The 72,089-nt window shown below is 42.9% G+C and overlaps 1 protein-coding gene across 2 annotated transcripts; it reads right to left on the bottom strand.

Annotated features, from left to right (window-relative positions):
- Positions 1–33,655: 33,655 nt before the first annotated feature.
- Positions 33,656–71,425, bottom strand: MTX2 (metaxin 2). Of its 2 annotated transcripts, XM_035134711.3 has the most exons (10): positions 71,229–71,425; positions 55,305–55,352; positions 54,186–54,232; positions 45,258–45,330; positions 41,678–41,754; positions 38,921–39,013; positions 38,485–38,523; positions 37,984–38,109; positions 36,061–36,137; positions 33,656–34,174 (listed from the first exon to the last, which is right to left on the bottom strand). In XM_035134711.3, exons 1-10 carry the CDS (start codon positions 71,266–71,268, stop codon positions 33,964–33,966), a joined length of 831 nt encoding a protein of 276 aa, XP_034990602.3. In that variant the 5' UTR covers positions 71,269–71,425; the 3' UTR covers positions 33,656–33,963. The 2 variants fall into 2 exon arrangements, with proteins under 2 accessions (XP_034990602.3, XP_088516473.1); XM_088660347.1 differs by lacking the exon at positions 54,186–54,232.
- Positions 71,426–72,089: the final 664 nt, after the last annotated feature.

Raw genomic sequence — 72,089 nt, 5'->3', positions numbered from 1 at the left:
ACTGGATTAATGAACCTTTCAACAAGCGGCATGAGTCCAAACACGGAACGGCAGCCCCGTGCCGCCACAACTATGCCTGTGAATATCTCCTTTATCCTGAGTAAGCTGTTTTGTATGATTGGCTCTTTGGACCGATGAAGCATGTAGCGAAACCTGTACTATATCCGGAAAACAGGTCTTCTTTCGCCCACCTGTTGTTCCCATCAGAGTAGTGGCTTTGATTCGCCTCCCCTTGATCTGGACCTGTTCCAACTGGCTTGGACCAGTTCAAACTAGTCTGAAACCAGCCCAGCCCATTTAAAACAGGTCCAAGTCGGTTGGGACCGGTCTAAGCCGGTTGGAGCAGTTCCAGGTCTGTTGGAACCGGTTTAGCCAGCCCAGACTGGTTGGAAACAGTTCAGACCAGATGGAACCTGTCCAAGCCAGTTGTAACAGCTGGGACCGGTTTCAACCAGCCTGAACCGGTTTCAAATGGCCTAGACCTGTTCCAACCGGCTTGGACAGGTTCAAACCAGCTTGGGCCAGTTCCAACCGACTTGGACCAGTTCAAACCGGTCTGGACCTGTTCTATCTGGCCTACACATGTTCCAACCATCCTGGACCAGTTCAAACCGGTTTGGACCAGTTTCAACCGGTCTGGACTGGTTCCAACCAGCTTGGACCAGTTCCAACCAGCCTGAACTGGTTCAAACCGGCTTGAACCGGCTTGGATTGGTTTCAACTGGCCTGAACCGGTTTCAACCGGCCTAGACCTGTTCCAACCGGCTGGGCAGGTTTGAACCAGCTTGGACTGGTTCCAACCGGTCTGAACCAGTTCCAACTGGCTCAGACAGGTTCCAACCAGCCTGAACCAGTTCAAACCAGCTTGAACAAGTTCCAACTGGCTTGGACAGGTTCCAACCAGCCTGGACTGGTTCAAACCAGTTTGGACCAGTTCCAACTGGCTTGGACTGGTTCTCATTGGATTGGACCTGCTCCAACCAGCTTGGACCAGTTCCAACCAGCATGAACCAGTTCCAGCCGGCCTAGACCTGTTCCAACTGGCTTGGACCGGTTTCAACTGGCCTGAACTGGTTTCAACTGGCCTAGACCCGTTCCAACCGGCTTGGACAGGTGCAAACCAGCTTGGACTGGTTCCAACCGGTCTGAACCAGTTCCAACCGGCTTGGACCGGTTCCAACCGGTTTGGACAGGTGCAAACAATCTTCAACCTGTTCCAACTGATGAAAATAGGGACATCCTAAGAAAAAGTGGGACATTCTGGGATTAGATCAGAAATGATGGTGTTCTCTTCCTACAAGAAATAAGTTCTTGATTTCATTATACATGGGTGGTGTTTGGTTGTTTTGTTTTGGTGTTTTTTGTGTGTGCGTGTTTTTGGTTTTTAAAAATCCTTTTAATAATGTTATGGAATTGGTGATTGACATGATACTTCAAATCACGCCAGATTTGTGTTAAAGATCTCCTTCTTAATGTCTTTATACTATATCCCTGCAGAGCAGTTACCATATATCATGCAAACGTTCCCCATTTAATATTATCTGTGTACTGCAGATTGGCACGAGACCATACTACAGTTTAAAAGAGGAATTGTGGAATTGCATTTGTGAGGTCGGGCAGAGCTTTTAGGTTAATGGATAGTGTTTCTTTTCCCCTGCCCCACAAACTCCCTCCGATTTCTTCCCTCCCCACTATTCACGTTCTCTAATTGCTTCCTAGCTCTCAGCATAAAATGCCTTCCTAATTTGAAATAAGAGCACAAATCTTGTCTTGCTGCATCAGACCAGCCCATGCATCTAGTCCAGAATGTTTTCCCAGGATATCAGCCTGGTGCCCTCTGGGTTATCACTGGACTGCAACTCCCATGATTGTTTATCAGTGGCCATGCTGGAGATGATGGGAGTTGTAGTGCAACAATATCTGAAGTGCCACAGATTGGGGAAGCGGGAGTTCCATGTTTCTGGAGTCTTACAGATGGGGATGACCATCTCACATGGTCACCAGCATGTGCACTCAGAGGTGTAGAGAGTCTTTGTATAAGATGCTATCAGGGGTTGGAGCGAGGAGAAATGGTGGGAAGCGCCCTCCCCCTTCTCCTGAACCTTCCCAAAAACAGGAGGACAGTATAGATTTAGAACAGTGGTTTGCAGAAGGGCATAGTTCAGAGGCTGCAGAGGGCAGAAGCTGGGAAATATTGGAAAAGGGACAGCAAGAAGAAGAAGAAGCACTGGGGGAGAGGCAGCTGACAGATTAGGTGTCCTTGGAAAGCATTCCTGACCTCTCCCCCCCCCCCCCGCCCAAGACCAGGTAGGCAATGAGAGTAGTAGAACAGAGAGCTCAGATGCAGGGGTGATGTTGAATAGGGTAGACGTAGGGGTTGGCCCTGAGTGAGACAGTATGAGAGTTGTGGCTGAATGCGGCATTTCTTCTGTCCTAGATTTAAGAGTTTGTTAGAATGCACTGGATTTGAACAGGAGATGTGAAATCTTCTGTCAAAGCAGCTCAAGCCAGAATATTTAAAGGAACTGATTAGCAGCAAGTAAAAGAGGAAATGAAGCTGGGATGGGGGAACCTACATGTTGCTGAACTCCAATTCCCATCATCCCCAGTCAGTGTGATCTATGACCAGGGATGATAGGAATTGTAGTTTGGGAAAATTCGGAGGGGCACCAAGTTTCTTCTCTTTTTTTGTATATAATTTTTATAAAAAATTCTGTTTTACAGTTTATAATACTCATTTTTACATCCTTAAGATATCAATGACTTCCCTTCTTCTCTTTCCATGGTTCATTTTACATATAATAAATCCCTACGTATTTTACAAAAACTAAATCATTTAGTGGGATGCGGGTGGTGCTGTGGTCTAAACCACAGAGCCTGGGGCTTGCTGATCAGAAGGTCAGTGGTTCGAATCCCCGCGACAGGGTGAGCTCCCATTGTTCGGTCCCAGCTCCTGCCCACCTAGCAGTTTGAAAGCACATCAAAGTGCAAGTAGATAAATAGGGACCGCTCCGGCAGGAAGGTAAACGGTGTTTTCGTGCGCTGCTCTGGATCGCCAGAAGCGGCTTAGTCATGCTGGCCACATGACCTGGAAGCTGTACGCCGGCAGCTCCCTCGGCCAATAACGCGAGATGAGCGCACAACCCCAGAGTCTTCTGCGACTGGACCTAACGGTTCTTAACCCGAGGTACTATTTCTGGGTTAGCGGAGTCTGTAACCTGAAGCATCTGTAACCTGAAGCATCTGTAACCCAAGGTACCACTGTACCATCTGTAAATCATTTTCAATTATAGGTTTCTCCCCTATAATGAACTGCCTTTCTGTTAGGAATTAGATGGAACACACATAGCTGAGTCCTCCCAAATAAGAGGGCTAGAAACCTGAAATATTCAGTCCACTGGCTCAACTCTTTCTACTTAGGATTCAGCTAGATTGGTAAATAAAAAGTGTTGTATATGCATTACTGATTTTTTTTTTTGATGTGTCTAGATGCAGCCTTGATGTCATAAGAAAAACCCCTAAGTGCCGCATATTGATGATCTTCATTAACCACATTCTTGTTACATAATTATGGGTCACATAAGTCCTTTGAGGACTAAGGCACATACTTGAGAATCAAGAAGTAGCATGCTGTTTTGGTAGAGGTGATCATGAAGTTGGAAGTGCTTGCTTTGAGTCTCACTGCTTCCATTTTTTAGTTAGAATAATTCGCTCCGCAATATTAGTGCAGCACAGCACGTTTCCCCTGCCGAATTAATTAGCTACAGACAAATCTGCAATTCTAATGTTGTGTGCTATAACGACACAGTTGGCAATTCTTAACAGAAAGGAAATTATTTCTGGGGTGGGGTTTCACAGATAGTATCTATCTGTACTACCTCACTGCTGCTAGCTACCTTATTTTACTTGTCATGCTAGTTTTCAAAATAGTTTAATTGTTTTATGGTATAGTATCTGCTGCTGTTGTGAGCTGCACCGTGCTTCAAATTGGAGGAAGCGGGGAATATAAAGCTATTCAATAAATAAATAAAGCATAAGTGTTTGTATAGGATTACAGCCTAAGAATGTTTAAGAGATTGGAGCCAAGGGGTACTTATTACACGGAACAAGTTCATTTCTGGCCAACAATATCCCATCAATTGTTAATGCATCGTTTAAAGACAGTTGATATTGTGCTTTTTCTTCTTTCGCCAATAAATTTTCCTCAGTGTTGCTAACTTGGGTTGTGAACACTACATGCTGCGCTGAGCATGTCTCCAGCAGCCAGAGGACAACATCTGAACAAATTCAAGAATTCAAACTCAATTGAAATGTAGATGATGAGTGGAAATTTGTATTTTGCCAGTACAAATGTAGTGAGGTTAGGCATTGCTTCACTGGATAGCCATCCGAGACAAACAAGTGTGCAGGAGATTTCGAAGATCAACAAAAGGAACCTGAGCAAATTAATAATCCTCTCCTTCAGAAAATTAAACTTCACTCTGCTAAATTAGTTGACCTTCAACGTTTGCCCCGAGGGAATGGTGCAAGATTGGAGAGCTTATCTGAAGAAACGAAGAACAAAAGTAGGCTGAAGCAAGATGGCTAGTGGACTGGATAGTTCCAGGGATGTTTATTTAGACCTCTTTAATGAGAGCACAATGAACAGTGGAGTTAAAGTCAGCTCTTAACGCTGTGTACTAGCTTTGTTTTGTTTTGCCACGGGCAAGGCAGTGTCTCGGATAAGGACTATGGATTTAAATCGGTGCGAAAGGAAAGGCTAAAGAGCAGCACAAGCAGTGCTGCATCGACTCAGGCTTAAAATGCAGCAAAGTCATTCTTTCTTTTTCATTTCAGATAGAAGATTGTTTGCGGGGAAACACAGTATTTCCTAAGACACAGCAGGAAAGATACAGGATTGCAATGCCGTGTGTACAAGGCTTCCCAAACCAGCCCTGAGAGAACACTGGATCCAGAGAAAACGAGAATGTGTACACAGCCTTAGAAAACCTCCTGCATTGACTTAGGGAACCTTTGCTTTACCTGGACTTACAGGCTTTTGTTTTGAAATAAAGTTGGTATAAAAATTATCTGGTAAAATCTGAGGTCTGTCTCTCTTTAGCCTTAACAAATATTCCAGCACGCTGTTTGCATCCCTGTGACAGCTTACTTGAGGGTAAGCCTCATAAACTCTTCTGATTGAAAGCATCTCCCTCTGACGCAAGCTACTGGCTCTGTTGTAATGGAACACAGGCCCATGGGCTGAATCTGCAGCTATTGGTAAAAAAAGAAAAAGAAAAGAAAGAATGAGATGTAATATGCAATTTGGCTCCACATGTCTTTAGGACTGCATCGTGGCCTTGAACATTTTGCTATGGTGCAGGTCCCTTTAATTTCAAATGTGTTTGCTTCCAATGAAGGTTGCAACCGTAAGCAATTTCATTTTACTTGTTACCTGGAAATATCACCCAGGTGATCTTGGTTTGATGTCACCCTACGGTGGCCACTTAGGATGCAAAACAAAGCAATGAACCATCAACAAAGCTGAAGTGTATTTGCGTAAAATTTGCATATGGTCCATACATATGGTACCAATTTGGAGTTATCATGAAAATGGAAATACAATGTATTACAGCACGCGGGGAGGGATGATGTAACTAGGTGACCTGTCTGCATGCTCCTTCTGCTCTCCGGCTGAACTTCCAGACACCTTCCAGGCCCCTGCTGCTCTCCCTTCTTAGGGTTCTTGAACTTAGCATCCTGCCAAATAGGGGACTCCTTCAAGTAAAGGTCTCTCCTCTGTAAAGTATGGCACATGCCCCCCCCATTGGGAGGGGGGAATTGCTCTGGAAGAGAAATGTAAACATTGGCATACTCTAAAGGCCCATGTCAGTTTCCCCAAGCAGCTCTTAAGGCTCTGGGTATCATATTTCATTTACATGGAGCTGCTGAAAGTTTTATGGATGCAGGGGGGCAGGAGGCAAGAATATAATGCCCCTAGGGTGCCTGAAAAATGCTATGTGTGAACACATCTCCATGAGATGTGTTGCAGGCATTAACTCCCCATCTTGTAACGAATAACAGGCCTCAAGTGCTCGCCACAAATGGGAAGCTTCATCATTTCATAAATCCTTCACTAGTTTATGTAAATGTGGTTCTCTGGCTTTTGCTGAATGTGCAATAGCGACCCGTTGTTTTCTAAATAAGAAGCTGCTTCCCCGTCATTTGCTCAACCTTTAGCAATTATATCAAAGGCAACACACAGGACTAGTAGCCTGCAAGTAATAATGACAGCAGTGGGTTGCATTCAAGTTCACTTAGAGCAGAACCGTTGCAATTCATGGACCTGAGTCGTGTTTCTTAATTTTGGAGGGTCTACTCTGAGTCAGACTTAGCTGAATGCCACCCATGGACAATGTAGGAATATAAGCCATGTTCCTTGTTCCTCCGCTGCGTATTGTCATTAGCCCTTGAGAGTGCTCCAAGAATGTCTCTGTGCACAGAAAAGCCTTTTGCATTTTTTAGTCAACATCAGAGTGCTGGTTAATCATGACTAAGGCCAAGGCTATCCAACATCGTGCAATGGGGATTTTCCAGAACCTCCAAATGCCCCTATTTTCAAGGGACAGTCCTACAAAAGCCATCCCGGTTTCTGATTTGATCCCGGAATGTACCGCTTTTCCTTAGCATGTCCCTATTTTCATCAGAGAAAATGCTGGAGGGTATAGTATGACAGGCAGAGGGTGCTTCTTCTCTTTTAAATGGCTTTTAAATTGTTTTTTATATATATCCTCTTAAATTGTTTTTTTTAAAAAAAACTGTTTTAACCATTTTTAACTGGGTTGTAAGGGCACTTAGTGGGATGTGCATGGGAGGAGAGGGGTGGGAGAAAGCAGGGGGAGGTCCAATTACAGTGGTTCTGGGTAGGGGGAGCAGTACCGGATTTAAGCGTGGGTGGCGCTGTGGGTTAAACCACAGAGCCTAGGGCCTGCCGATCAGAAGGTCGGCGGTTTGAATCCCCATGACAGGGTGAGCTCCCGTTGCTAGGTCCCAGCTCCTGCCAACCTAGCAGTTTGAAAGCACATCAAAGTGCAAGTAGATAAATAGGTACCGCTCAGGCGGGAAGGTAAATGGCGTTTCCATGTGCTGCTCTGGTTCACCAGAAGCGGCTTAGTAATGCTGGCCACAATAGCGCTGCAACCCCAGAGTCATCCGTGACTAGACCTCATGGTCAGGGGTCCCTTTAGCTTTAGCTTTAAACAAGCTATAACTTAGGTCCCTACTCTCTTGGGGGGCCCAAAAAAATTAAAGGGGAAAAAACAACTGGATGTACATTTCCAAAATATAAGATAAAAAAACAAATAAAAAAAACCTACATGCAGCGACAATGTTAGAGCTTAATAATTATTTCACTATTAATATACTTCTTCTTAATTGTATTTCACTATTAATATAGGTATGAGGCATTAATATAGGGGGAGGTATGGTGTGGGAGGTGGGGCAGGCTGGGTAAGGGGCACACGGCACAGGCAGTTAGTGCCAGCCTCTCCTCCAACCTGGGGAATTGTGGTTGTCCTATCAGCCAGCCCTCGGGTCTGCGACTGCTGCTGTTGAATGCCATGTCAGGCAAGAATAACATCTCCTTCATCCATGACCTGATGATGGATGAGGAGGCTGATCTGGTGTGTATCAATGAAACCTGGGTTGGTCTCACCCAGCTGTGCCCAACCTGGGTACTCAGTGCAGAATCAGGCCATGTTCAAGGGTCGAGGAAGGGGAGTTGCTGTTATCTTTAGAGATTCTCTTTCTATCTCCAGGATCTCTGTCCAGTCGGAGGGGGGGTTAGTGTGTGTGTTCCTGGAATTGGGCAATCGGGACAGGGAAGATGTTGAAAGCTAAAGTCAAAACCAAAAGAAGAATGTCAACAACTCTATGAACTCAAAAACCATCTCACACCTGACACCAGAAGCTGATATTAGCTATCATTTGACATCTGGCAACGTATTCTCTGGTGCCAACCTTGATTCCAAAGGAGGCATAATCCAGTATGTCTAGTTACGCTTTGTGGCCTCTTCCCTTTGCTCCCAACTGCCATGAGAAATGTGGGAAGAATTGTATTCATTATTCAAACTGATAATATGAGAGCTTCCAAAGACATTGTTTGCGAAATTTCTGAATCAATATGTCAAGTAGCCCTGCTTTGTGTCATGTTACGTAGTGTTATGTCCTAATCTGACATGATAAGATTACACGATGCATTTGATCTTGAGGCAAGAATCCCTTTGAAATGTTTGGCATGACTTAACAACCCATCAGGTCTTGTTTTTATTTTATTATGGACACGTAGGTCAAAATCTGCAAGCAATTTAATGGCCATATATCTCAAACCTTGTCAACCTAGTCCTCCCAGCAAGAGCGCTACAGGAAGTGCTCTCAGTGGTTTAGTTCTTCCAGATGCTGAGCACTCGCCATTGCTTTCAGAGGGCTGCCTGGGCTGGTCAGCATCCTGGAGCTTTAAACCTGAACTAGTTAAACCACAGAGCCTAGGACTTGCTGATCAGAAGGTCGGCGGTTCGAATCCCTGCGACGGGGTGAGCTCCCGTTGCTCGGTCCCAGCTCCTGCCCACCTAGCAGTTCGAAAGCACGTCAAAGTGCAAGTAGATAAATAGGTACTGCTCCAAGCAGGAAGGTAAACGGTGTTTCCGTGTGCTGCTCTGGTTCGCCAGAAGCAGCTTTCTCATGCTGGCCACATGACCTGGAAGCCAATAACGCGAGATGAGCGCCGCAACCCCAGAGTCGGTCATGACTGGACCTAATGGTCAGGGGTCCGTTTACCTTTACCTAGCTTCTGCTTCTGTTTTTTGTTTTGTTTTTACTCTCTCAAAAACAGGTACAGTATAACATCTTTGCTTCTTGTACACGTGTACAAGATGAAGCAGAACTTTCAATGATCTATCGCTGAAATCTGAGATGGACCTATGAAACGTGACAGGAAAACAGCTCCAGATGTTCCTCAGCTCTCATTGATTCTTTTATCTGAAAGCGCTGGCCTCCGTCCTCCAGAGAGAAAGAAAATTCAGTTTGCTCATTAGCACTTCATATGTTTTAGGGATGGGCTAACTGTCCATTTTGGCTTCTCTCCATTTCTCATGTTTCGAGCCTGCATTTCAGTTCCCCACATTTCTATACCGGTTTGCAAAAACATTGATTAAATTAAAAAAAAGTCCTCATGAAAACTCTTCAGCCTTTTAGTGCAAAATTCTATGAATATACAAATTTTTGCAAAAGAATGTTCTCTAATAGAATGCCTTTTTGTGTGTCATTTTCACTAATGTATGCATTTTTATGCAAGCTTTACCTTATGCACTTTTCTATAAATTACTTGGCTGGGGAAAAAGCACTACAAAATTCCAAGACATGCAAATTTTGAAAGATGGCTGTGTTTCAATTTGTATGTTGCTTTGGAAAGTGTGGATTAGGTAGGTTCATCTTTAAATGTGAATAGTTTTGATTCCCCTCCCCCATTCTCTGTGTGTGAGAGAGAGAGGGGGGGAGGAGGAGGGAGCTGGGATGGGGAGAAATTCATACACACACACGACCCAAGACTGACATTAAGCTCACTGGTATTTAAAAAAATGTAATGTAACTAAAGAAACAATAGGAAATCAAACTTGACAGATGAAAAATACAATGTAAAGGCACCATATTTTTCGTGTCATAGGACGCACCTGACCATAGGACGCACCTAGTTTTTAGAGTAGGAAAACAAGAAAAAAATATTTTGCTTTCTTGAATTGTCCTAGGCATAGCAGCCAACTCCTAGAGGCCTAGGTGCCTTTGCCCCCCCCCCCATTAAATATTTGAGGAAGCTTCTTTTGCAAAGGGGAAAGCTCCATTTTTTTGAGGATCAGCTCAAAGTTGTACAGTTTTTGCAAATAGGAAAAGCCCTGTTTGGGGAGGGCAGCTCACAGTTGTGCATCTTTTTTGCAAAGGGGGAAAGCTCCATTTTTTAGGATCAGCTCAAAGTTGTGGAGCTTACCTTGCAAAGGGGGGGAAATCCTGTTTTTATGGGGTTCAACTCACAGTTCTGCAGCTTCTCTAGGAAAGGAAAGGGACCCATTTCTATAGTTTCCAGAAAGATAATCTAATCAGCCAGTCACATGTCGCTGGGGAAACAAGCAGCCTCTCTCCACAGACAACAATTGAGGCCTGGGCAAGGGGTCTGGGCGGGGCAGAAGGGAGCTAGTTCCCTTATCTCCCTCCTGGATCTCTTGCAATCAGCTGCTGAGCGGGTCCTTTCAACATTCTCTTTCCCTCTTCTTAGCATTTAGCTCTTTCTATTTAAAAAAAAAAATAGCACGATCTGCCTTTTGCCCCTGGGCAATTTGGCTCCAAGGACCACGCATTCGTTCCATAAGACACACAGACACCTCCTCTTTTAAAAGTGTGTCTTATGGAGCGAAAAATACGGTATCTTGCATTGATTAGATAGATTATAGCGGGGACAGCCCTATATTTAGGCAAGGTGGGGTGACTCTCTCAGGTGGCAAATGCCTTGGAGATGACAGCACAAGCTTTCCATCAGTTTTTCATGAGGCCCACACACAACCATCTGAATCTCTGCTGCCCTCCTGTTCCCCTATAACTAATTTACTGCCCTCAGAGGGGGTGGTTGACAGTATCCCATTGCCTGTATTGAAGTAAGAAGTTGGTACCTGGGTATGGAATTGTTGGAGGAGGCATCATCTTTATATCTCAGGCATCAAAATGTCTTGGTTAGCAACAAGGTGGAATAAACCCAGGGAGCTCGGTTTTGATGCTACCATCTAGAAAGTATTCTTGCTCTCTTTATGGGAAAGCGACACAGACTCAGGGATGCAGCACATAGCTGGCATACAAAAGGTCCCATCTACAATCTGGAACATCAGGTAAAGGTAAAGGGATCCCTGACCATTAGGTCCAGTTGTGACAGACTCTGGGGTTGCGGCACTCATCTCGCGTTATTGGCCAAGGGAGCCGGCGTACAACTTCCGGGTCATGTGGCCAGCATGACTAAGCCGCTTCTGGCGAATCAGAGCAGCACACGGAAATGCTGTTTACGTCCCGCTGGAGTGGTACCTATTTATCTACTTGCACTTTGACATGCTTTCAAACTGCTAGGTGGGCAGGAGCTGGGACCGAGCAACGGGAGCTGACCTCATTACAGGGATTCGAACTGCCGACCTTCTGATCGGCAAGCCCTAGGCTCATCAGGTAGCAAGTAATAAAAGAAGGTTTTGAGTTGCAGGTGGTAGGAAAAGCCTCTGGCTGAGACTCTGGAGAGCGGTTCTACACAAAGGAGACAATATTAGCTAAAGCAGGTACGGGGAACCTTTCATTAAGTATAGTAATTTAATTCACTGACATTGTACAATGCTTTGTATGCATTTACTATGTGTTCGAATTTGATTGCTTGGTAACTAAATTCTAGAGAGTTCTCTAGTAGTTCTCATGTGATTGGCTAATGTTGGTCACATGGGAGGTATCTGGTGAAAGAGAGACTCGATTTTATGTGAAGGAAGATGGCTTTTTTTAAAGAATCCACTGTGAACACTGCTAAGTTGAATAGAGTGTTGGAGCACTTCTTCTCTGCCTGAAAGAAAGAGTGCAAAGCTGCAAGAGAAGGTAAAAGTGGAAATCTCTCATAGGAGCTGCAAGGCATGGCCTAACTGAGATACAGAAGGCTGAGCTCTGGAAAGAGAGGAAAATACAGTTGTTTGGAAGTTAGAAGAAGAGACTGTAAGTCCTTGCTTGGATGAGCATGTGACTGTAAATATTATGTTTTGAATCATCTATAAGTTTCTGCAAGTAAGGTTGTTGTATGTTAAAATACGGGCATTGGTTTAATTTCCAAAGAAGGGTGTCAGTCATATATACGTTTTGAGCTTCTTAGCTGTGATTTCGCTACTCTTACATCAACACCTTTGGCCCTCCAGATGTTACTGAACTACAACTCCCATCAGCCCATGGAAGCATTGCCAATGGCCAGGGATTATAGGAGTCCTAATTCAGCAACATCTGGAGGCCCAAAGGTTCCCCACACCTCTGGGCTGGATGAACAAATGGTCTGACCTGGTAAAAGACAGGTTCCCGTGTCCCTGCAGAACCTGTACAGGGCTGGTCGTGCCTAAAAATGAGGTGCCGGCTCCCAAAACACTCCATTCTCGCCCCCAGCCATCTGACTTGATGTTTTTGTGATAGCGAATGCCAATTATTTAAATGCACGATCCACTGATCTCCCATATCTGTGGCATTCCCAGGACTGCTCCTCTGGTTATGTTCCCAGATACAGAAGTTGACCTAGCTATCTTGCGAGTCACACTCAAACTTCAAGATAGCAAACCATGTGTGCACATTCATCACTTGAACTCTGAAGGTGCACCTGTGCTGCTTTCGGGTCTTCTCTCACAGATAGAACAGCAAACAAACAGCGATTGCATAATTGCCATCCACTGTGAATTTGGCAGAGTGGGCGCGGTATGGGCAAGTCCCACATTGAAACTGTACGTTGTGTTTAAAGAGACTGCCATACTGCTTCGCATTTTTAATAAAACAAAATTAAATGGAGTGGTTGCTGCCATAGGAACTGGCAAACTGTAACCAGGAAAGTAACCTCTTGGTGGTATGTTCGCATTTTAATCAGTCCATCAATTAGCAAACAAGGATTTTGGGGGGTGGGATCTTTTGGGGAAACACGTGCATTTCAGCTGTAAACTTTTTCAGACTCTTCTTTCCCCGTTTCAATAACGTTTGCCTCACAGAAACAAGCTACAATGGGATCCTACATAACAGGATGAGAACGGGGGGCACAGTTTTGTCTGATTAGTTAATTCCTGCGTCTCATTCTTTGTGTTTCCTGTCTGGTAAACTTTCTGTCATCAGTGGTGGTGAGGGGGGTGATGTGTGTCAGATGACAAGGAAACGGCTAATGAGAAATTTCCTCTTTTTTTCAGGGTACCAGAGAGACTCAAAGCAATTTAAAATGGCCGACGGTAATTAAATATGCATGTTGCTTTTGTGTGAGGCAGCTTTCCCCAAGCTGGTGCCCTTCAGGTGCTTAGACAATAGTGTCCATCAGCTGATGAGAGAGATGATGAAAAGTCCCTGGAAGGCTTCAACTCAGGGAAGGGAAGGGTGTGGAAGACTCTTCGAAGATTTGCCAGCAGAGAGGAAATGGCCCATCCTGCTCTCATCCCTTTAAAAACAGCTTGACCTACAATGAAATCAGCATGGTCAAACTTTCCAAACTCTTCTCTAAGGATGATATGACATTATATTAAATGATACACACATGCACACCAACATACATAGAAACATGGTGTTGATGTCTGACTAGTTGAGCAAGAACTGCGATGAAGGTGCATGTTGGAATACACACATTCGAAGACATGAAAAGTCAATGTATTACATTCTCACTTGGGCTGAGTACACACAAATGTAATATCCCTCCATCTGGAATAATTCATGCTTGTCCTCAGCATGCTGCTTTCAATCTAGGTTAATTCTAGATCAGGCATCCCCAAACTGCGGCCCTCCAAATGTTTTGGCCTACAACTCCCATGATCCCTAGCTAAGAGGACCAGTGGTCAGGGATGATGGGAATTGTAGTCCAAAACATCTGGAGGGCCAAAGTTTGGGGATGCCTGTTCTAGATCCTGCCATTCATAAAGGTGGGCATGGTTACTTGACATGCATTTACAAAAACCCTCCCCTTGATCAGGTTATCTACATCTTTTCTTCCCTGCACATGCCCCAGGTGGATGAAGAAGGAACTGGTTGTTGTGATCTTAGTACATGCCCATCCACAACATCATTGGGCAGGTGCGGATACACAACACACACCTTTGCCAAGACCACCTACATGTGTTATCCTCTGTTTTCAAATTGCCACACTGAAGTGCAGGATCAATCTGAGGTTTTATTTTTTTTTTCCAAGAAGCGCTTTTCAGGGGCAAAAACATACAATAGATCTGGATTGTGTATGGACTCAGTAGAAGAGACAGGGACTCGGTCGCCATTGATTCTAGAATAAAATGTTGCATAGGTGCAGCCATGGGTGCAATTTGGACGTACATCTAAAGGTGCGTCTGATTGGTGCTCACACTTCCCAGTCCGGAATGAATGGGGAAGCTTGTTTATGTATGTGAATCTCGTTAACTGGATCAATGAGAGTGGAGGGGGAGGCACGATGAAGAGACGGCATTGCCGCTGACAGGGAAACCTGTTTCTTGTGCATTGCGTTAATCTGAACACCACATAGCCTTTTAAAAAAAAAACACCCCACCCATGGCGAAGTAAGAAAACGTACAGCACAGTGGAAGCATTATGAAGCTGCCTACTAGTAAGGATACAATAATAGCTCATTTCCTGATCATTAATCCAGACATCACACAATCAGTCAAAGGAATCCATTTTCCTTTGCAGCTATTTTGGAGACTGCTGCCCTATTGTCACCAGTGCAAGGGACCCTTGACTCAGCAGCCCATGTCTTTCTTTAATTAGAGCCTGTGATAACCTGTGGTCAAGCTCGGCTTGCCAATAGCCATCTATCATATTGCCTAAACTCCCTGGCATCAATCTTTGATCCAGAGACAGCTGGAATGGGAGCACCAGTGGGGACAGAGGAGGGCATATTGTGCATAAATGGAAATTGCTGTGCAGTGGCCGCTGCCCATTGCAGCCGAGCCAAACGCCCCTGCTATTCCTGCTTCCTAATTTAGTTCTGACCCTGTGTCAAAAACCAAGGGGGTAGCTTGATTGTTAAGGCTCAATCATCAGATTTTATAACTTTAGAGCCCCCTATTTGCAATAAAATAGAAAGACAAAGAGGGGAAATCAAACCGCAAATTGGCCAATATCTTTACTGATTCCAAACAAAACGTCACATTTTGTAAACGTTGGGGCCCTTCACAACTCTTTAATGGGGCTGGATCTTTTCAAAAATGAGGACAGGGAAGAAACAACTGTCAGTGTTTGTGGCGCCAACATCAAACCCGTTTTCTCTCCCATTTTGTTCCATCTGAAACCCAATGAAGAGTTCTGCAGAACTCAGAAACTTGCTCGTTGCTTTGTGACGTTTTGTCTGGTTGGTTCATATTTTCTGACATTACAGAATTTGAAATGTTTCCAATGCAATCCAAACGTAACTTAAATACAAATGTCAATATTGGAATGGATTCTGTGTTCAGACAAAACAGAGCCATATTTTTCAGCTATGAATTCATTTCAGCTCCTGTTGTGATGGCCTCTGGTCTCTTTGTGTAACTTTTTATGAAGGGATTTTTATGAAGCCTTTTATGAAGGGATTTTATGACAGACTGATGAATTTAAGTTGTGAACCTTGCAAAGACAAAGGACAAAAGTAAATCATAAAGTGTCTTCTTCAGACAGTGAACAGATTCTACCAATTCCACTAAAGTCAAGAAATGTTGGCAATGACACACACACACACACACACACATTTAAATATAAATACAGACCAACCTTAGTAGGTAGAAACCATAGTAAGACTTTAACTAAGGCTATAATTCTATACATGCTGATCTAAGACTGTCCCATTGAACTCAATAGGTCTTACCTACAAGTAGATGTGCTATCAGTAAACAGGCCCATCACTGAACATCAATCCACAGAATATGCAATCTGGTTTCATGCAATTGACGCCAGTGTAGCTAGAGACGTCTAGCAACTGTGATAGTTCTTGGCGTTCTTGTGGTTTTGACACCGAATCAGGACATTAAAAAGTATAAAGAAATGAATGCTGTTATTTGACACAGTGGCACAGTCAGAAAAGAATGAATGGGCTGAAGATGAATGAGAAATGCATTTTTTTGGAGGGGGGAGAGCGGAATGAAACACCTAACAGAAGTTGCCATTTTAAAAAACAACAACGCAGGCAGCTTTGGAATATAAAGTAGCATTAAAACCATGCTGTCAGTTGCCATTTTGGACTGTTTCCACAATGCCTTGAGCAAACTCTGCAAACCGAAAGTCATCCAGGGCCTGCCAATGCATTCTGAATGTTATTGGCAACATGGTACCCAGGCCTCAATGCCCTGGGGCTGCTCTAGACAGCCAGTGCAACTCCTCTATAGACATCGAATGAAATCCAAAGAAGAGAAAGATCTCATAACAGGTTCCCTTCCTCTTTGGGAGCTTCTCACCAACAGCAAATAACAGGTCAAATGAGCTTTTGGAGTGGGAAAGAGGAAAGGGGAGTTCAAGGAAACAACACTGGTAGTTTCAAGAATCCTACAATGGCGACACTGCAGAGCCCATGCCCAAGATACAGTTACCTGGCACCGAAGCCGTTGCCATTGTGGTGTGGTGGTTAAGAGCGGTAGACTCATAATCTGGGGAACCGGGTTCGTGTCTCTGCTCCTCCACATGCAGCTGCTGGGTGACATTGGGCTAGTCACACTTCTCTGAAGTCTCCCGACCTCACTCACCTCACAGAGTGTTTGTTGTGGGAGAGGAAGGGAAAGGAGAATGTTAGCCGCTTTGAGACTCCTTAGGGTAGTGATAAAGTGAGATATCAAATCCAAACTCTTCTTCTTCTTCTTCTTCTTCTTCTTCTTCTTCTTCTTCTTCTTCTTCTTCTTCTTCTTCTTCTTCTTCTTCTACATGCCAAATATTGTTTAAATATTTATATACTGCCATGTTGCGAAAAAATAATAGCAAGAGTGGTTGTGTGTGTGTGTGTGTGTGTAAATATTTAAAATCAGACATCCTATAGCAAATAATATGGGGCTCCTTATTTTTTTTTTTTGTTGTTGCCCTTTGTGAGGAAGGGCAGAATATAAATTAACGGAGGGATTAAACTATATCTATTTACCATGGTGTGAGCCCCAATAAACCCAGTAGGGCTTACTTCTTAGTAAATGTAAACCATTAATTAGAGGGAGTGATGATCTGAAAGAGAATGGCTAGTCTCTGTCAGTTAACCTGTAAGGAAACCTTCTTGCCTGCATTTGGATAAATTGCCTAGAACGCTTGTGGGAACTACTCCAAGGGTGTTCTTAGGCAGAACTTGGACAAGCATTTGTCAAAGGCTGTGTAAGTCTACCAAGTCCCACCGCAGTGCCAAGGTTTGGGTTTGATGACCAAAGAGAAGTCCCTTGCAATCCTACAATTGTTCCAGGCGACAGCCCTTGAATTCAAAGCTATTAATAAGAATCCTGGCTGCTGAAACTGGCGTGTGCATTCTTATTCAAGTAGGGGACTTTGGTCTATGTCCCATCTGCTCAAGGATATTAAAAAGAAGAGGCCATCCAACTCGAGCGAAGGTATTTTTCAGCATCTAGGGATGAAGCACTGCAAAAAGGACACTAAAGCTACAGTGAATTACATTTAATAATCCATCCAGCGTTGTCAGATCAGTGCGTATTCTTTATAAATCACCCAGTCCAGGGAGAAATTCTTCCAGCCAGGTTGCCGAAAGTTTCATATAAGGATATATATCCTTGTGGAGAAAAGAAAACAAGGCTATATACAGGATCTTTACTGAAGCATTTAGCCCAAAAGTTATAGTAACGCTCATGGCAGGAATCTTAACTGGAGATGAAACTGACGTTATAGAAGAATAACTTGGCGGGTAAGAATCCCACAAGCACAACTTGATAAAACCTTGGGCATGTTCACAAATATTTCAGATTAGATCAATTTGCCAGTTTTCTTTCATGTTTACTTTTTGAATTAAGGAATTTCTAGATGCAAAGTTCCATATTCTTGGCACTTCTTAGTATCTTGTGATTGGTCTGATTTTGACAGACTGCTTTGATTTTGGCAAATGTGTCAGCCGTCAAACACTAATTGAACAATGGGGGGTCTCGGGGAGTGTGACTGATGCAGTCGCACCAGGCGGAGAACTGGCATGGCAACTATGACATCCAGTGGAAGAGGCTGGGGGGGGACACAGGGTTTTGGTGTCTCACAGGAAACCACAGAAATTTGAAATACTAAAGTCTACCACTGAATTGAAATTGCACATGTTCTAGAGGTGTATACGGGATCTATGTGGAAACAAAATAATGAGGCAAAGCAGTATCATCCCCCCGCCCTTGCTGAGCCAAAGTTACTTTTTAAAAGTTCAAAGCTTTATTTAAGCTTTTGAATTATATGTTGATTTCCTTTAAACAAAATAAAAGCCCAAAGCTCTTCAGAATTCTGCAGGCAGCATTCTAGACAGCCTCACATTGTAAGATCTATTGGAGACCTGGAATGCCCAGCAGAGGACACAAGGAAGCACTAGAAAGGGAAGGGGGCTCTAAAGCTGCAAAGTTTTAAAAGATGTAGAAGCAATATGATGCTCCACTTAGCCACCTCTGATTACTTTAAGGTAAGAAAGAGCAAGAGACCACCGACACCATCATAAAGTTTTATGAAAAATAATTAATCCCTTTTACTTTTCTCACCAAAATCTCCTGGACCCGTTTGTCTGCAATTTGGCAGGCATAATTCTGGCTGGAGGGGTTCCTGTGCCTGTAAATTTCATTCACTTTTGCCAAAAGGGAAATGTTCTAGCCATTTTAAGATTGCCCATTATAATGTAAGGAGGATGCAGAGTTTGTTTTCTACAGGCGACTCGATCAAAGTGAAGAGAGCACAGAACAACTCACAGAGAGAGCAGAATTTTATACACAGATACAGGTTGGAGCCTGTACATACGCCTAACGTGTTATTTCATTCAAATTCACCAGGAAATGAAACCACAGTTCATGAGAAATATCAAATATTAACTAGCACTATTAAAAATTGCCACACATAAAAGACTATCTTCTTGTGAACCATGTATGTGGAAGTTTATCAGGATTCCTCAATGAGACAGCTTGCTACCAGTCCCACTGCTCCTCTGCAATGTATAACAGGAACTTTGGGTGAGTTCCACACTTTCATTTCACACAAGGAGTGCCGGTGTGAAATGGCACTGCCCCACGAGGCCTAAATGTAGAACAAGCCCCAGAATCTACAGCAACTTGAATGGGATTCAGCAGTTGCAATTTAGAGCTCTCTGGCATATGTGCCCAGTTTTCCTTCTAGGTGAGAAAATGTGAAAACTACCTTGGACAGTATTGTCAAGTTCTGGTATTGCTTGCTTCAAAAGAACTGACCATAACTCCATTGGCTTTCCTGGATGCCATAGGCAGGTATTAAATGCTGAAGGGAATATTGAGGAAATATTTGCAATACAGGACATCTGGATAACGATTTGACAAAATACAATTAGGAACTCTCTTTAAGCTCCTGGTTGTTCCTTCATAACCATGGATGGACTAGATAATTCTTGGAATTCCTTCCAACTCTACAATCCTATGATTCTATGTCCTTATGCAGGGGTACCCAAACTAAGGCCCGGGGGCCGGATGTGGCCCAATCACCTCCTAAATCCGGCCCGCAGAGGGTCAGGGAATCAGCGTGTTTTTACATGAGTAGATTGTGTCCTTTTATTTAAAATGCATCTCTGGGTTATTTGTGGTGCCTCTCTGGTGTTTTTACATGAGTAGAATGTGTGCTTTTATTTAAAATGCATCTCTGGGGTATTTGTGGGGCATAGGAATTCGTTCATATTTTTTTCCAAAATATAGTCCAGCCCTCCACAAGGTCTGAGGGACAGTGGACCGGCCCCTGCTGAAAAAGTTTGCTGACCCCTGTCCTTACGTGCCCCACACCTGACTTCACATATTATGTCAAATGTGGGCGTGGTTTGTGGGGAATGACTTTGAGGGCCAAACTGGAACTCAGGCAAGGCCTGCGTGCTGGACATTCCTCACTCCAGCTCTACAATGATTGCATTTTTAATTTCTCTTCTTTGGTTAGGTTTACCATTTGGAAAAAAGGAGGTATCTTTTGTCTATAAACTGTGTTCTACACCATGTAATTTTCTAGTAATTCATGATCTGCAGGGACAAAGCTAAGCAGCCGGTTCTTAGCTTAGTACTCATTAATTCTCCCCCCCCCTTTGCTTTTTTTTGAAATCTCTGAGGTTTAAAATAGGCTATTACTACTAAAGTCTCCCCTCCCCTGGACAGAGCTTCATTATTAGTACGAATATTATTGAAGCATTTCTGGTCGTGTGCAAGGTTCAGTGGCTTGTGCACTTAATTTGCATGCAAGGCATTTATCTGGTTTAGTGCCTGCACTTATCAGGAGGATATAAAGTGGCAATGGTAATAATGGCTGCCCAAAACAAAAGACGATGTTCTTTCAAAGAAACAAACACTATAAAAACCCTTCCAGTTTAAGGTCTGCCAGAAAAGATGAGATTCTTCTCTGCTGAGCAGAAACTGCAGGCTTGTGTTTGCCATAGCTGCCAAGTTTTCCCTTTTCTCGCGAGGAAGCCTACTCAGCATAATGGAAAATCCCTGAAAAAAAGGGATAACTTGGCAGCTATGGTGTTTGCTTGTTCCTTGACTACAGTATAAGGACTGTTCTTTCCTAGGCCAACATTTCATGATAGCTACTCTCTTGAAGATGCCTTTCCTTCCAGTGTGTGTGTGTGTGTCCATTTTGCCACAGCAGCTTACAACATCTTAAGTATAAAATATAAACTGCATAATCACAGGCATAACGATAGCAGTAAGAACTTTTCATAGTACTGTATCACAACCAGCCATAAAATTAAAAATGAAGACTACTACAGCCTCTTTAAAACCAGGAGTGGCCTGACCAGAGGGGTGGAGTCATGGCAATAGCCTCTGCCATTTACCGGTACCAGGGTGGGTTCAGATGTGGGGGCAAGGTTACATTTTTTTTACCAATAAAATTTACACTGGTATTTTGTATACAGATGAGGGGTTTGTGCCAAAAATAGGAAGCACCATCACTGCATGAGAAACCAGCAGTAAAAATGAATAAAAACCACCTTTACTCTGTTGAATGACATCACAAAAAATAAGGAAGGTTCTTTTTAGGAAAGTAAAAAGCAGCTGTCTGACATAATGACATTGGTTGGGGCTTCAGTTCTACGTAGGATTAAAAGGTAAAGGTAAAAGGGACCCCTGACCATTAGGTCCAGTCGTGACCGACTCTGGGGTTGCACGCTCATCTCGCATTATTGGCCGAGGGAGCCGGCGTATAGCTTCCAGGTCATGTGGCCAGCATGACAAAGCTGCTTCTGGCAAACCAGAGCAGCACATGGAAACGCCGTTTACCTTCCCGCTGTAGCGGTTCCTATTTATCTACTTGCATTTTGACGTGCTTTCGAACTGCTAGGTTGGCAGGAGCTGGGACCAAGCAACGGGAGCTCACCCCGTCACAGGGATTCAAACCGCTGACCTTCTGATCAGCAAGCCCTAGGCTCAGTGGTTTAACCACAGCGCCATCTGGGTCCCTCTTCTACGTAGGATTACATGGGAGTAATTCTTGTTGAACTCAAGGGGCTTTCTTCCGACTAGACATGTAGGGGATTGTACCATTCATATTAGTTTAAGATCTGCATCAGAGACTCTGCCTCTCTGGGCCCTCATCAGCAAAGATCCAATTGAAGGGTACCGGGAACAGTGCCGTAAAATATCTTATGCAAATTTGGCTAATCTGCATGTGCTGATTTGCATCAGTAAATGTTCAGCTCGCATCAGAATTTTTCTGATGCCCCCTAGAGAGTGACAAAATGTAGAATGTTTATTTTACTTGCATTTTGAAAGCTTTAAAAAAAGTATGCCGTGTTAGCATTTTGTCCTAGTACGGCATAAATTATGCGACCAGAAATATTTTGGGGGCAGGGATTAAAGTGCCCTTAATGTGGTGTGACATTATGCAGAAATTTTTATTGGAAGCCTTTCAAGGCAATATCTGTACTTCTCCTACTAGTGTTTAAATTTGTTTAAAGATACTGAAAATCGCTGAGATGTCATTTTTTTTATTCCCCTGGATCCCCAACTTACAAATCCAAATCCATCACACAAATGCATTTTCTCTTTTACTTGCTAGCCATAGTCACCTGGGGGTGGGGTGGGGGATAATTACAACTTTCAAACTGTCAGGCTTCCCTAACATTGGTTTTGGAGTTATCCTTATTTATGAACTTATGAAACAGACAATTTTTCCACTGTGGAAAAAGTTCTGCATCACTTCACTGCCACCAACAATGCATGAGCATCCATTAATAGTGCTGAGTTCAGGCGAACCTAAAGGCTGTGTACCTGATTCTTCTGAGAGAGTCCAGCCCCACCCAGAACAAATTGTCTACCTCCATCCAACTTTCCCAACCCTTGTGGTTTTCCATATGACTTGGGGTCTAACTTGGGATGTTTACCCTCATCCATCCCCAAACTGCCTCCAGACACCATACTGTAACACAGCACCTTCTAATGCTAAACATCATCATTGAGGCTAGCTAAAGAACACTAAAAAACATCTTCATTTTTCTCTGGCCTTGAGAAATAAGTAGGCATGTTGAATAATATGCATCAGTCCCAAAAAAAGAAAGAAAGCATGCTGTGGGCACATGTTTTACCTTCACTGTCAGAGGCACTGGATTGCAGATATTAATACTGTGCAGCTTGAAGGAATAGGGTGAATAAAAATTGGCTCCTCTTGGAATACAAATTGTCCAGTCCATTAATATGGTTCTAACACTTTACGGACATAACGTTATTCAGAAACAAAAACAAATATTGTTACATCTGAATAGTTGCATAACGTCATGCCCAACACATGTTCAGCAACTTAAAAATATAAAATAACTATCCAGAACTAAAATAAAAACTCGGTCTCTCCCCCCATTCCACCCTCCATTAGCCTAAGGCTGCTTTCTCCTGAAGAGACTCATTAGCAGATTTCCAGCTGCTTGAGAACAAAGGCTACTCTCTCAAAATGGAGATTTGCAACTGAGTACCCCTCTCATGTTATCTAAAGTTAAACACCATGTGAGAGAGCTGCAGAGATACATCAACAGTTAATTATCAGAGCTCTTACTTAGCTTCAATGGAATTCTCCATGTTCCCTTTAGCAATACACACACAGAGCTATTTTTCATTTCAATGTGCAATTAAACAACTATACATAACACATTATGCCTCTGAATAACTGTTAGGTGGGCAGAGTGGCGTTGCACTCCTGTCCAGCTTTCAGGCTTCTCCCAGGCATCTGGTCAACCACTGTGAGAATAGGATGCTGTAGTAGATGAAACATTAGCCCAGGGGTCAGCAACCTTTTTCAGCTGTGGGCAGGTCCACCGTCCCTCAGACCATGTGGTGGGCAGGACTATATGGGGGGGGGGGGGTTTGAACAAATTCCTATGCCCCACAAATAACCCAGAGATGCATTTTAAATAAAAGCACACATTCTACTCATGTAAAAACACGCTGATTCCTGGACTGTCCGCAGGCTGGATTGAGAAGGCGAATGGGCCACATCTGGCCCACGGGCTTTAGGTTGCCTACCCCTGCATTAGCCCAATCCAGCACACTTGAATTCTGTTCTTCTGCTAGCATCTATGCTATAAAAACACGTTGAAACTGGTTTCTTTTCAGAGGGCTATGTGAAGGTGGTTGGGATCTTGCTTAGAAAGCCCTGGTGCTTTCATGAAAGTCCTTTCTGAGAGAGAGCCATGACAATTAATATTTTTATTAGTTTTCAATTACAGTCCAATAATAACCTCATTATAACAATGCCAAATTATAATACAATTAGATACCGTTCAGATACCAAATTATATAATTTAGGTGTCCCCCCTGCATGCTAGAATTGATGGTTTGATTATTTTATTTCTGCATTTCAAAATCTTATTAATTTCAGCTACACTCCAGTCAAGATTACGATCCCTTATGCAACAACCGCAATATTAGCAACTTCCATTCGTATTGACACATTATTTATAAAACTACAGGTGAGGCACTCAAACTATATTCTTATTCTTCCTGTGTGTGGCAATTATTCTGTCCGTGATGTTTCTTCCTGTCCTTGTAAAATGCTATGTCTATCTTTTCCCGGTTGTTGCTGTTCTCCATCATGCCTTGGGCGGAGCTAATATCCCATTGTTGTAAGCCATGACAATTAAGCAGTATTCAAACCAGCTTGAAATTGGCTGTATAGACATGCCTTTAAATGCAGCAGATTCCTTTGAGGTGGTGTGTGCTTAAGGTGTAGTTATGGTGGGTGGGTGGGTGTGCGCGCGTGGGTGGGTGTGCGTGCGTGCGCGCATGAATCACCTCCAAGTTTCAGCAATGCACAGCAAGTGGTATTTTGACTAAACATAATACACTTGGATGGGTGTTTCACTGGTTCTCAGAAGAACAAACACTTAAAACCAGCCCAGGTGAAAGCTTGATATAAAATGGTTGTGGCAAAGTTCATACCTTAAGTTGACAGAGCGGTGCGGATTATTGCAAGGACAATGGCCCGCGTACATCAACCGATTTGCAAAATAATTTATGTCACCTTCACCTCCGTTAGTATTATTATTATCATTATTTTGCAAAGGACATACACTGTGTCACCACTACGAAGCTGCTTCTCCGTTGAAAGCCTAGCTCAGCCCTTTTTTTTTGCCTTCCTTCCTTCCCCTCCCACCAGGCCAAGGCTGCAGAGCCATCTGTGTAGAGACAAACATGCATATGGCCATCATTTGTCCAACGCTTTACACAATGTGAAGGTTTTTTTTACAATTCCCCCCCCAACTTGAAACGCCAGCCCATGTGGCAGATGATGTATGTGTTTCTTCAGGCCTGTGATTACCAGCGCAGGAATGCTGTGCAGTACTCTTCACCTCATCAGTTCCACAAGCTGCACTCCAAGGTGTGTGAAGCATTTGTAGCAAGATGGCTTCTGACATGTAGCCAGGCAGAAGCGTTCTGCTGTGAATATTTGACTCGATAGATTTTCTTCCAATCAAGGTCAGATTTTGACCTGCTGGAATTAGTGTGCGGCTGCGCATGTGTGTGTGCATGCGGCCCGCGTGTGTATGTGGGTGGATTGGCAGCGAGATGAGATTTAGTGCCGCAAAACAGCAATTTGAAACCCAGGATGAATGAATTTGAAGGGAAGGGTAGCAAAGGGCACCAGGGGTTGTCTGGCGCCTCTTAAAACACCCTTAACGCTATAAGGAGAAAAGGAAGATTAATCCAGTGTGATGCACAACTTTTTAAAGTGGAAGGACAACCAAGGGGAGATGGGGGGGAATCAATCTGATTCTGATCAAGTGATTTACCTACTGGCTTTCCAAACACAAAAATGTTTTTAATGTCTTATTAGATATTGTGTTTTGACACAAACCTGCATAAACTTCCTTTTCGTAGTCGTCCTTACTGTAGCTTGAACATTGGCCAAAACTCAACAGTAAGAGAAGACTGTCTGGCAATTGTGAGTTAGTTTAATAAACGCTATTCAATGCTGACGTAAGACATTCCAGTAGCATGTTGGTATGGGTTGGCAGGTCAACTTTTTAAGCAACTCTTCAGTGCTAGTGAAATGAAAATTTTGCATTAAGTTTCCAAATATTAAATTTAAGAATCTGAGAATTTTCCATTGGTGATTGATTTCAGGAACTGGGACATTGAAATTTGAAGCAAGTCACATTGGGAAGTAAGGAGGAATGGATAAAATAATGTTCTTTGAATCTTTGGAATCAGGTTCAAAAACCCAGCTGTATTGCACAAGCAAGTCCAGCTGTAGTGCTGCAGTAGTTTCCCTACCAATTGGTGGAAAACCCAGGCCCGGCTCTAGGTAGACCACCGGTGGCGCAGGGCACCATGGCGCCGGCCCGCCAGAAAGGTGCAGCCGCCCACCACGCTGGGAAACGGGGCGGGAGGGCACCAGAGAGATCGCGCTGTGCCTGCCCGCCCGCCCGCCGCTGCGCCCACCGCGCTGGGAAACCAGGCGCACCACAGCGGCAGGGGCGTTTAAGACGGCCCTGGGAAAACCTATGGCCCTTCGGAGATTGTTGGACTCCAATTCCCATCAGGCCAAAAGCCCATCTTGTCCACCATCCTGTTCTCACAGTGGCTGACACCGGATGCCTTTGAGAAGCCCACAAGCAGTAGAGTTGCACCATGAATTTGGGCTTCGATACCTGAGTTTTGTATGCGCTCTTGCCGCCTGTAGCAGCTTCTACTGAACTCCTTTTAATATTATGTATTTTGATTTTTATAGCATTTTATTTTAAGTTTTGCACCATCCACTTGAGGGGGTCACGTTGTTGGGACAGACAGGCAGGGTATTTTTGATAACCACATAGAAATCCTAAAATATTTCGGCTCTTAACACAACTGCTCTTTTGTGTGTCAGAATAAGACGATCTGTTCTGTCGCAGGCCCACAACCTTTTATTTAGCTTAAGTAGCCTAAAACCTGTGAGGACATTTTGTCTCTCTACACATACAGGTGAAACCCAAAAAATTAGAATATCGTCAAAAAGTGCATTTATTTCAGTAATGCAACTCCCCCACACGCAAATGCTTTATTTTCGAAATTCCACAGTAATAAAACAAATAGTTACAATAATACAAAAATAATCAAAAATAAACATCGCTATTACATTTCATTAACTACGGTACATTCCATTTATAATTGACCCGCCTAACGACAAATAATTACAATTATAACAAATAAAGGCTTGACATATCTTGCTTTGCATGTCATGCATCTATCTCATATATTGGTTTCACCTTTTAAGTTGCATTACTGAAATAAATGCACTTTTCCACGATATTCTAATTTTTCGAGTTTAAACCCCATTCATTATCAGAGAATTTTCCACCAAAACTTGCCTTTGGAATGCAAGTGACACATTTCTCCTCTTCCTCTCATAAGTAGGTGGGTCTGCCATTTAAGCCATAGTGGCAGCGGAGATGTACTCAGTGAAGTGTAGGTGGGTTCCCATGAGGCAAGACACAGGGATAACAAGAAGAACCTTTATTGAACTAACAGAACTGGACAACACAGACAAACATTTCTGAAGGCCTGGGCTACTCCCACTCCCAACGTGATTGGCTGTCTAAACTTCCAAGCTGCGAATCGTAACTCAGAGTTTAAGGGCCAATGGCAGAGGCCCAAATCCTGAAACGTTCTGTGATTGGATATCATGTATCAAATCAGAGCACAGGGGCTCAGAATCCTTAGTCCAGACTCAAGCTCAAGCAAACACAGACCACTGAATATATAACACTCAGGAAGGTGCAAGAGTGTTGATTTAGCAGTATTCTGCTCCCAAGTTTATTTGCCTGTGAACAGGAATACTGGCACACATCTATCAGGATTTTTCTTTGTGCATGCACCCTGTAAAGATGGAGAGATACATATGTAAATAGAACAGCACCAGAGCAATAAAGGTGAATAAAGCCCAAACTGCAGCAGAAGTTGACTCTGATGCTGAAATAGGTTATGGCTTGGGCCCTAAGCATAGTTACTTCCTTGACAACCGCAGAATGGTTATGAAGTAATATGCAAATGAGGGGACCCAGGTGGCGCTGTGGGTTAAACCACTGAGCCTAGGGCTTGCTGATCAGAAGGTCAGCGGTTCGAATCCCTGTGATTGGTCCCAGCTCCTGCCAACCTAACAGTTCGAAAGCACGTCAAAATGCAAGTAGATAAATAGGAACCGCTACAGCGGGAAGGTAAATGGCGTTTCCATGTGCTGCTCTGGTTTGCCAGAAGCGGCTTTGTCATGCTGGCCACATGACCTGGAAGCTGTACGCCGGCTCCCTCGGCCAATAATGCGAGATGAGCGCGCAACCCCAGAGTCAGTCACGCCTGGACCTAATGGTCAGGGTCCCTTTACCTTTTAATATGCAAATGCTTAATTATCACTAACATGCTTAGAGGCCCATTCATTGCTTTCAAGACAACATCCATCTATTCAAGGCAAGTTGCTCAGATGCCCCCTAATTAACTATTAATCATGATGTAATTTGCTACCAAGGGAATTGGTACCCATGCAAGTGATTTGATGTCTATGCAGCAAAGTAATCATGATGGAGCCACATCCCATGGGCTAGAATGAGGACCATGCCCAATTCCTATAGAGGATGGACAGAAAGGGGGAAAACAATGCCTGTTCTCTCTTCCTCCCCCTACCCCACCCCCGGCCAAAAATGTTTCTTTCCAGCTTAAAGGTTTTACCTAAGACCTCAAAGCTGCATTAGGAGAAAAAGGATCTAGGTCAGGCATAGGCAAACCTGGCCCTCCAGATGTTTTTGAGACTACAATTCCCATCATCCCTGGCCACTGGTCCTGTTAGCTAGGGATGATGGGAGTTGTAGTCCCAAAACATCTGGAGGGCCGAGTTTGCCTATGCCTGGTTTAAAACATACTAAAGTTAAAATGCTAAAAACTTATCAAAATCACGCACACACATGGCTTGATTGTAAATGAACCTGTACGCAGTTTACAAACTACGAAGTCAGCATGGATCAAAGAGCTCCACCTGACATGCTCCAGCAACGTCCATGCAGAAGGGCACAAAAGGGTCAAATTGAAGGAGGCAAGAGGCAAGAATGACTCCAGCACCTTGTACAAGTACAGAAACCTTTTCAGGGTATCTGAAATGAGATCCCCATTATCTCCAGGCTGGTTGCCAAATGCTGGTTCAAAGAAGAATGTTTCAGCTAAATCAGAGGAATAGACCCAAAGGGAGCTTAAGAAAGCTGTACCACAAAACATAAATTCAACACATATACATATTTTAATGTAGACATGAGTTTTTGATATTACCCCTTGGAACTCCCTGTCTGTTGACATCAGACGGCCTCCTTCACTGTACTCTGTACACTGTACACTGCACTTTAATATTTTGTAGGTAGCCGCCCAGACTGGCTAGGGAAACCCAGCCAAATAGGCGGGGTACAAATGTTGTTGTTGTTGTTGTTGTTGTTGTTGTTGTTGTTGTTCTATTCAGTGCCTGCTAAAAATATTTTTGTTTATACAGGTCTACCCAGATATCTAAAATGTTGGTGGACCTTTCAATCCATTTTTAGTTTATTGCTTTTTTTAATTTTGGGGGTGTTTAAAACTGTTGTTTGTAACTAGTTTTATCAATAATTGTACAGTATTGTTTTATTCTTTCTATAAACTATGGTTTTTTTATATAAAAAAAACCAATCAAGTGTTGTAGAAATCTTATGCAATGAGATAATAGATAGATAATATTGATGAAATTAATGGACCTAACTTACTCATGCACACTAATTTCTCCAATTTTACTCCAAGTAAAACTTAGTTGACTATCACTCATGGACATTGTATATGTTCACACCAGATAAGTGAATTGGTTCTGTATAATGTTACTTCTGGAGGAATTTTCAAGAAGTATGTAACTGGTGCAGAACATTGAATTTCAGCAGGGTAGATCACTGACCATCACATTGGTTTGCAATTGCCACACCTCCTCCTCTAAGTCCCCTCCACTCCAGGACTTTTTCCAAGCAATCAGGGACTATACCTGTGTGTAGCCTGCCACTGCTCCACCCTATTCATCCCTCTTCTGGTTCTGGGAGATGTGGGGAGGGAAACTTGTCGCAACAGGAGGGGGAAACGCCTAACTCATCTCTGCCTACTGGCCTCCTTCCTCCCACTCACCTGCTTCAGCTTCTGCCTCTGATTTTGGACGTCTCTCTGCCACAGACTCTCCCAACTTCAGCTTCCAACAGCTCCTCTTCCCTATCTTCTCCCTCTGACCACTTGTCGCCCCACCACCGCTCCCTGGGCTCTGAGCCTTCTTCCCTTACTGGTTCCCCAGCTAGTTCCTCTCATCATTCTTCTGCATCCAACCAGTCTATGACACTGTCTGGTAGCCTACTTCCACCCCTTCCTCAGCACAATTTATTTTTTTTTAAAAAAAGATTTTTATTATTTTTCAAATAAGGCATACACAAACAAGACATATAATATAACACTGTCCCTTCCTTTTCCCTCCACACACCGGTCCACTTCTGCCACCAGTAGGACCCGTGTGCTTTAGGAAACAAAGGGGTCCAATTGTGGATTGAGTTCTGCTTCCCCCCTCCCTCCTCCCTCCATATCCCCCCCCCTGCCACTGAGAGAACAGGGAGGAAGGGGTTATGGGGATCTGCATCCCCCAACTCTTTCATAATCATATTAATAAACCTAGAAGAAAGAGAAAGAAAAAAAGAAAAGAGAAGAAAACAAAAAAGAACAAAGGGAAAATTGGGAAGAGTTCAAACTTCCCAGTTCTTATTATTTTAACATCTTAATTGCGACTCCCTCGATAGTCTTCCTCATGGTTTTCCTAACAAATTCTGATTACTAGTGGCGAATTTTCCAACTCAGTTTCAAAACTTAATCTTATAATATTAACTCAATCCTCCTCCTTTTTCATGCTGCCCTCCCACAGGTCCCCTCCTGCCACGAGAGGTGCCTGCAGAGCACAGCACTTCCAAGGTTCCATTTCCTCCTCACCCATCTGAGCACCCCCTGCCACTGAGTGCCTCAGAGTAAGGAGAGGGGGGCAGGCAGCTTTCTGCCTAAACACCTCACTTGACCTACAATAATTTACAGTAACTTAAAAATTCTCTCCAAGCCATTCTTATACTCCCTTAAGGAAACATAACTTTTTTCCCCCTTCTTATTTACATTCCATCTCCTCTCCCTAAGTCTTTTTCCCCCAATTGGTTCAGCGTTTCCATTGTCATGCCAAGATTTCGAAGACCGTCTTTCAGAAACCAAAACAATACCTTTTAACTAAAGTTTTTACCCCACACCCATTCTTTCCCAAATCCATCTCCAGGCCTTTGCCCCCCCCTGCCCCTGTCCTTCCCATCCCACAAAAACCCCACTCCACATTTTAACCCCTCCAGGATCTTCAATTCCATTAGACTTTAAGTCCCTTTGTCTCTCATCTTCTTGTTCTGCTTGTTTTTCTTCCTTTTGGAAATCATATCTTGCTTCATCCCAAACAAATTTGTCATAGTCCAAGTCCTCTTCCAGTTGTTTCTCCTCACACACAGTCTCAAAATCAGCAATCTCCAAATTTAAATTATCCTCTAAGTCCTGGACTTGGACTTCAATCTCAACTGGTGGTAAGTTGGGATGTTGCCGTTCCTTGTAAAAATCTTCCCATGACAGCAAGTAGTTCAACACAGTCTCCTGAAAGGCTCGAGACAGCTTTGTTTTCATACCTCTCGTGACCGCAGATAAACAGGGGGTAGGGAACAATGGGTACTGGAAAATTCCTTTCTCAGACGATCGACTCCATTTTGGCTGTTCTTTTTCTTAATTCTTAACTCAGTCCCAAATCCATTCTTACTTCCAATTTAAATAGTTCTTTCACATTTTCAAACAATTTTTCCTGTTCACAGCAGTGCAATCAATCCACCCGGTCTTTTGACAGTTTGACAGCTTTTGACAGCTGTCAAAACACTCTTCCCCTTAATGCCGCTGTACCTCAAGGGGTGCCGGACTCAGGGGCTGAGATGGTTCCAAAAAGTCTTTTTTCCCTCTCGGGTCCACAGTTTCAAATTCTTTCGTTATTCGGCTTAGGATTTTTTTTTTCCCAAACGCCTCCCAGTTTCCCATTAGGAAGAGACCGGCTTCTGTTTCTTTAAAGTCTCTCCTATTTTCCAATCAGCAAATTTAGGATTCAGATCAAAGTTCCACTTACTTCTTTAAGGATCTTTAATTTCAAATCGGAAGAATCCGCCGCTTGCCGGGTCAGGACTCGGAGCTTCGCTTCCCGGAGGTAAGATGTGGCCCAAAATGGCTCCCGCGGTTCAACCCCGCCGGCTCACGATCGCTCTATTGAGCTCTCGGGCGGCGGGGGATCCGCCAAACGGAGCAGCCGCTGGACGCCTCCTCAGCACAATTTAAGCTGCCAAGGGAACCAGGAAAGAGCACAAGCATTGTCCTCAAGTGAGGGGAGCAGTCTCCTACATGGGCACACTGCTTTAGGAATCAGGCAAGTCTTTAAAGAAAGGAATGACATCCATGCAGGCCTCTTCCCCACTGTTCACAGGAACATGGACAAGCTGGGGATGGGGAAAGGGTATTAGCAAGTGCCAGGGGGATTGGGCAGCAGAGTAAGGGAAGCTTTTTCTGCAGTGCAAGTAACAACCTGATTAATCAATTGTCGGTCTAAACTGCAGCCTAAACCTTTAATGGATTAATTACACTCATTAAAGATTACAATTCTAACTATCAGTGGTATGAAGTGCGCACAGTTTCCATTCCTTGCTGCTGTTAAGAATGCATTGCAATTCAATGGTGCTTCCAAACTTCGTTTTACGGCAGCTTGATTAGGTTTCAAAATTAATTTTCCAAACTTCGAAACCCTAAGCTTTTTAAACAAGGCATATATACTCAAGGCAACATGATTGCATTAGTTATTGGAATGCCACTTCCTCCGAATTAAAAGAGCGTAGGAAGTACTTAGTCCTATATCCTTTGAACAAGTGTTCCTGATTCTTAACCTAATGCAAATGCTGTGTTCTGATAACTCAATTAGAGCAACGGAAAATGGGGTGATGCGGGGGACTGAGAAGAAGACAGCTTAGTTTACAAAAAAAAAATATTTATTCGCAATAGTCTTACACCCCTGCAGCTCATCTTCCTTTAGTTATTGAATTTGCAACATAATTCACTCATCTCCATATCCTTAAGTGCAGCCTGAGTGGCTCAAATAGATTTGTGCATGCTTTATTTGCTTATAATAGATCAGTATTCTCTTGCTAAATCGTTTCTAGATAGCTGGGGTTTCTAATCTGAAAGACACTTCCAAACTGAGTTAATGCATAGTGTCAGACTTTAAGAAGAAGTTAAAAGGTTGATGGGATGCTGCTGAACAAGAACATACAGTCATTTTCTGCTGCAAATTGGCATCCAAGAGATTACTGGCGATTCAAACAAGAAACATATCCGAACAACACCAACACAAGAAAAATAACAACAAAGAGAGCCACCACGTTACACAAAGAATAAAATAAACTGGGCAAGGGAAGCATAGGCAAGAACCTATGGTGGTTGTTCCATATTTGAATAATTATTTTTCTATGAAGAATTCAAATCTGAGCAGTTAAAAAAAAAAACCCAAAACACTGAAAACCCCTTTGATTTTGAGTGACACCAAAGCTGAGCTAGCTGGGTTTATCAATCTGAGAAGGGCAAAAGGGATTGCTCTGAATGGGATTTGATTATTCTATTTTGACTAAGTTTTTGAGAGTTTGTTTTTGATCTAATAATCCTGAAGCAAGGCAAATCCTAAATGATCAGCTAAACCCCGCATGTAATAAACAAGATTTAGAGGAAAGGTTAGAAAACTCTTATTTGCAAACTGTGCTTATTTACAGACATATACAAAATTTAAGGCAGAGAAGAAACTTTCATGGCACTTCAAGCCATGGAGGAGAGGAGATGAGGCTAGGTCAAGGCATCCCCAAACTGCGGCCCTCCATATGTTTTTGCCTACAACTGCCATGATCCCTAGCTAACAGGACCAGTGGTTGCGGAAGAAGGGAATTGTAGCCCAAAACATCTGGACGGCCAAAGTTTGGAATGCCTGGGCTAGGGTGTTTATTAAATCTGGCCTGTAAGGAATTTCTTCTTAATCCTTCTTAATGATGACTTGTTAGATATATTTTATTCTGGGTGAGTTTGAATCATGTATTCAACTTTTAACTCTACAGAATAAAATGAAAATTGCTGTAAGAATCTGGAGACCCCAAGAGAATGCAAAAGGAAAGATTGCAGAAAGGTTTTTGCAGAGTTGTCATAAATTTTATTGTTGTTGAATTCTGGTACAATGTTGTTTTTCAAGGACACTTTAGAGTTACGTTAAAACAGCATGCAGGCTAATATTACAACAAAGCCCTCTCTAATCATTTCATCATAATATGTGTTTGTAGAATTAGTCACAAGGACATTCTCTTGGGCTACAACAGTTTTGGCAGTTTTCAAACAGAAAGTGTGCAGTTCATCCAATTTTCCAAAGTCGTTACTAGTCTCTCTTAAACAATGCAAAAACCAAAGATCCATTTGCCAAATTTTTGCCACCAAAAATCATTCAGGTCATCAATGACCGCCTCAACGTCGGAGATGGAACAGTTGCCAAGCTGTCTTTGTTGTGCCCCTCAAAGTAGTGCTGCTCTATTCTTCTGCAAAATGCAATGAGGTTGCTGTAGCCTTTCACTTTCTCCGATAGTTCGTCACTGATCAGCTGGGTAGTAAGGATTGTAAACAGGTGCCCAAACACCAAAGCATCTAATTCAGTTGGCCTAGGAGTAAAGGGGAAACAATATTCTGAAAAGAGACAAATAAACCATTGCATTTCATACTAAGCATCAGTAGAAGCTCCACATATAGACCACAGAGTGTGCTGAACTGTCATTTTAAAGGACAAAATTCTACCAGACACCACTGGGGAGGGGATCCATAAGAACAGCAATAACCCTCAGGGAAGGATCATTGTTCAGTGTATATACTTTGCTTTCAAAGATCCCCATTTCAGCTCTTGGTGTCTCAAAGTAAGGGTGGGAATTTCCCCAAATCCTGGAGAACCGCTAGCAATCAGTGCCATCAGTCCTGAGCTCTATGGACCAGTGATCTGACTTGGTAGAAGACATCTTCCGATGTTGTCTACTACTATCCTGTTCCTCTGCCACTGGGGCAGGCAGGGAACAAGACTTGCATGGCCGTTTTGTGCTCCTTTGTAAGGGTTGGAGAGGTAGTAGATTAGAGGCAGACTAGACGAGGCTGGCACACTGGGTGGCTGGTTATTAGGCAGTCACTGCCAGTTTTAAAAAATTGCACCTTTTTGCTTTCTGCATCCCACCCCTATACTCTAGAGCAGTGTTTCCCAAATGTGGGTATCTAGATGTTTCAGACTACAACTCCCATCATCCCTGACCACTGGTCCTGTTAGCTAAGGATGATGGGAGTTGTAGTCCAAAAGCAGCTGGAGGCCCAAGTTTGGGAAACATTGAAAAGGAAGAGAGCTGGCTTACATTAAAGGGGATTCTCTGTTGTTGTTGTTTTGCACTATAAGAATGACATTTAGGGGCTAAATGAACTGGAGGAGAATTAGTGTTTGGAGCTCAAAAGAGTAAAGGCATCCACAAAATAAAAACATGAACCCATTTCTACTCTTTGCTTCGGATTTGGTTGTCAAGGCAATTCCGCAGCATAGGGAATAATGGAAGCAGTGGCGATAGCACTTCCACTCCAGGAATACTCTACACACGTCACATTTTATCATCAATGTATCTTGGGCTTCCTAGTACTGGAATCATTTTTGCATACCGGTATTCATATGCGGTTGTGCCATTCTCGAAAGCAGTATTTGAACTTCGAACCTACCAATGTATAGTCAGAGCAATCCTAAACCCAGCCAGGGAGTAGCAGAGCTCAAATTAAACTATCCGTACATACCGCAGGGCTATACCGCAGAGCTTCCTTTTGTGGCTCCCAGGGGCTATCTGCAGTAAACACTGCCAGTGTTTGGTTGATAAACTATGGCACCCTTTAGATCAGGCTTCCTCGACCTCAGCCCTCCAGATGTTTTTGGCCTACAACTCCCATGATCCCTAGCGAGCGGGACCAGTGGTCAGGGATGATGGGAACTGTAGTCTCAAAACATCTGGAGGGCCGAGTTTGAGGAAGCCTGCTTTAGATGTTGCTGGACTACCAGCTCCCCTCAGTCCCAGTCAGAAGAGCAAACAGAGATGATGAGAGCTGTACACCTGAAGGGTCACCACATTGGCTGCCCCCGAGCTATAGGGTGAGAAAGTCTTTTCCCCAGCCTAGGCCCAGTCCTAGTTCCAGCAGTGCAAACAACGCCTGGCTTGCCCTTGGATATGGCTCAGATAAAAGAGGGTGAGGTGGGGGGAAAGATGGGAAGGACGTGGCAGAACAGACTCCCCACACCCATTCATTTGGGAAAGGAGGTGCAGTGAATGAATGAATGAATGAATTTATTAGTACGGTCACAGACCAGCATCAACACGCACAATATCACAGATCATAAAACATAACAAAAATGCAAAGGGCAGTGAAGGAGGTGCAGTTTTTTGGTGGGGAGAGGTATTGCCTTCCTAGGCTCAATAAGCACCCCACAACCACCAATGGCTAAAAACTCCTTAATATAAACATGAAAGCAACTTACTTCTTATTGAAGAAATACTGCTGTGTTCCAAGCCTTTGAGAAAGGGCTTGGCAACACTGATCTACGTCTTCTAGCACCTAAAAAAGGCAAACAGAAAGCAGAATGCAATTTTATTTATTTTTTGGCCAGGTTGGACCACAAAAAACTAGCTGCGTCTTTAGAACAGAATGTAGATACCAGAGTAATTTGCACTTCAAATAGAAAAGCCTTGCAGGTGGAAGCTGAAGTGAGACGCAAAACAGCTTCAGGTATGCAGAGATTCATTTTTGTGCCCAATGTGGTTCGGGGAGGGGGATTGCTCTTTATTCTGGTACAAACACTGTGTGTGCAACATGAAGCAGCTCTTGGGGATTTCTCAGCATACAGGAACGACCAATACAATTGGCACGTTTCTATAGCTGTAGCTAGTCTTTAGCCAAGATACGTAGAGTCACATATGCTATTCTCTATGCAAACCTCTTCAGTCCAAAGGGGAGAAGACCCTCCGGAGAAGCAGTTGATCAACTTCTGGCACCAGAAAGAAAAGATCCCAGTTGCACACACTAAAGAACTTCACGAGCAGGTCTCTCTCTCCAACCACATTTTTAATACTAGCTCTTTAGGCAGCTTTTAATTATTAAAATAGGGGAAACGGGTAAAATTCCTAATTCAGCTGAAACATGCCATGAGGAGCATACTGAGGACATCACCATGGGAATCCCCATGGACAATGCCATTTCCTTTGCAGGATTCTTTGGGAGAAGCCATGCGCTTCCAATGTGCTTTCAACATACGGTGTGGATGGGACCTCTATTTCCAGTGAGGGGCCTTTCTTTTCTTTTTTCTTTTTGCTAGCACAGAAGAAGCTTCCTTCTTGAGAATAATGAGGACGGATCTGGAAGAGGAAGCTCCTCTGGATTCAACCCAACCATTTCATTTACATGCAGATTTAAATCAGCTGACTAAGCAGCACAATCCTACACATGCTTAATAAATTTTATTTATTATTTATTTATTTATTTATACTCCGTCTATCTGGCTGGGTTTCCGCAGCCATTTCTTGCAGAGAAATAAATGTGATGGGTTTCACTTACAAACAGGGGTGTCAACGAATAAATATTTGGGGTGCAGATAAGCCTGCATAATCTATCATATGACACAGTACACACACACCATTTGAATGGCAATGCCTATCAACTTTTGGGGGGGGGCTCAAATATTTTATGGGTTGGGTCAAAGACCCCTCATTCCCTAAGAATTGGCAATTATTATTATTATTTATTTCTTTATTTATTTATACCCCACCCATCTGGCTGGGTTTCCGCAGCCACTCTGGGCAGCTTCCAACAGAATATTAAAAACACGAAAAAGCACCAGTCATTAAAAACTTCCCTAAACAGGGCTGCCTTCAGATGTCTTCTAAAAGTCAGATAGTTGTTTATTTCCTTGGCATCTGGTGGGAGGGCGTTCCACAGGGCAGGCACCACTACCAAGAAGGCCCTGTGCCTGGTTCCCTGCAACCTCACTTCTCGCAGTGAGTGAACCGCCAGAAGGCCCTTGGAGCTGGACCTCAGCAGAACAATGGGGGTGGAGACGCTCCTTCGGGTATACTGGGCCAAGGCCGTTGAGGGCTTTAAAGGTCAGCACCAACACTTTGAATTGTGCTCGGAAACGTACTGGGAGCCAATGCAGGTCTCTCAGAGGTTAAGACCCACTGTGCTCAAATTAGCCTTATTTCGCAAGAGTTCTGTTTAGGGTTGCAGCCTGAAACTCATACGATTTATTGACAAAATTTCTTTAATCACGTGGCAACTGCTCTAAGATTATGTGTATGTGTGCACATGTGTGCACATGCACTAAGAAACCAACACATCCTTGTGGCCTTGTTTTTTTGATATTTCATTACTATATGAACCATTCAGGTTTGGCGCATGACCGACTGACCTGATCAAACGACTTGCTGCCCCAGCCAATAGCTTTCATTTTACGTCGGACCTCCCATTGTTTCTGATAGGCCAGAATACGATTCAGGGGCCAAGGATAAGGAGATCCGTATCTTGGATGGGTAATCTTTAAAGTGGGAAAAAATGTCACTTTTACAACAACAACAACAACAACAACAACAACAACAACAAAAGATGCTGTGGCTTTTATTGCCAAGGCACTGTTTTCGTAAACCATTTTATGCAATTATTTATAACTTGCAGCTAAAAAAAAAGCTTTTAAAATCATATTAAAAACCTTTTTCACTTTGAAACCATGGTATCCAGTAATGGCATAGAGCTCCCCCAAAATGTGTGTGCAAGCAAAATTAAAGTGAAAAAAATATGGTATCATTAGTGGTATAAATCTCTATGTTTCATTTATGAGTAGGGACTTGCAATTGTGAGCAAAAGTGTTTTCTCATTAAAATTTAATTAAGATAAATGTTGCAGAATCACTCACCTCCTGGACTGTAGCATCATCACACCACTGAAGATACAGCTAGGAAACCAAGGAATACTAAAATTTCATAACATGTGAGGTTACACAGACAGCTTATTCCTCGCAGCTTTGTCTTCCCTCCCTACCAAGCAAGCCATTAATAATCATATTTAGAACACAGAAAGGTGGTTGCCAGTTCTGTCATGGAGCAGCCACAAAATCCCATTTGACAGAGAAAACGGAATTGAGATTGCAATATGTAAATTAGCGGCGTGCTGCTTTTTGAACCTAGCTGGAACCGTAAGCCCACCCTTGTGTTTTATTAAAAAATAAAGTAGTTAGGAACTCGATTGCAGCATCACAAAGAAAACAGCATTCTGTTTCCCCCCACCCCACCCTCCACTCCCCAATATCATTCATTTCACAAGACTGACAAATTACTAGTGTTTTGCCATACCTCTGCTGTCAAAAGCATATTATTGACTAATTCCATGTAGGCTTTCATCTCAGCTTTTTGGACTTCATCCAACCCATCACTAAGTGAATGGCCCTTAGGCAAGGAGAGAGAGAGAAAGGGGGGGGTGAGAAAAGGAAGGGCAGGGAAAACGATCCGTTTGGGTCCTTTCCAAAGCCCACTCAAGTCCAGGGCTCTGGCTCACTCCAAAAGCTCCCCACATTGCAACATTACACGTTAAAATGCTGTAGATGCTTTATAAAGGCAACTGAAGTTTCACAGAGAAAAATGAAACAAATACTGCAATGTTCCTATTACAGTGGTACCCCGGAAGTGGAACGGAATCCGTCCCGGAAGTCCGTTCGGCTTCCAAAACGTTCAGAAACAAAGGCGCAGCTTCTGATTGGCTGCAGGAAGCTCCTGCAGCCAATCAGAAGCTGCATCGCACGTTCAGGTTCCAAAGAACGTTTGCAAACCGGAACACTCACTTCCGGGTTTGTGGCATTCGGGAGCCAAAACGTTAGACTTGCAAGGCGTTCGGGATCCAAGGTACGACTATGTATATATAGCTCTATAATAAATCTTATATATTTACAAAAAGTACTGGGCAATACCCAATTATTGTGTCCTGCTTGCACAATTGACTTCTGCTTGCTTAAAGGGGACTTCCCACCTCTCTCCACCCACCTCTCTCAACCCATGCACCCCAAAAATCTCGTCCAGGGAGTTGGGGAACCCTCCAGAACAAGTGTGGAGGTTGAAGACAAGAGGGAAGCGAAATGAAATCCTGTCACATCTGCTAGTGCAATGTTGGATCCTATACAGTAGTTTGAAATGCAATATTTTACAGTCATACCTCGGTTTACGACCACCACGGTTTGCGACCAATCGGTTTGCGACCGCTGCAGACCCGGAAGTGTTTACATCCGGGTTCCGCAGTGCGCGAATGCGCAGAAGCGATCTGCGCAGCGCATGCATGCGCAGAAGCGCCGCTCCATTTACGACGTACTCGGGGAGCGACCGGCTCCCCGGAACAAATTGCGGCCGTAAACCGAGGTATGACTGTAAAGCTGAAAAGTGCAAGGTACACCAGTATGCAGGATTCCCAACTATCCGCCTGTTTTGCTTCTGCTTTAAAGCCAAGTAGCCTTTCTAAATACCACAGCCTCCTTGTAAATAAACCTAAGTAAATTATGATGATGCAGATGCCTTATAAAAATGCACCGGCATTGATCCACAGGGCTAAAGAAAGCAGGAACGTGAACATTGATTATGTGGAATTTTAAAATTCAAACAAAGTGAATCTCTGTTCCGTAACAACTAGTGTGTGGAAGCCAAGGAGTAAGTGCAACTTCCAGGCCTGCCAAAATGGCAGGAACCAACATGCAGCAATCTTCTAGAGAGTGCAGGATCAGAAGGGCTACTGTCTTCAAATAACTTTTCCCATTCAGACAACATTCTAACACATTCCTTTGATAAAAGCAGCAGCGTTCAAGTTTATATATATATATAGAATTGTCAACCTATAGTATCTCAACTAAAAAGACTGACCAGAATAACTGACTGGAATAAACCATGATGAAATTTGGCCACAGGGACAGAATTAGAAAAAGGACAGGAGAAATCGAAGACATATGCTCGTCTACTAGATGCTTAAATGACTGTGTGATTAGTTGAAATAAAAGCACACCTTGGAGCACTTCAAAGTAACAGGAAGGAAATGAAACCATTTGTTTTATTTTATTGTTTCTTGCATCTGGCTCACAGACCCCTGATGCCCATCCATGGACGATCTAGGGATCAATGGACCATAGGTAAGAAACCAGGATACAGATGTTAAATAGCATTCGGGACAAGGTGGAACTCTGTAGGACACCACAGGACAACTCCCGTGGTGCCGAACAGGAGCCCCACCCCCCTAATTACTTTCCGGAAATGGAAGTAGAAGAAGAGTCACTGAAACACAGTACCCCCAACCCCTTCTCCCTCTCTCTACAGTACCGACAGGCTCCAAGAGCTCAAGGAGAACGAACAGGGTGACACTCCCTGCATACCTGTCCTAACTAATGTTATTAACCAGGGTTTCAATGCCATGACCAGGTCTGGAGAAAGACTGGGATGAATCCAAGTGATCAACTTCCTCTAAGATTGCCTGAAGCTGTACTACCTGTGGGCGCCTCTTTCTGAGAAGGAAGCCCTCAGAAAAATACAGGTGCACAAGCGAATGATATATCCATGCCCCTCTGGTCCATAAAAAGGACAAAAACAAAAGCATTTCATGTTACCTATTCTGCATTCATTCACACACACATACAATCTCTCCCTGTCTCTGTCTCTCTCGCACAGGCAATATTTCACACCAAGAAAAGATTCTGCCCTGGATTTTTAAGGGCACCAGATTTACTCATCTGACGAGAAAGGAATAAGGGACATGACAGGGTAGTAAAACCTTTCCCTCAAGAGTTAAAAAGTTTAAATGAACAGCTGCAAAAATATCCTTCTGCAGATGTGAGCCTGGAAAGCTCTCCCCCCCCCCCCGCTAAACTGGAACCTTTCCTAAAGCTTATTAATAAATTATTTTCGTTCTGAGCCATTAGAAGAAGCCTTACTATGCAAAATAAATGATGCTATCTTGTCTTCCAGAGCTCTGGTTCTACTTTATTAAGTCACCAGAATAATTTTATCAACACAAACTTAATTAGCACAACTGCTAAAACAAGAATTTGCTGAGGAAAAATAGGTTTTGTATATGCACCTTACCTTGGCTTTTACAAACTGGACAATGGGGCCAAGTTCAGAAACAACTTGATTTCCTACGTGAATAAAGGGCACTTTCCCTGCGAGTGAAAGAAGGAAAAACAGCACACTTTAAACTCATTGATCTAATTAATTTGAGAGGTTGCTAGATGAAATCAGCAAGAGTTCAACAAATGCCATGTTAGGGGAGGGGGGATGTGCCAAAGCTTCTGCCTTTATAGCTAGTATGAAAAATATACTTTTGGCTTTTGTTCCAGGCACTGATGGTATATCCCATCCTAAATATAAAGCCCCGTGAAACGCAAACGCTTGGAAGCAATTAAAACATGTGGATCAGTGTTGGATACCTGAATTCCTTTGTGTCCTTTTGCAACGAGATGCTCTCCATCGCACTCATTCTGTGATCTGCACAGCCCACCCTGACCCTCTGCATACCCGACAAGCAGACTCAGGGAACTCTGGACTGAACACCCTCAGCCACATACACAAGAAGTAGATGGGCATCTCCCTGCAAAAGCTTCCCATGCTTACCAAAATCCCATGTTTACCAAAAGTCCCAAAATCACAGCAGAGAAATTGGGGGGGGGGGTTTGCTACAGTGCACCTTAAAAGAGTCTTCAGATATAGCACACCACTGAACCCGAGAGCTGCCCATCTTCCAATACATCTGCCTCCTTTTTGTGCTGTAAGCCTGCAGTGACAACTGACTGCCACCCTTCGACTACGTCAACTAGTTGTCAGTGTATTCCAGGCATCCCCAAACTTCGGCCCTCCAGATGTTTTGGACTACAATTCCCATCATCCCTGACCACTGGTCCTGTTAGCTGGGGATCATGGGAGTTGTAGGCCAAAACATCTGGAGGGCCGCAGTTTGGGGATGCCTGGTGTATTCTTCTAGGCATTAAATAATCCAATTAGACTCAGTAGCGTAACAATTGATCAAAGACTGCTAGGACACCTACGTGATATCTGCTGCAAGCGTGGAAGTGAAACGTCCACTTTTATACATACTTCATACATTGTCCATCACTTTACTCTGTCCTTAAGACGTCCAAATCCATCTCTCCATGGCATTCAATGCCAACCTTGATCTGCTGCATATCCTGATATTCCACACATTTTTGTCTCTAATCTTTCTTTCTTTATAATATTATCTGCTGCTCATATGTTAACTCCTACTTGCAGGTTAACTGAATATTGTAGCCTTGAATATTGTTGTGTGTCAGTTTTGTGGGGGTATCACCACTTAAATCAGGCAAACTACACCCATTAGGTGTGTGTATTATATACTTTTTAATTTTATTTATTGCATTTTTAGGCCACCTTTATCTTCCAAGGACCTCAAGGTGGTGTACATGGTTCTCCTCCTCCACATTTCAGCCTCACAACAACCCTGAGAGTTAGGCTGGCAAAGAGATGGTGACTGGCCCAAGGTCACCCACTGAGCTTCATGGCTGAGGGAAGATTCAAACCCTGGTCTGACCGTGAGAGCTGTAAAACAGAAATGGCCCTCCAAGGGCTTGGTTTTAGTTTCATGTACAACCTTTGGTGCTGCTCAGCTGGAGAAAACTGAGCACAGAAAGGAACTTCATAGATATCTGAGGTTGAGATAGTATGTAATCCTGACCCTCCTTGAGTAATCAGTCTATTTGGTGAAGGACTTCGTTCCTTGTTCTAGTTTTTTATTGCTGCCAAGAAAGAAGATTTACAGTGGTACCTCAGGTTACAAACGCTTCAGGTTACAAACTCCGCTAAACCAAACATAGTATCTCAGGTTAAGAACTTTGCTTCAGGATGAGAACATAAATTGTGCTCCAGCGGCCCGGCGGCAGCAGGAGGCCCCATTAGCTAAAGTGGTGCTTCAGGTTAAGAACAGTTTCAGGTTAAGAATGGACCTCCGGAACGAATCAAGTTCTTAACCAGAGGTACCACTATAATGTTTTAAAGGCACAATTGTCACATTTGCACATCATACTAAACCAAGGGTAGTCAATGTGGTGCACTGCAAACAATGCTAGACCACAACTCCCATCATCCCTAACCATTAGCCTTGCTGGCTGGGGCTCATGGGAATTGGAGTCCAGTGCTATTCATGTTCCCCACTCCTCGTTTGGTGCAACATGAATGAACCTAGGCAACTCTTGGACTTGTCTGCTCCCCCTGCTTCTCCCAGGCAGAGGAGTTAGTAAGCTTTTGGTTTCTGGTTTTGCTTAACCACAGTTTGTCTTTCAGTCCCAGCAGAAACACTGTGGCTAACATTAAACTATGGCTTGTTTGAAACAAACCAACTTGAAAATATGGCTTTGCATGACATGCAAACACAGCCCCTGAATAGTTAATGCTGTCTAGCTGTCTATAGAGCTTTACTCAGGTTCAAAGTAGCAGTCACAAGAATCGATGCATCTGCACTATGGCATGCATTGCAAAAAGAATGCAGGGTCTTTTTGAGCTTACAGACCTCTCAATGGTTTTATCGATCCAGACTTTACTTCCACAAAGCTACTATATAAAGAATGATCTTTTGGTGTTTCTGCGGCAGGAGTCAGCATTTCAGTGCTCTCAGAAGGCTCTTAACAGATGGACAGAATGAAAGCAGAGCCAAGCATGAAACCCTCAGCAACAGAATCCCATAAAAGGGAAGGGGCTTTCACAGCCAAAAGGTGATAATTCAAGTAATTTTTACTCAGTGCAGACCCACGGAAATGAATGAACATTACTGAGTTAACTCTGTTAAGCAACAGAGACTCCCCTCTTGGTTTCACGTCCTAAGGAAAAGAAACACCCAGGAGATAAATTTAAGGGACTGGGCACACTGTTTCATCTGTTTCACGCTGTAATAAAACTCCAGCAATATGGGAAACTCCTCACTGATAATAAACAATATCACTCATGGGTCCTCCCTCTATAAATTAATTTTTATCATTATATCGTCCTCTACAAAAGATTAAGTCTGCATCAGGAAACAGGGTCAATTTCCAATCAGTCGTCAAAGCCCCAGTTGTCTATGGAGGATGAAGCAAACGATATTCAGAAAAGTCAGAAAAGCTGGTAGGAAGAGTGAAGTCCTTTGCGGTAATTTGGAGCTGTGAATGTAATAAAACTGCACCAAACCACCACAAAAAAGGGTCCATGCACATCAATTCTCAAGCCAGCCTCAGAGGCTGGCCTGTTTTTCATCAAATTCTAGCTGCCATAACTTATTGTCCCTTTTTGTTAGAGAGGCCCCTTCTAAGTTTTTCCAATATCTAGCTCTCCATGGGCTCCTTTTGAAGTTAAAAATCAGACTCTCGCAACCCCATTCACTATGATTTGAATCATTCAGTACTTAAACACACGGAACTGTCTGCCCTGGCTCTAAGCCTACTGTTATAATGGAAGCTCTTCGGGGTCACGAAGAGTCGGACACGACTAAACGACTAAACAACAACAATAATGCAAGCAAATAAAAAGGTAGAAACACATTATTTTCATTCCTTTCTAGCAAAACAAGATGCAAGCTCACATGCATTCATGGTCTGCATGATGAGATACTGTTGCCATAGTTTCCAACCACAGGTGTAATGTAAATGAGTGTTGCACTTACCAGATGGGGACATATATTCAGCATTTGCCCTACAAACCACCTGGACTGGCAGGTTGCACATTTGCAAAAAGGCCTGAAAATAAAGCAGAGCAAATGAAAAGATTGCACTGGTTATCTGAAGGCAAAATTTTTAAAAATTAAAATTGTCAGGAGTTTCAACCTACAATATAGGTTTTTCGAAAAGCTGGTTGCCAAAGCAGGTAAATATCGGACTTGTCAGTATAAGGTTCCAACATTTTGCACACCAAAATTCCCATTTTTACTACTCTAGTTGCTGTTACAGCAAATACATTAGTACCAAAGATGGTCTGTATTCTTTATTCAATTATTTTTGCATAACCAAGACAGCCTGCTGTTTTAATGGCCTTTGAGTAAGTTTAACTGGTTTAAATTGTAACGCTTCAACATTAATGCATTTTTTATTGCCGATATCTTAGTGATTTGGATTAATTTGTGAATAAATTTGTTAGCTAAATGCAGATATCGGCGACTGTTCTCATTTTCGACACGAGTACTTTTCATATGTTTAGGAAATTTTGTAATTATTACGCTTCTGCTAGCTCGCAAGTCAGGATTTCGATATAATGAAATATATTTCACACACTTAAGATTGTTTTTAACATTTGTATATACTGTTTTGGTCATCTGCTTTGAGCATAACCTAGAGAAGCAGCATGCAAATAAATTGTTGGCGACAATTATATTCCCTTTCTCTATACCATACTGAAAATGAGAAACATTTTACATGAAGTGTGTTTTTGCTTACTTTCTTTCACTTATTGTTTCATACTTTGTTTGTTATATTTCCTGGTTTGGAAGTAATGATTCCTGCAACTTTAAAATGAATGAATGAGAACACAACCAGTGCAAACATTGCTGCTTTTAGCTATCCTTCCAGGCTTAAATCTATTTGCAAACAATGGTGTGTGTGTTTTTTTCATCCAACTCTACCCACAAACTAAATGACAGCCCACTTTGCATTTAAACTTATGAAGCACAGAGAAATGTGCTCTTTCCCCAACACCAGTTGTCAAGCATGAAGAGTGCTCAGCCTATAGAACAGGAAGGTGACATGCACCTGTGTCCCCTAACATTAGTCAGCTGAGCTGCCTAAAGGCTAAATCCTGGCTCCACAAATGGATTAGAACGGGCATCCCCAAACTTTGGCCCTCCAGATGTTTTGGACTACAATTCCCATCTTCCCCAACCACTGGTCCTGTTAGCTAGGGATCATGGGAGTTGTAGGCCAAAACATCTGGAGGGCCGCAGTTTGGGGATGCCTGGATTAGAATCATTAAGATCTGAAACTGTGGATTGGAGGACCCTGGACTGTGAGACATCTATTTGGCCTCTTCTAGCCAACCAGAAAGGTGTTCTTTGTCTCTCCTGAAGCCCCTGGACAGAAGCTCCACATCTGAAGCAAAGTCCTGTCTAGGTTGCACCGTGTGGATCAAATCCCAGAGAGGGCTCTTTTGCCACAATAGAAAATTAGGGAGACACGAATGAAGAGAAAGGTGACAGTGAAGCACTTTGGCCAACACACCCTTTGTGCCCTGGTCCACAAATTCATGCACAGTAGCAAAGCATAAGGATCTCACAAACATTCAGACATGGGTTCGGCAATCGGAGATAGGAGAGAATGTGCCCCTACAGCAGTGATGGCCAAACTTGGCCCTCCAGCTGTTTTGGGACTACAACTCCCATCATCCCTAGCTAACAGGACCAGTGGTCAGGGATGATGGGAATTGTAGTCCCAAAACAGCTGGAGGGCCGAGTTTGGACATCACTGCCCTAAAGGAACAAGAGTACATGGGACGCCCATGTACCAAGCTGCTTTTTGTTTTTTTAAGCTGCACACTATTGATCTTACAAATATATTGAAACAGATTCAAGTTAAATCACAATGAGTAATATTTTAAACGCAGCTCCAGAAAATGCCAGCGTGACAGGGGAGAAAAAAGGGGGCGTTTGCTTTTTCCTCTTGTTCTCCTCCATGAAAAGCACAACAAAGGGGAAGCTGGGTAATGACACTTGAGGGATTATTCTCCCATTTATCTGGGGTGGAAAAGCGTGTCTGAATTTTTTTTTAAAAAAAAAAACAAACCCTGGACAAATGTACGAAATATTCCAGCTTTCCTATCAAGCAGTAGCAGACCCTGTAAAGTGAAAAGTCTGTCTGCAATTATAAATGAAAACTGTTCAGTATCGTACTTGGAGTGACAGATTATATTCCTAATCCAGTTATGGTAATAGCCACATTTGTAGTTTAACATAAATTAAGAGTTTAATTGTATTTGTGACTACTTTAAACAAAGTAACAAATTCCTTTGTACCTGTAAATGTAATTTATTGCAAAGCCAGGTTCATTTTCCAAAACAATCTATTTTACACTGCACTGGAATGCTGCTATAATGGTATAATGTAATTCCTGCTGCAGAATGTGAGAAGGGTAGACTCACTGGTAACACAGAGGAGGTTTTGAAGATAAATGAAGATGCTATTCATTCAGGGGTAATTTCATCTTAGAACCATATGAAAGATGTTTCGCTCAGACACAGTGGATGCCTGGCTAGGGATTTCAGTCTATTTTCAGCTACAATGTAATGTTGTTAAATCGATTATGTTGATACTGTATTTCTAATCATGAAGAATTCCAGCTATTATTCTGGTTAAAGAATAGATTGTCAGGCTTTCATTATACTGTTCAGACTCTCTCTCTCTCTCTCTCTCTCTCTTCCTCTCTCTCTCTCTCCTCTCTCTCTCGTGAAGAGCAACAAGCACAGTTTTAGGTCACAAAGTTGAATTTATAAATTCACATTACAAGTCACAAATCAGTAAAATTAAGACCAGGTTGCCTGCAGAGTTGTCTTTTTTTTCCTACATAGCAATACACAAAACAGTCTTCTTTTTCATTCTTAACAAAAAAGCAAGCTGCTGACCTTCAAATGCGTCCTGAGAGTTCCTCTTACACAGCAACATTTTCCTCCATCGTGTTTCTGTTTCAGGGGAACAGAGAGATCCATTCCTACTGCCTCAACTCTGGGAAATAATGCAGTTTGGAGCACTGCGTGGAATACGGTTGTGCTAACATCATGGTCTCCAATTGGCTAGTGCCCATGCCATCCTGTTGCAATGACTAAGTAATGTTATGGCCCGCATTTGAGAGGACTGGGTTGGCAGGCGACATATACAGCTGGTTAGAAGGGCCTCTCAGCTCGCTAGTGGCAGGGTGACATACAGTGGAACCTCATGTTATGTACCGTCCTCCTTGCAAACGCTGTGGGTTATGAGCTCCGCTAACCTGGAAGTAGATAGCCCTTGTTGCGAACTTTGTCCGGGGATGCGAGCGGAAGTCGCGTGCCGGCAGCACAGCAGCAGCGGGAGGCGCCATTAGCAAAAGCGCACCTCATGTTACAAGCGGTTTCAGCTTAAGAACAGACCTCCTGAACGAATTAAGTTCGTAACCGGAGGTACCACTGTACTCTGAAACATCTCAATTTGCTGCACTGCCAGTTGCAAATTATTTCAGGTAGAAAGGGCTACAAGGGACTTCTGTCCAGGCCTGTGGGATGTGACTCTCTGTGCTATGCGAGACTCACTATAAGGAAGCCCCTTACAAAAGATGGCTCCCTTCAAATCCATACACACTTGCACCCCAGGGAAGTCACTTCAGTGCTGCTAACACATCAGTTTGACTTCACCCCCAGAGGCACACTCCATTGTCCCTCAAGTCAGATAGATGCCAACAATGTTATTACAGAGTGTTCCTGGTTCATGGTGCAAAAAAAGACAAAAGGTTGTATCCAATTAAATTCTACTCAGAAAGAGGTCCAATAATTTTAATTGTGTAAAATTAGTCATGTCCATTAATTTCAGTGCTTCTACTCTGAGTAAGACTAACACTGGCTACAACCCTCAGAAAGCTAAGTGACAAGAGCCTGACTTCTCCAGTGTTTAAAAACCCCTGCACTTTGGCAAGAAAAAGAGAGGCTGGGAATTATTTTTCAAGATGCTCTGGTACCCTTGATTTCAAGCAGGAAGAACATATGGAAAAAGAACAGCTGAAACAATACTAATAGTGCAATGTCTACTCAGAAGCCAGCCCCACTGATTAGGATTGCAGCCTAAATCTTTCACACTATCAAGCATATCCCATTTTTTAAACAGCAAGAAATCAGACTGAGAAAAAAAACACCTAAGTAGACTCATGCAGCCTTCCTTAACTGTTAGCTATTCGCACAGTAAGGTAGAAGTGGATCATATTGAACTGGTACTAAATATATTTGCCCTCACATGCAAAGAAATAGCTTCTAAATGGAAGCTATTCAAAATTCAACCCATTTAATTGGTGTACCTCCCCCTTTTTTCAATTTCTCATATTCAATAGTGATAAAACTGAACTTCGCTAGTAAATGAATGGTATCTGGGACAGATCGTGAAGCTGAGGCTCCAATACTTTGGCCACCTCATGAGAAGAGAAGACTCCCTGGAGAAGACCCTGATGTTGGGAAAGATGGAGGGCACTAGGAGAAGGGGTTGACAGAGGACGAGATGGTTGGACAGTGTTCTCGAAGCTACCAACATGAGTCTGACCAAACTGTGGGAGGCAGTGGAAGACAGGAGTGCCTGCCATGCTCTGATCCATGGGGTCACGAAGAGTCGGACACGACTAAACAACTAAACAACAATCTGGGGCCTATATCAAACCACTATTGTGAATTCTAATGAAGCTAGCTTTCAACTTAAATCTTCTGGGGGTAGGAATAAAAAAACAGAACGGAATGGTTAAATTTGGGTAACTCTGGACTCAGTATGAAATGGCTGTGGCTTTTGCTATTGAGCTACCTCAAAGTTTGTACCACAAGGACTAATATGCCTGCAATGGAGTTACGGGTAGAGTATAAGCTTTTGCAATCCTGGATCATTTAAACTCCAGTATTTGGATGTAAGGCAAAGGACCCCTGGATGGTTAAGTCCAGTCAAAGGTGACTATGGAGTTATGGTGCTCATCTTGCTTTCAGGCCAAGGAAGCTGGTGTTTGTCCACAGACAGCTTTCCGGGTCATGTGGCAGAACTTATTTACCTTCATAGTGAAACTCACAAATTAACAAGAGACACACACACTGAGAGAAAGAGAGAAGGGTTGAAACACCACAGATTAATCAACGTCCCGAGTCCCTTTCAGATGCTCAGGAGTGCCTTGCAGGTGTATGACAGAACGTGTCCAGGGGTGGGGAGACAAAGCTTGCCACTCTCTTCTTAAATACTTTCAGAAACTCCCTCCTTCCAAATGTCTGAAAGGGGCTCTTGTTGTAAATTATGACCTTCCCAACCACCTGCCTCCAGATGTTATTGGACTGCAGCTCCCAGAATCCCTGACAGCTGACCCTCCTAGCTGGGGATCCAAGGATACCCTGGAGACATCAGGAGCCATTCTGGTGCCCAAGCATCTTAACTTGGTCACAAGTGGCTGATAGCCAGGTGCAAAATGCACCTGGCACCTGGCAAATTTTGTATGGCCTGGCCATATATCAAGCAGCTCCACAAGAAACACATTCCACATTATGGGTGGTATGCAACTAAGCTTCACATCAATCTAACCAAGATGTAAGCAGAGAATGGATTGTTTTGTTCTGTGAACCTGCCCTGAGACCTCCGGGTATAGGGTGGTATATAAATTCAGTAAATAATAATTACCATTGTCTCCACCACAACATGCAAGTCTGAACATCAGAAAGAGATAACCAGACTGATATTTTCATTAGTCATTGCTTAAAAATAGCTAGTAAACTAACCTTAACAGATTGGGGCAATATTATTATTCAGAAAAATAAGTATGTTTTTTTTAAAAGGAATCAGTAGTGTATTCTTAATAAAGATTCTTAAAACAGATACCATCCCCTTACATCAAAGAAAATTGTTCCATAAAGTTTAAAATCAGATATCTGTTGAAATCATATTTATAGTCATGGCTACTATCACTTGTCAGACCAAAGAATATTGAAGATAAAGAAGTTCTTTTGATATATTATGGTTAATTTATCATCTAAGTGACATGTGTAGAACAACAGAATTGAAATAATCAAACAATATACTCCTTTGGGGGGGACCTTGTTTTAAAAAGATTATTATGCTGATGAACGTAATTATTAACACTTGCTCTATATACACATGTGTATTCCGAAAACTATAATATAGGGTTTAAAACTTTTAACGGTGTAATCTACTTCTTTATCCAAGGATTAGTTAAAATGATTATATATTACACTAATATTTGCTAATCAAAATAACAGCGCTTTCCACACTAGTGGAAATCAATATTATTAACTACAATTGCACCCCATAATTGTGGGTGCTTGTGATCAGTGTCACCCATCAAAATTAGTATTATATATGTGCTTTATTCACTTCCCCCATCTAACACCCCTTTTTGAATTAAAAGTTGAAAAACCCTTTTTTTAAAGATTGCAGCATAGTTGTACTACCATGTAAATTTCTGGCTTTTTTCAAACATTTCTCTGAATGCGACTTTTTATATTTTGGGCTTTATTATTATGTTTTACTTTTAATAAACCTTTACATCTTTGTATGCCTTCTGATAAGCACAATCCTGTACATGTTTACTCAGAAGAAACTCCCCTTTAGACACAGTAGGTCTTATTCCCAAATACATCTGCGTAGGATTCCTGCCTCTGTGGGACTTACTTCTGAGTAGTCATGTATAGGATTGTGCAGTAAATTTCACTAAGTTCTTATATATTTACTTGTCCTAGATCAACGTCCAACGAGTGGACCTATTAAAATCAATAGACTTTCAAGTCCATTGAATTCATGAAGTCTACTCTTGAGTACTGTATGACTAAGGCTGGCTATCACCCTCGGTTTTTGGTCTTTTTTACATTTCACATAGTTTGCTTACATTTTAGAGTGTCATTTTAACACAGAACATGGAAACATTTCAAAACGATTATGAACTTTGTTTTTTCAACACTGCCAACAGTTACATCGCTGTTCCCTCCCCGCTTCCTATTTATAAATGAGAAAAGAGAAAACAAAACACATTTTTAACAGCGCTGTTCAGCTCTGAAGACATTACTATTATTATTCATTGAATTTATATACCACCCTATACACAAGAGGTCTCAGGGTAGTTCACATCTGTTTGTTTCAAATTCCAAGTACAGTGGTACCTCGGAAGTCAAATGAAATCCGTTTCGGAAGTCCGTTCAACTTCCAAAATGTTCGGAAACCAAGGCGCAGCTTCCGATTGGCTGCAGCCATTTGATTGAAGCTCCTGCAGCCAATCGGAAGCCATGGAAGCCGCAAGAGCCGCATTGGACGTTCGGGTTCCAAAGAACGTTCACAAACCAGAACACTCACTTCCGCGTTTGCGGCATTCGGGAGCCAAAACGTTCAAGTCGCAAGGCGTTCATCAAGCATGGTACGACTGTAGTACAATTCCAAGTACCGGTAGTATTAAGTTTGTATCTGCCCTCTATGGTACATAAATTATCCTTTTTCACTTCGACTTGGGCTCCGTTTGCATGTAATGGTAATCCAAACCACTTCTTCAGCAAATGCTTATGGAAAAACTGGGCATTCTACCCAATTTTAATTGTGAATAAGGCACCAGAGACTGCTAGTTCTTGCATATAAACTTTTACAGAGTATAAAGGTTTAATTTTGTATACAAATACTCCTCTGACTGCAAAAGCATGAACTTGCCGGGGGGGGGGGGGGTCCAGCTATAAAATATAGCAGAGGATAAATATCCAAATGACACCAGTGGGAAGCCTACAGATATGGAAGCCTGTGTGTGTATATGGGTATATTATTGTCTGTTTATTTATCTCCTTGCACACACATCCCAAGGCAATGGACAGAGGGCAATAAAAACAGCTAAAAAATAGTTTTAAAATACACACAAAATAGCAGCAGATAAAAAAAAACACCAATACTAAACAGGCACTCAAGGCAGAGACCTGTTCATCCAGCTAAGATTCCGGCATTGCAGGCGGTTGGACTAGATGATCCTTGGGGTCCCTTCCAACTCTACAATTCTATCGAGTCTATGAGGGGCAGCTACACTTAAGGCCCTGCTTTGAGCCAGTGCAGATTGCAAGACATCTAATGCTGTGCTCGTAGGGTTCTGGATAAAACACATGAGCTCATCCTGTGTTAGGGACAATATTGCCGCTTGCTACCTTGTGTCCTGCTGCTCCTCTCTCAAAAAGTACGTCTTGTCGTGGATGACTGGCCCAAATGTCACTGACAATAACTAAGGTGGGGGGACAGCGGTCCCGTTTGGATGCCGTGGCGAGCCATAAACCATGGCTTGCCATGACAGAATGGCATCTGAGTTCATGCTACCCAATCATCCATCAGTGCGTTGCTGCCCTAATGCAAGAGGAAGCAGCAAACCATGAGCCAGGACTTAATGTGATGCACAGCGACTGTGACGTTTCTTTTCAAAGAAACCGCAATCTGAATCCAAGGTTTGTTCTTGGCTTCCGGGTCATAGCACGCTTGGAGAGAAACAAGCCACAAGGGCTGGTTTGGACCTCACGGAACGCCAAGGCTTGTAGTTTGTTATTCCTACTCATGCTACACAATAAGCACGGTGGGAACAATTCGGAAGCAAACATTGGCATACTACCCTTTCACGGTAAGCCATGGTTTGTGGCTTACCACGTTGTCTAGACGCAGCTGAAGCGTGATAAAATATTTTGCTTCGCATTTTTGCTATGCCTCCAGAGAGAAAAGGGCATTGCCAGTGTACATCCAACGGGAACACAATACAACACAACGGTGCAAAAAGTCTTTTTCATTTCAGTAGGGCATGCATTAATGAAATGTTCAGTGGATGGGGCCAGTTATTCTCGGATACATTAACATCTGCCAAGTAGGAAAGTAGAACGATGCTTTTACCTGAACAGCAAGGCAGGCAGCATTATCAGAAAGCAAAACTTGTTCGTCTGTAAAATAAATAAATAAAGTGCAGGACAATTATTGGAAATAATGGCTCCTTCCCCAATGGATAATTGCAGTTCATTTGGGGGTGCAAAAATAAATGGTGTACAAACATAAGGAGACAAACTGATTTAACACGAATCACATGCCCCATTACATTAATGTAGCTTTAGGAAGCCTGTGGTCTCAGAAATATTTCCTTTAGCTCTGCCCTGCAATTTATCGTATGGTCCCAACAGTTAAAATCCCTAACCGATATGCGTGTGTGTGTGTGTGTGTGTGTGTGTGTGTGTGTGTGTGTGTTCTCGTGCATGTGCATGCCTTGGGCTTTTTCTTTTTTTAAAAATAAATAAAATGGCAATTATTCATTTCCTAATAGAAATAAAAACAAACAACTTCATAATTCCTCTTGCTAAAAAGTAAAAGCATACAGAAATCTATATATATATATATTAAAAAACCCAGCTTGCAGTTAATATTGCGCACTGTGTCTAGGTCTGTCACACAAAAGAAAGATGACAAGTACACAGCAATAAAAATCCCATGCTTAGAAGACTAGGGCTGCTACCTATTAGTCTTCATTACTTTGCAGTCTTCTGACAACTGTAGCAGGCTGCTGAGCCCCAAATGGGGGCCATAATGTGATCTGATGATATATGAAGAGCTGCTAAAGGGAGCCTGAACCATCCTAGCCTATACATTTTAACAGTTCCTTTTTACCGGGAGCCCACTTTACCACAAGACTTCAAAAATCTGCTGCCTCAGCTATTGGCGCAGTAAATCTGCCAACTGGGCCTGCAAACCACATCATTTTACACTGCCTACAGCAGCCAATATAATGAGTCAATAATAAACCAAGGACCTTATAAGGCCATGAATAAGCCGGCTTATATTGGCAGATACAAGTTTAGCAAAACCTATGGCCGGACAACCACCACAAAGGATGCTCATTTTAACAAGGTTCTCCCACCCCCCCACTTACCCACCCAGCCCTTCGCACCCGCCAGGCTCCAGTTAATTACATCGCTGCATATTTAATGAAGGCCCCCCGTTAAGTGCAAAAAATAAAGTACTCACCTTTCAGCGGCTGATACAATGCTGCGTTCTGAGGCCAAGGTTCTGCAGCTGCAGAAGGAGAAAGAAAACAAATGGATTCATTCAGAATTTAAAGAAGCCAAAATGAGCATTAGTCATTAGGGGTTTTATTATTATTAAAAACAGAAAAACAAAAAACACCAGAACTCTCTCTGTTTAGATCAGGCTTCCTCAACCTCAGCCCTCGGGATGTTTTGAGACTACAATTCCCATCATCCCTGACCACTGGTCCTGGTAGCTAGGGATCATGGGAGTGGTAGGCCAAAAACATCTGGAGGGCCAAGGTTGAGGAAGCTTGGTTTAGATCTATAAAGTGTTCCCTGCCACCCTTTACTTTATAAATTGCTACACAAATCAACCTCATACCACAAATGCCTCTTAGACCAGTGTTTCCCAAACTTGGGCCTCCAGCTGTTTTTGGACTGCAATTCCCATCATCCCTGACCACTGGTCCTGCTAGCTAGGGATGATGGGAGTTGTAGTCCAAAAACAGCTGGAGAGCCAAGTCTGGGAAACCCTGTCCTAGACAGGATGAGAAGTCAAGATCTACATCTTAACAAACATTTTCCAATGTACCGTAACCACCGTAGCATGTCTATTACTGTAAACAACACACATCAAATCGCACATCTGCCAAACCATTAGAGCATGTTACTGTTATAATATATTTTATATACCACTTTGGGGCCCAAAGACCCCAAAGCAGTGAACAGAGGAAGAAAGATACAATGGGTGGTGGTATCCAGCTAAATAGATCTGTTAGTACAAGGGTTTCCAGTTGCACCACAGAACTTCTCCTCCCTATCCTCAACCTCTTTTGGGGATTCCCCCAATCATCCAGAGCAGATTTGGAAAGGTGTGGGGCAGGGAAGAGGAGAGGGAAAGCTGCATTTCGCAAGCAGAAATCCTTGCACTAGTAGTGGATCTGTTTAGTTGGATACTGACTATTACAAGTATGTTAACCACAATAAATAAATCAAAACAATATAAAATAGCAAACCCACAAAATACCTACCAATCACGACAACATGTGGCCATGAGCTGCTCTACCTTCCCACTACTAGAGGTAAGCCCATCTACATCCAATTGCCCTAAACCATTTATTCTCCTTTCTGCAAACAGCTTCAGAAGAGGGAATGACGTCTAACATGCCAGCAGGACAAAACGGTTAAGATTCCACCCTTCTCTGACCCTGTCAGTTACCAGTTCCCCACCCAGCTGATGCCATTTGCATTTAAAAACAACAACAACAACAACAACCCTGCAAAAGTTAGGTGCATTTAAGCCAAATTCAGTTTCAACCTCAATGAAGTGGAAAAGGCCTGGCAAACTAGCACTGCAAAATTAAAGCCCAGATAATATAAAGATGAAGCCTAGATAAAATAGCAAACAAGTTACTGCCGAAGATGACATGCTTTAGAAGAGTTAATCAAATTGATATTTACATGGTTGAGAAAAGGATGAAGGGGCGGAAGGAAGCATCAAAATACACACTTAATTTTTGAATGAAATACCCTCAAGTGTTAAAGAGACTGAAGAAAAGGCTGAAGGACGGTGCATTCATGCGCAAGGGAGTACACCTTCTGAAGAAAGTGCTAAAATATTCTTAACAGGCTCTCCCTCCAAAACCTTTCAAGTGAAGCACAACACTTTGCTTTGGCTTTGGCTTTTGGCGTTTGGCTTTTGGCTTTGGGGGTTTGGGGGTTTGGGGTTTGACTTTTGGGGTTTGGGGTTTGGGTTGGGTCGGGTCGGGTCGGTTTGGTTTGGTTTTAAACCAGCTTTACTTTTAAACAGTTGTCCGGAAAGCTAAACACATATGGAGCCATTCATAAAAATAAGATTCACATTAAATATATGTGGGAGGAACATTATGGGAGGTGTGTTTACAGGACCAAACTAAGACTGTCAAGCTCCCTTGTTATTTCTGCTGTTGCCGGGATGTGTACTGTGTATACTATTGATATAGTTGCTATTAAGCTGCTGTCTCATTCTTCCTGTTATGATGAAATTGCTCCTCCGATTGTTGATTTTGAGATGTGTTGCTGTTCTCTTTCTGGTAAGCCACTTTTAGCACATGTGTGTGTGTGTGTGTGTGTGTGTGTGTGTGTGTGTGTGTGTGTGTGCAGAAAGGCGACTTACAGATAAAATGATGATGAAATGACTTAACCAATGAAAACTGTGGGAGCAGGGAAAGATGCCTTTTTAGAACCCACCGTGAAAAGCAGTTACGGACAACATTTCTTCGCTATGCTATATTAAAAGGGGGAACAAGGGAGTATAAATTTTCTTTACTCTTGAGAATTTGCATCTCACCAATTCATCATGCACCATACAAATGCATATCACTGAACAACTGATCAGCAGTACTGATATGCTAGCATTGCCAGCCACCGTACACTTTGCAGTATGTGGTTAAAAGGCATGGTGGCCTGAATGCCCAAACTGCACACTGAACTAATCCGCATTCAAATGCGTTGTCTATGAGTAACAATTAAGATACTGTTCAATTTAGCTGCCTTAGATACCACTTGGCTGAATAGACAGGATACAAATCATTTTCATATATAAAATAAACTTTAAATGATTAGCTCAACTTAACCACAACTACTAATGCTTTTGCTACAGTCAGAAACATTACTCTCTCCATGATCCAGAAACCAGAATACTAACAAAACCACACTAGTGTGTAATTATTTGCCCCTTCCGCTTTTTGCAATATACTAACCTGTCTTTTCAGAAAAGTTGGACGGGACCGTAAAGCATCTAGTATCGCAAATGCAACCTGACCTTTAATATTAAATACATTCACACACATCTGTAACTCTATGCGCCTGGAAAAAAAACTAATCATAGCCAAGTGTTATAGCGAAACTTTCTTTCGTTACAACATTTATTACTTTAACACCAAAGCTTGCACCCTGGAGAAATAAATTCTGGAGACGAGAAAGGCAACACAAATGTATTGTATAAAGATTTCTACAGAGTACTGAAAAGGAAAAATTAGTTTTAGAAGCTTGTTTTTAATAAGTAGTTAATAATAATACAAACAATTCCTGCGCCCCTTGAAAAGTTCATCGGAAGAGAGGTTGGAGGATCCTTCTGAACAGCATGGAAGTCACATAAGGGAAAATCAACTGAAATCTCTTCCTTCCCCCTTCCTTTAGGAAGCCTCTAGAGTCTACAGGATCCCTGTTTTCTCCATGAACTGAAGGACTTCTCTTGTCTAGATTCCACCCATACAAATAGATAGCATAATTGAGTTGTCAGTCCATAAAGCTGATGGAAATATTAATGCATTCAGAAGATTTTCATGACCAGTTTTCAGGGTAGCCTCTGAGGGTCAGGATTAAACAGAAGAAGCACGGAGAAACTCAGGGCCGGCCCTACGTGCAGGCTGGGTGGCGCAGGGCACCATGGCGCCGGCCCGCCAGGAGGGCCCACCGCGCAGGGAAACGGGGCAGGAGGGCGCCGGAGAGATCGCGCTGTGCCTGCCCGTCCGCCGCGCTGGGAAACGGGGTGGGAGGGCGCCGGAGAGATCCGGCGCACCACGGCGCCAGGGGCACTTAAAACGGCCCTGGAGAAACTACTGAATTCCATATATTATTTTTCTTCTGGGAGGGGGTTGCTTTTGTTGCCCATTCTGAGCTTTTGGAATGTGGGGTTGGCTATAAACCCAAATAAAATTTAAATTTCATTTTAAACGAAGGACAGCTCACCAGTATTACTCATGCTTTTTCTGATCTTTGGATTTTAGGCAACAGCCTCCAAATTAGCAAGAGCAAGAAAAACAATGAAAACTGTGAAGAGGTGGGAGGTATCTTAACAAGAGAGGGGAAAATGTGCACACAACATTTTTTTTAATATACAGCATGACTCTTGCCTTGCGAACAATAGGTGAAGGCATAATTTGTAGAATAATAGGCACTAATATTACACGCTGTTTCAGTTCTGTCATATTTCCAATCCATCAGGTTGATTAATGTTATAATAAGTCCACACAAACTTATCATTTGTCTAATAATGAAGTCAAACCAAGTTTATCCTTCAGCGACTAGATTCTTTCGGTCTTTAGCTGTTATTTGCCCATCTCGCCTAAATCACACTCATACCAGGGGAAGGGAGGGGAAGGGTGAAAGCCAAGCACATGGCTGATGACTCAGAAATGAAAACTGGTTTTAGTTTGAAGGGGGAAGCATCAAGAATGACTTGCAATGATGCTCATTGCTCCAAGCGATGAGAAGTTTCAGGAGTAGTGCTGGCTTGGATATGGATTCCTTTGGAAGACTGGAGACTTAGAGCATTTTGTAGTACAGTGGTACCTCGGTTTACGAACACAATTGGTTCCGGAAGTCAACTGTTCATAAACTGAAGCGTTCATAAACTGAAGCGAACTTTCCCATTGAAAGTAATGGAAAGTGAATTAATCTGTTCCAGACGGGTCCGCGGAGTACTCAACCTGAAGCGTACTTAACCCGAAGCATGGGTGTAACTGGTTCCGGAAGTCTGTTCATAAACTGAAGCGTTCATAAACTGAAGCGAACTTTCCCATTGAAAGTAATGGAAAGTGAATTAATCCGTTCCAGATGGGTCCGCGGCGTTTGTAAACCAAAAATTCGTAAACTGAGGTGTTCATAAACCGAGGTTCCACTGTATTTTTTTTTTTTTGCAAATGTCAAGATTGGATGTAGATCTCCACAGAGACACCTCTGTCTATTTTTCCCAAACATGCATACCTGATGCAAGCACAATATTCTTGTTAATTTGCCCATGTAGATTGCCTGCTTTGCGGCATGAAGGCAGACAACACATGAAAGTTTGACCTCTGGCCATCCTAGCTAGTAGAAGTTAAGACTTGAGAGAAAAGAAGTCCTTTTCTAGCAAATATATATTAATGCCTTATTCACAGGAGACAGAAGAACTTTATGAACTGATCTGTGTGATCTTTCTCCACAGCTAGGTAGTCTGGGTTGGCATCCATCTGTCTTGGGAGACAATGGAGGAGTGCACGTTTGGGGGTGAAATCAAACCGTTGGAGAGTTACAGCACCTGCTGTGGCTGTAGAGACCAATATAGGGGAGACATGTTTTGTTGCAGCTGGGGCAGATGAAGGCATCTGGTTATGCTGCTGCAGATGCACCATGCCGTTTCTCCTCTCTGCACTCCTCCCACCAGTCGTTCCTCCTCTGGTCACTGCTATGGGAATGCAGCTTAGATTGCCTGTCTCAAGGCGTTGCAGTTGTCTGCAAGGAATTCCCACATGGCAGGGTTGATGTTGCCAACCTCCATGTCTCATTTGCAGACATAATGCCGAGTTGGTCTGCCAACAGGCCTGGTGCCTCAAGGCAACTCCCCATAGAGCACATCCTTGGGGAACCTGCCATCTCCCATTCTGTGAACATGACCGAGCCAGCGTGGACATGGCTGAGACAGGAGTGAAAACATGCTGGGAATGTGGGCTTGGGAGAGGACATCTTTGTCCTGCCATATGATGCCCCAAATCATCCAGACACAGTGCATTGAGGCGTCGCTCCTGGTGGTTGTAAGTTGCCCACAACTCACTTAGGGCAACGTGCTCAACGCACAAGCCTGGTAAACCTTCGTCTTGGTATTGATCGTTAGCATCGCGTTCCTCCATACCCTTTCGATGAGGCAAGCCGTTGCTGCAGCTAGCTGCCTTGCCAATATGCTTGTCCAGCTCAATCCATACCCAAAATCAGTCAGGATGAGCAAGTTTGGAATGGACAGCTATTGGGCTGTCCTCAGTGAGCCTGGACCACACCAACAACACATCTTCATCCTGGCTCAGCCAGGGATCGCCCAGCATAACTTTCCACAACCCAACTGAGCAGGGGCCATGCTGGGTCAGCAGGTGGAACTAGTGCCAGCAGGACTTAGATTGGCAGGGATGTGGAACCTAGATGTTCCTAGACCACAACTGCCGTCACCTGTGGCCATATCTGCAACAACTCTGAGGATTTTTCAATCAAACAGTGTGTAAATTTTATGAAATAAATAAATGATGATGATGATGATGATGATAATGATGATGATATCAGCAATGCTGGAGGTTGGAGTCCAACAGCATCTGGAAGGCTATGGATTCCGGAGGAGATTTTAAAAAATTGACCTGTTTCCTAGAAAGATGTACTGTATAGGCAAATCTACCACCTGTTTGCTATCCTTTAAAAATAGAAAAGTTAATTTTAAACCATACTTCTACTGCCTCACAGGCCCATGAAAAGGCTGATAATTTTAAACTAACCTTTATTACAGTACTTCAATAAGCCTGCAGTCAGATTTGGAACAACAGTTAAAAAGAACTCTCATCCATTAGGAGTGATCAATAAAGAATGCACAAATACATCCCTTTATGAATTAGCTGCCTCATCATCGTCATCCAACATAAATACCTATATGAAGGCACGATCAATTTCAAGATGTACTCAGACCTTTCGCCAGAAAGGGTCAAGAAAACAAGTTCATTGAGATGGAGATTCAAAGGCTCTTAAAAATGTAGCGATCCCCACCCCCCACCCCCCGACACTTTATTTTGAAAATGAAAAATATTCCTGGGTTCAGAAGTAGGTGAACACATCTATCATCTTTCCTCACCCTAACTGAGGCTGCAATCCTATACACACTTAGAGAGAGCAAGTGCCACTGAACTTTACTTCTGAGTAATTACCGAGAATAGCACAGTAAATCAGTTGCTAGCCCAATGACAAATCCTAGTTAAAATCCATAGTTTGGATCCAAAGGTAGCTTCCCACATGAGAAAGGAGAACTTAAGCTCATGGAAGTATATCTTTCACAAACGATTTCTTTACATTTTTCACCCAACAAAATCCAAATGCTTTTCTGCTAGCAGAGCATAATACAGAACCTATCTATTATAGCTTTGCTCTCGTGCAAGCATTTGCAAATGGAAGCAGCAGAAATTTCCCTCCTGCTCAGTTCTCTGCATGCAACCCCGTGCCCAAAACTCAACTGGGATCATGGTACAAGAAAAAAAAACATGGCACAGGATCCAGAGTTCATCTTCTGCAGATAGAACGGGAAGGCTTTTGATACAGGCGAGGAATCAAGCTGGCAGAAAGAGGCAATGCGACTTTTGCAGGTTCTCCCTCCACCTGCAACCCCCAGTGCCACCAAAGGACTGAAAGTCACTCAACCCTCTATGGCACTAGGGGCTGCAGGGGTAAGGAGAAAACTAGCAAAAAGTAACCTCCTATCCCACTAGCAGGGGAATCCCCTGAATGCAACTGCGCTTAGGGGTGCTCTCGCTGACAGGAGTGAATTCTAGATCCAACACATGGCCTTTTAAAAAAATAACGGGTTACAGCCTGGTCGCCTACTCGACAAGATGAGTGTTCAATTATTCTGAAGTGTATTCCACTGGCTTGCTTGTTTTCTTTGCTCTTTCCCTCTCCTCATAAACCCAAATGCCAGTTTGTTAATATACGTCTGATAACATAATTCCAAAAGCAGAGTACAGTCGTACCTCAGAAGTCCGTTCGACTTCCAAAACGTTTGGAAACCAAAGCACGGCATCTGATTGGCTGCAGGAAGCTCCTGCAGCCAATCAGAAGCCACGGAAGCCCCGTCGGACGTTCGGGTTCCAAAGTACATTCGCAAACAGGAACAATCACTTCCAGGTTTGCAGCGCTGAGGAGCCAAAACGTCCGAGTACCAAGGTGTTCAGGATCCAAGGTACGACTGTACTCGCTTATATGCTGCTGACAGATATCTGATATTATGGCCCAGTATGCAGCTCAAGATGCGCTCTGCATACTGCCAGTTGCCCTCTTGTACAGATATAGAGAGAATCCCAGGCTCTATAGGCTATAACAGGCATCCCCAAACTGCGGCCCTCCAGACGTTTTGGCCTACAACTCCCATGATCCCTAGCTAACAGGACCAGTGGTCGGGGAAGATGGGAATTGTAGTTCAAAACATCTGGAGGGCCGAAGTTTGGGGATGCTTGGGCTATAATCAGGCTTGCAATTCTACTTGCTTTCCTATGCTGTGCTGTTGCTCATTCTACAACTTGGGCTTAGGGTTGGGCGATATATCGATATACTGTCCAAAAGCAGTTTGAAGTCCATATTGTGATATTGGTTTCATAATTTTTAACCTGGCAATACATCATGAATCATGATGCATGTTAGGACTGGGCTATATATCACCCAAAATCAGTTTGAAGTCTTTATTGTGATATCAGTTTCACATTTTTTGACCTGGCAACATATATGCGTTTGTGTGTATGTGCGTGCTATGCAAAAATCACAATGCAAGAAAAACTGTGAAGCCAGCCAATGCCTCTACATAGCTCCATCCTTATTTCAGACATTGTGGCATATCAGTATATCACGAAGACAGTGTGATATATTGGTATATCGCAATGTTTATCTGGTGGTATATTGTGATGTGGAAAACCAGATATTGCTCAGCCCTATTTGGGTTTCAATCCTACAAAGGTTCAAGAGAGGAAGCCCCACTAAACTCCATGGGATTTAGTTCTGTGTAGGCATGTATAGGATTGTACAGTTAATAGACTAGAAGCAAACCTCCACCAAATGATGGGTATGTCCTGGAGCGTACATCACAGAGGTACTCTCAAATTTTCGGTATGGTTTGTGGCAGACACTTGCCAAAGATTTGTTCAAGGTAGGCTGCCTTTACTGAATCTGAAGAATTGGTTTATCAATGAAAAGCCATTTCAGCCTTGGAGAAGTTATATAAATTAGAAACACTGGAAATGCAGCTTACATAACTGGTTACATGAAAAGGTTTCCAACATATCTGTGTATATGAGAGATTGCCTTTTATATCCAAATTTTCTCAACACTTTGGTCGCAGACATTGTACAACATGTCAATTTAATACTGTGTTTTTTTAGTTTAACATAGGCACATTTGTTATCCTGTCTGCTTTGTTACTTGAACCCTTAGTGGAGAGAGGTAGCTTTTTGTCTACAAAAGCACTTTGTGTGGCATTCTACATATTTATTATGAGTGCAATCAGGGCTCAACCTCATACATCAAAATTACATGGAAGAGATTTATTTTTAAACAACTCTGTGGTGCTCGGAAGGTGAATGTCTGGCAAATATAAGGGATCAGCCAGCATGCAGTGAGTGTCTGGCTTTTGTTTTCATTTTAAGTAATTTCTCACAGTATAAGATTAGAAAGGAAATCTCTCAACTTTGGTAAATAAATATGTCCCTCTTCCCCAGCCACTGCAGCAACTACAGAAAAGAAAATCCCCTCATTTTCTTTTCCATTTACAAAGAGCGAATGAGAGCTTAGGAAAATTCTCTCTTCTTTGCATCCACTAATCTATCACATCTGCAACAGTTTTTTTCTGACCTAACACTATCGAGCTGATATTTTGGCAATGTTGCTGCTTTAAGAAAGATTAAGGCCTGATACCATCTGAAAACCAAGATGTACACTTTCCAAGTGGCATGGGAAATTCATTTTCTTATCCTGAGAGTGATACATATACGATTAATCTCTATAAATCGTCACATGTCTATGGGAGAACAGGTTACACTAGACGTCACCACGAAACAGAACTCGGCACTGCCTTGTGTGACAACCAGTTTGAAATAAAGGCATATGATTACCATTTATAACATTACAGAGGAAAATACACAGCTTCCCTGGTGTGAGAAAGCAGTGTTGTGCTGCTCCTCAGCTAAAACCAGTAAGATTTTGCAGAAAGAAATGCAAGCAAATGATTTCTTCATTACCCAGTCAACATAATCACGAAAAGCCTCTTAACGCTTCATAAATGATTTGGTCATCATTTTCTATTTAATCATTAGTGCATTAGAGCAACAGACTCTGCTCAGCATGTTCAAACAAATGCAACTTCCCAAGTGGAGGGGGCAATGTTTTAGAAAACTAACATTCTCTGTGCTTTTAAAGGAGTCCAGATGAACAAGCATGAAAAGCAAAGCTATTAAGACTGGGAGAGACTGTATACACTTTCTCCAGAGAGGATGAAGGCCATTAAGGGGGGGGGGAGAGTCAACATCCAGACAGAAGTCATGACCCAATGTTGGGCCAAGAAAAATCTCCTAAATACATTTCAAAAAATTAAAATATAATATAATCACCCTAGAGCAGTTTTAATGCACATGCAGTGAAGATCAATGTTTTATAGCTGCTATATCACCACAGCAGTTTCAGTTAATTGGAACTGCGTGACAAAGTGATTGTTTCCATGAACAGGACCTTCTATTACTAGCCAATCAAATTTCATTTTTATCACCGATATAAAAACTTTCTCAATTATGACTGCACCACCATGCATACAAAACAAGGGACCTGGTATTACAGAAAACAGAGAAACAGAAAATAAATCCATTATCCTTTTAAGAGGTATTTATTCAGATTCTCATTTACAGTATTTCTATTCCTGAATGACATCTGTGTGAACACTAAAGCCCCATTGGGTTAGAGTGATGAATGCATGAACTTCAACTACTGTAGTAGTAGTAGTAGTAATTATTATTATTATTTATTTATACCCCGCCCATCTGGCTGGGTTTCCCCAGCCACTCTGGGCGGCTTCCAACAAGAGATTAAAATACAATAATTCATCAAATATTAAAAACTCCCCTAAACAGGGCTGCCTTCAGATGTTCAATGCTGTCTATATGAAGGAGTACTGGATATCCAATTCTTTTATTACATTTGTATCCTGCCTTTCCTTCAAAGGAGCACAGCGTAGTGTATACAAGGTTCTTCTCATTCATCCCCATTATATTCTCACAACAATAGGCCTTACGCCAGGATAGCTCAGTCAGTAGAGCATGCGACTCTCAATTTCAGGGTTGTAGGTTTGATCCCCACACTGGGGGAAATGTTCCTGCATGACCCTCGTGGTCACTTCAAACTCTACAAGTCTATGATCCTAACAAACCTTTGGAGGAAGGTCAAGCAAAGAAAAAGAAACTTATCTAAGGCCATCCAGAGAGCCTTATGGCTCAGGAAAAGTTTGAACCAATGTATCTGTAACCAAAATTACAGATTGGCTCTTATATTTTTCATTCCACTCACTTCTGAAACACTAGATTATGACAAGCCATATGGTGAACAGGTCCTTGCAGTGCAACAGGATTTTGCCGATTTATGTAACAATCCAGGAGATGATCTTCTGGAAGATTTGGTGGGATCCATTTTAATCTTCTAACAGTAGGTATCAGCAGCAAAAGTTAAGGATTATTATTTTGCTGATATTTCCAAAGTAACAAAAACGTTTATCAGCTTCTAAGCAAAGCAACTTCCTTGCATTGTGCTGAGTAACTTTCTAGAAAAGAATTTACAAACATTTCAACATAAATAGTCACTTATTCTAAAGTAAGGAAATTCCCTGAGCATTGTGGCAATAACTTTCCAGTGGACTAATGTCATATATATGCAATCACCCAAAGCAGCCTGGTTGGCCAACCTCTGAGGCCAGAGTGGCCCCGTTAAGTTCCCTTCATATCACTGCACTACATTGTAAATTACAAAACTAACCAAACTATTTAAGTATTTATCCATGTATTTCACAGGGAATCAACTACTGTATATATTGTAGCAAGTTGTTTGATGGTATGCAGTTGGAGACCCAAGCTCAAGGAGCAGGAGTTCTTCTATGTTTGGATACAATGGGTGCCATTTTGAATTAAGATGGTGGACTGAACCTTCAAAACTGCCCTGAACTTTTGGATTCTTAAAATTATTGAGCAAAGCCAGGTACAAGGTTGCTAGTATTTAATGAGTCTTATTAATCCAGGGGACTGTTGGCCAATTATGAATGCATTAACAACCAGGGCCAGCCCAAGACATTTTTGCACCTGAGGCGAACCACAAAATGGCACAACCAGCCCCACCAGGGAAGAAGGGGTGAGTGACAATCAGGAACAAAGGCAAAATAAAAATATACATTGGGATCTGCTGCTCTTGTGGATCCTGCTGCCTGAGGCGATCCACTCACGTTGCCTCATAAGTTGGCCAGCCCTGTTAACAACTAGTAAACTGGCTTACACTTACAAACTGTGAATTAGCAATCCTAGATTAAAAAGAAAATTGTGATAATCCAGTATTATTATTATTAATAATAATACCACCTCACCCATCTGGCTGGGTTTCCTCAACAGAATATTAAAAACACGATAAAACATCAAACATTAAAGACTTCCCTGAAGGAAAACTAACAAGACAGTTTAGTGAAGGTTGAGAAGAAGGGAATGGGGGGAACTCAATAAAACAAATTGGTAAGGATTTGATGTATTTTAAATGTTGATTAACTGTATGGATATATATGTTTTTTTTATTCCTTATCTTATTTTTTCTCCTGTACATTTGTACATTTGCAGATTTTGTGTAATGATTCGCAATAATCAAATAAAGTTTCTTTTAAAAAAAACATTAAAGACTTCCCTAAACAGGGCTGCCTTCAGATGCCTTCGAAAAGTCAGATAGTTGTTTATCTCTTTGACCTCTGATGGGAGGGCATTCCACAGGGCGGGTGCCACTACCGAGAAGGCCCTCTGCCTGGTTCCCTGTAGCTTCACTTCTCGCAGTGAGGGAACCGCCAGAAGGCCCTTGGCACTGGACCTCATTGTCTGGGCTGAACGATGCGGGTAGAGACGCTCCTTCAGCACTTTTCAAAGAAGATGTCTCATATATTAGGCCAGGTATTCACATGGTAACAAATCATGCACACATGTTATGTGTGAACTAGTCATGTGTGGATACCTCTTTAAAAACTGTAATGCTATAGAAGTATATCAACCCACCCCAAAATAACGTTCTTCACAAATTCAGGGGAGTAAAGAAGCCTTATTTTCCAAACAGCAAACTGCAATCTTACACCTGGGAGTAAAGTCCCACTGAACTCAATGGGACTTGCTCCTCTTCACATCCTCACTGTGCAGAAGATGAATGATATAGCCTTGTGAGGATTTATCAACTAAGCAGAAAATGAGATTAACATCCTGGTTTTGGGTGAGAGGTAGAGACACCTGTCATAGGCTGCTGCAAGAGATTATTTTTGTTGGCAAAGGTGGCTGTGAGCTGATGCAGCAGTCACATAGTGTGAACAAGCAACATGCTGTAGTCAACTATGGTGCCTCTACTGACAAACACTTAGTGAAGGATTTAGACAGTTCAAATGAAAAGAAATTGTGAATTATATCCAGATTCAAGAATACAACATACTTGATGATAAACTGAGATTTGGATAACATATCTATGGTATTATTTCTGGCTAGGTTCTTCTTCTTCTTTTACAAAAAAATTAAAAAATTAAAAAACTGGATCTAAGCATAACATTATCAAAACAATAATATCTAGCTATGTACATAAATTCACATATAAATTTTTTTATTCTTGAATATTCTTTTTTTATAGTTGCTCTGGATACATATTACAGAAGATCAGGACATACTGTATACCCTAAATCAGTGTTTCCCAACCTTGTGCCTCCAGCTGTTTTCCGACTACAATTCCCATCATTCCTGACCACTGGGTCTTGCTAGCTAGGGATGATCATAGAATCATAGAATCATAGAATCATAGAGTTGGAAGAGACCACAAGGGCCATCCAGTCCAACCCCCTGCCAAGCAGGAAACACCATCAAAGCATTCCTGACAGATGGCTGTCAAGCCTCTGCTTAAAGACCTCCAAAGGAGACTCCACCACACTCCTTGGCAGCAAATTCCACTGCCGAACAGCTCTTACTGTCAGGAAGTTCTTCCTAATGTTTAGGTGGAATTTTCTTTCTTGTAGTTTGAATCCGTTGCTCCGTGTCCGCTTCTCTGGAGCAGCAGAAAACAACCTTTCTCCCTCCTCTATATGACATCCTTTTATATATTTGAACATGGTTATCATATCACCCCTTAACCTTCTCTTCTCCAGGCTAAACATACCCAGCTCCCTAAGCCGTTCCTCATAAGGCATCGTTTCCAGGCCTTTGACCATTTTGGTTGCCCTCTTCTGGACACGTTCCAGCTTATCAGTATCCTTCTTGAACTGTGGTGCCCTACAACTGTGGGAGTTGTAGTCCCAAAACATCTGGAGGCACAAGGTTGGGAAACACTGCCCTAAATCGTCAGCTGCTAGTTAGCTTGGAGGACAGCTTTGGCCTGGCAAAATTTCCCTTTGTTAGATTTACGGGGGGAAATAATTAAAACATACAATGAAAAGCATATAAAAAAGTTAAAAACAGACATCAGTTAACCATTGTGGTAATATGCTTTCTTAATTGCCTGTGTAGGCCTGGTGCAATAAAAAAGTTTTCGGCAGGCCATTTGTTCCAGCTTTTTGGATTCATCCATTCATTCATTCAACTTAGAATATATTCCACGCATCCTCCCAAAGAAGCCCAGGGCAGAAAATACACCAAGACCAAAAACATTCTTTAAAGCATTTTAAAAACACTTTATCAACCAGTGATTTCAAGGTTGCCAAAAACAGTACCTTTCAGCCATCTAACACGTGGGTAAACAAGAAACATTTTTTAGATTCCTCCTGAAAGCTGGAAACGAGGGAGGCAGGTGTACCTCACCAGGGAGGGCATTCCACAAACAGGAAGCTACCCCTGAAAAGGCCCTGTCACAGGCTGATAAAAAGTGGCAACAGCACTAACAAGATCTCACCTGCCGATCGTAGTTCAAGAAGAGGAAAGAAGTTCTTTTAGGCCCTAAGTCATTTAGGACTTTGTATTCCAGTATTGAATTGGGCCCAGTAGCTCACTGGCAAAAAGTGCAGGGCGTTCAGGACCGGTAACACATGGCCCCACTGGGCTGCCCAAGCTCACCAGCCTAGCAGTCACATTCCACACTAGCCGCAGCCTCCAGATTGTCTTCAAAGGCAGTCCCACATACAGCACACTATGTAGTCCAGATGTGAGGTCACTGTGGCCAGGCTATCCCACACCTGGCAAGTCAGCCTAAACTGGGCCTTAGCACTCCTAGTCCCAGAAGCCACAGGCAGGGCCGGATTTAGGTTTGATGAGGCCCTAAGCTACTGAAGATAATGGGGCCCTTTATATGTCCAGCTGTCCTTTGTCAACAATGAATTGTTGCTGCTTTTTAGTGTTGAATATATGCTATATGGCAATTTATGGACCTAATAGGTATCTAAAGCCATTTGCACATGCAGAATGTAGGCACCCTATATATAGGAATATATATATATTATATATATAATATATAGAGAGAGATATAGGGTGATATTTTAGGGAGCAGGCTAGCAGACGGGGCCCATGACTTACATCATAGGAGCCTACACAACACAAAACACTGTTGCTGTATGTAGGTTTTATTTTGTTTTTTATTATATTTTGGAAATGTACATCCAGTTGTTTTTTTCCTTTAAATATTTTGGGGGCCCCAAGAGAGTAGGGCCCTAAGCTATGGCTAGTTTATCTTATACATAAATCCAGCACTGTCACAGGAGACCCTAGCCACAAATTAGGACTCCAGCTTTTAAACATATGACTTTACTCCAGGGAACATCCACAAAGTAGCAGTTCCTGCTGATGCTATGGCAACCAAACCATGAGAACTCAAAACAGTTCTTAAGGCCTATAAGATATGCTATGGTCAGGCTGCGGTTGCTTCTTTTTTTCCTTTTTCCTTTTTTTGGAGAGGCAGGCAGGCTTTCAAGCAAGATCCCTCAAATCAGCCTGACCAGGTGGGAGGGAGCAAGACCCCAAGAAAAAAATAGGGAGTCCACTTTGCCTTTCACAGACCAGCCAGTCCCACCAGGTCAAGGCGTCTTTTTGGAAGGACGCGAGCAACGCACCTCTATCCGTGCTCAAACTAAATTTTGCCCGGGCGCTGCCCCCACGGCCCCTGCTGCTTCACTCCGGCCCCCGCTACGGCCGCTTCTTCCCCTCCTCACCTGCTATCTGCGTAACGAAAGCTTCCGCCACCAAAGACATGCTTCCACGCGGGAGACGGGCGGGCTGCCGGGCGCAGCTCCCCCGCGAACGTAGCCTTCCGCTTCTCCTCTCTTTCTTGCGCGCACACGCACGGTGCGCCCGGGTCCTCGGGCCGCGCCGCAAACCGCGCAAGGTTAAGGGCACCCACCGGATCACTGCGGCTGCGCCGACAACCCTGCGAGGGAAGTGCATCCGGGGCCTGCTCCACCCCTTCGCCCGGCTGGCGGTGTCGGTGCCCTGGAGAAAGAGAGAGGGAGAGAGACAAGAGCGCGCACGGCTGCCTTGGGAGGCTTCAGGCGCTTCAGCAGTAAAGCGCAATGCCCCCTCTGTGCCACGGCGCTCTGCCCGCTAAACCTGCCTGAAACACCGGGGAGGATGATGATGATGATTAGCTATTTTTTCTGGAACCCCAAGGCTGAGTGAGACCTATGAATAATAATAATACATTCCCACTGTTTTTCCTGTACGCTCAAGTATTTGTTCAGCTGTTCCAATCATGATTTTGAATTCAAGTCTTTGCTCAGCTGAGAACAATTTATATATCTGAATTTATTCCTGCATTGCAGGGGGTTGGACTAGATGACCCTTGGAGCCCCGGTACCAACTCTACAATTTTATGATTCTATGAAGACCATGAAATCTTATGTCTTTCCTTTTTTTTTTTCTTTAAGTCGCTAAGGTGGCACGAGACGCTGGTTTTTGCTGTGATAGACTAATTCAGCTACCTCTCTGGAAAGGACGGTGATTATTACCGGTAGCAAGCTTCCAGGATGAAAAGCAAAGTTTTGCATCCTGGTTTATCCTCTCTTTCTCTTTCTCTC

This window comes from Zootoca vivipara, chromosome 1 (assembly GCF_965207765.1).
Source record: "Zootoca vivipara chromosome 1, rZooViv2.hap1.1, whole genome shotgun sequence".
NCBI classification, from domain to species: Eukaryota; Metazoa; Chordata; class Lepidosauria; order Squamata; family Lacertidae; genus Zootoca; species Zootoca vivipara.
This window is presented reverse-complemented; position numbering and strand designations above follow the sequence as displayed.

Coding starts and splice junctions, on each gene's coding strand:
- MTX2 (XM_035134711.3), bottom strand. CDS start 71,268: ATGTCTTTGGTGGCGGAAGCTTTCGTTACGCAGATAGCAG. Junction 39,014..41,677: donor TCCAGTTTGTAAAAGCCAAG/GTAAGGTGCATA, acceptor TCCTTGCCTAAG/GGCCATTCACTTAGTGATGG. Junction 38,524..38,920: donor ATATGCTTTTGACAGCAGAG/GTATGGCAAAAC, acceptor TTGGTTTCCTAG/CTGTATCTTCAGTGGTGTGA.